Raw genomic sequence first — 69,084 nt, forward strand, 5'->3', positions numbered from 1 at the left:
AGCAGTGGCGAGGCGCAGCGCTGGAGCCTGGGTGGGACCGCCCCAGCCTCTATCTCAACTGTAACTTCCGAGTCGCGTCGGGCCCGCCAGGGCGACCAGGGCTCCCGCCTTTGCTGCGGAGTTTCCGGCACTGGGACGCTGGGGTGGCCTTGGGGGTGGGGGAGTGGCAGGGGAGGAGCAGAGGTGACTGAGCGGCGAGTTTTTACATCTTTATTATTATTATTATTTTCATCATCATCATCATTATTAATAATATTAATATTATTACCGAAGTATTTCACGTCCAGAGCTAAGACAAGACTACAAACACAACACATAGAAAATTAATAAAATAGAACTTTGTTTTCTTCTGAGGCTCCTCTTCTTACTTCTAGGTAGTATGTGCTCCTTCCAGTGGCTTTAGGGAGGGGGTGGGAGAGAGGTCTGGGGTCAGGGAGTCTTCGAGGCCCCTGCTGAGGGGACTGCGAATCTACCATTGAACCGTGCACGGGGGACATGGACGAAATGAGACGCGACACGGACAAGAGCATTTTGCTCTGCTTCCAGGAAACATCAAGTGAATCCGGTCCTCAGTTCTCATAGGGGAGCCTGATGGGGCTGAAGCGATCCCGCAGGGATGGAGGGGGCGCTCGGGGTGCTGGGTGGGCTCAGGCGGCAAGGCCTCCCAGCACCCAGGGAGAGCTCTGCGGGTGGGGGCGTCCAGGAGAGCGCTGGGCCCCGCCTGTCGCGTGCTAGAGAGCAGGTCCCCCGGGCCCCCCGCCCGCAGAGCCTTCTCCGGGCTCTCCGACGCCCTCGGCTCCCCCACAGGCCGCTCCCTTCGCGTCCCCCCTCCCTTTCCGGCGCCTTCACTCGGCTGGCTTTTCTTCCTCCTCCTCGGCACTGAGCTGAGACGCGCTGAGCAGTTTGCTCTCCTTTTTCCACTTCATGCGCCGGTTCTGGAACCAGATCTTGATCTGCCTCTCGGTCAGGCACAGGGCGTGCGCGATCTCGATGCGCCGCCGCCGCGTCAGGTAGCGATTGTAGTGAAACTCCTTCTCCAGCTCTAGGGTCTGGTAGCGGGTGTAGGTCTGGCGGCCGCGCCGGCCACTGGGCCCAAAGGAGGAACCTGTTACGCAGAGAGAAGATGCTGAGGCCTGGGGTCACCAGGGCCAGAACCCCCTCCCCCACTCGACCCTCAAACATGGACTCTAGCCTGTCCCGGGATGCCCTGCACTCTTCGAGTTCCCTGCTTCCCCCCCTCCCCCAACTTCCTCACTCCTCCAGCGCCCCCTCCAGATTCCCTCCGGGTCTCCCAGGCCTGTGCCTCTGGTCTAGGCTCTTGGTGGGGGATGGGAGGCGAGTTTAAAATCCCACCTGAGCCAAGGGGGAGGGGCTGGGTAAGTACTGGGCAGGTGTGTGTCTCTTCCTAGCCTTATCTTTTCTTTCCATCTATCTGACTCCCCCACCACCCTGTGATAGATTCCAGCCCTTAATCCGTAATGACGTGGATCGATCCATAGTCGGCATTAACGGCTCCTCACTTTCGTGTCCCGCTAATGGACATCAATTTGGGACTTAAGGCCGACAAATAATCCAACCTGAGACCCAGGCGCCTGCTTCTCCCTCTCTCCCCCTGGGCCAGCTGCCTCTCCCTTTCTTCCCCTTATTCTCCCTCCCTCCTTCCTCTGACTACCACCCCTTTCCTGGTGCCTCCTCTTTCCCCAGCCCCGAACCCCCAGGGAAACACAGTCCCGGACGGACTCAACTCTCCCTCTCGCCAGCGTCACGCCGCCCCCCTTCCCGTGACGCACTCCGTTTTTAATGGAACCGTCTTCGGGTGGGGGATCCGACCCGGGCTGGGGGGGGCCGCAGGGGGGGGGCGGGTGGAGAAGCCACGCCAGTGGCTGCGGCCCCTGCCCCCTCCCCTGCCCCGGCATCGGGCTTTGGCGCGCCGCTCCCGGAGAGCCCACTCGCTCCCCCTGGCTCCCAGTGCAGCTGGGACTTTGCAAACTTTGTAACTCCTGAGGGCGAGAGGACAGAGCGGGAGACCTCGGGCGGGCGCCCAGTCTTCCCTGAGCTCCTAACGGAGATGCCCACCCGGCACCCCGGGGGAGGGAGGGGGCGCTACGTCTGTCCCCGGGGGTGGGGGCCCGCGGGGGTCGGGGCGGCCGCGGGAGGGCTCACTCACTGTTGCACGAATTCATCCGCTGCATCCACGGGTAGACGGGAGTGGAGCACTTCTGCTCTTCGGCCTCGCCGAACACGCTCTTGTCCTGCGCACAGTCGGACTTCCGCGGCTCAGGGTGGAACCGGGGCGGCTCTTCGGCGCCCGAGAGCGCGCAGGCCGACTCCTTCTCGCGGTAGAAGGCCGGCGCCGGCCCGTAGTCGCAGGGCGCCGCTCGGCCGTAGCCGCCGCCAGCGGGCGGGTAATAGGAGGAAGCCGCAAAGCCCTTGTCCTGGCCGGGCCCGGGCCCGTAGGGCGCGGGGTAGTGCCTCAGCGGGTCCGCATAGCCCGACGAGTAGAGCGGCAGCTGGCCCAGGAAGGACTCCTGCCCGCTGGCCAGAGTGACGGGGAAGGTGGAGTTCACGAAATAGGAACTCATTGGGAGGGGAGGCGCGCTCGGCCGCTGCTGCTCCGCCGGGTTTATGATTTGTTGTGTTTTATAGTCCGAGCGCCGCGCCTATTAGTAGTATATCTGAGATTGGGTTTTAGCTGAGGGGGGATGGCGAGGTGCCAGTGAGGGCCAGAAGGAAATACAACCATCTGATCCAACACTGACCAATGGCAGAGGCAGGAATTGTCAAATAGCACCCAGGAGGAGCGCAGCCCGCGCGAGGGACCCGCGCACAAACCTATCAACCTTTTTTTTTCCCTCCTTCTTCTCCTTCTCCTTTCTCTCTCTCTGTCTCTCTCCCCGACAACACAACGCGTCCTGTTCCACCTACGCAGGATCTGCGAAAGAGGCGTCTGTGCCTTTGAGGGAGGAGGGAGCGTTTGGATTGAGACCACCCCATCCCCCAGTGATTAAATAAATATATCCCTCCCCTCCCCACGCAGGATAGGAAAAAGTTAATTGTGTTTTCAGAAAAGTTAACCCCTGCGTTGCTTGAGCCCCATTCCCTCAAGGGAAGGGTGCGTAAATGTCCCTGTCCCTGTGGTGAGGTGAGAACTAAAGGAAAAAGGGTTGTGTCTAGGGTTTTGCGTGGGTAGACCAGGAGCAGGGTTCACTATTTAGCATCATTTTCAGAAGGAGAGGCGAAGAAGAAGAAACTCTCCCCTCCCCAGGTTTTGAAAACTGGTTTTTCCTATTTCTCAGGTCTACCCTGCCTCCTCCAAGCCTGGGTTTATTATTCCTGCTGCTTCTCAGCTCTTATGGTCTGAAGGGCAGGCCAGAGCCTGCTGCCCAGAGGACCCAGCAGGCTGGGAAATGGGAGGAGGGTCTGAGCCCAAGCTTCCCCCTCTGGCTCTGTGGCCAGGTTAGGCTAGGCTAGGAGCTTCCTGGAAGGCTCTTGCTGCCCAAGACATCCTGCCTGATTTGAGCAAGTGCTGCTTGCTCTTTGGCACAGGAAGGGGCACCCGGGAAAGGGACTCACCTTCTCTTCGCTTGCGCAGTAGGGAGAGGAGGAATGAGGGGCGTTGCCCAGCCTAGGTTGTCTGATCCCTATCCTGCCTGTAACCCTCACTCCATCCCCACCCTCTACCCCCTAAATTATTAGAATATCCTGGGCTACAGAGTCTCAGGAATCAAAGATGTCTCAGGACGTCTGGGCCCAGGGAAGAAACTGTTCTTCCTCCAATTCCGGGTCCTCAAAACTTCCTGATATTGGAGGCAATCAAAGACAACCGGAAAGAGAGGGGCCCTTGCTCCTTTTCCAGGTCTCTCCAGAAGCTGGCAGTTCTTTTTAAAATTAATTCTTTCCCAAGACTTGGTTTGGATTTAGTTTTCTAAGGAGGGAGAGGTGTCTGCATCCTCCTGGGGACCCAGCAGGCAGCTTACAACTATCAGCCCGAATCCCCTCTCCAGATGCTCACCACCCTCCTGTCTGTCTCTCAGCATCTCTCCAGTCCCTCCCACACCTCATATTTGTATCATCAGCTTTGCTGCTGCACAAGCTTGGGTGTGAGAAAGAGTGCTCATTTCCATTCATTTTTTTTTCTCTCTCTCTCTCATCTAAGGAAAATGAGCACTGAAGCCAGGCTGGAAGACTGAACCACAATGTGTTTTCAACATTCTAACTAGGCACGTGGAGGCCAGGCAGTAAAGGGTGATAACCTTCAGACCTGGGTTCTGGAATGAGCCAGGATGCGTGACAAAATCTGATGATAAAGGGGCCAGGCTGACTCTCCTCTGCCTTGTTCTTTGGGCTCCTTTTTGTGGGCCAGATTTGTCCACTGCAGATGGCACAAGACACTAGGGAAAGTGGTAGAGGGCTGAGGTTGGCGACCAAGGGCAGGAACGTGGTTGGCTGCAAAGTGGCCTACAAGGCTCCCTGAATTCAGGACAACTTCTAGGCTATACCCTCACAGCCAAGTGGTGATCCCTGCACGTCCCACCAACCACTTCCTAGCCAAACTCTAGGGGGAGGTTTATCAAGATTTAAGAAAACTCAAGCCTGCTAATGATGAAGAATCCTACGTGCCCCAGTCTAGCAGTGATTGGGCCCACTCCTAGAGAGGAATAGGGAACATTTGGTCTGGGGGAGCAAGGTCAGGAGAGTGTCTGTATGCACCATCCCTCCTCCCTGCCACTGAGGCTGGGCCTTGGGCCACATCCGTTCTGCCTCCTCCCTGGCCACAGTGTCCCCTTCCTAGAACTGGACGGTGTGGGCTTTGCTGTAGAGTCTGGACTAAGTAGGATGCCATAAGGCAGGGAGACTTCCCTGTGATAGAAGTACGAAAATAACTGCCTTATCCTTAAAGTCACGGCCCCAAATTAACCTCACCTCTGCAGGTTGCCTGTCATGAGATGGAGCCGCAAAGGCAGGGCCTGGGCGCCTGGAGTCCGGCATGAAAGGAAATAGCGCCTCATCGCTCTTATCTAAGCCCAGAGGTATTTATGAGCGTTTATTCGTCTGATCCGTTTGTTTGGGAGAAAGAGCAGACGGGTAGGGCCTGGCCAGAGGCCGCCTGGTTTCTGGAGCCAGATCTCTACGAATTTGTCTGTGGTTCGGTCCACCATCGTCTGTCTGTCTCCAAGGGAGAATATGTAAATACCCAGCAGGCACAGCTGTCTGCCAGTCTGGGGTGTCTCTCCCAGCCTCACTGAGGAAGTGTGTATAGAGAGAGGTGGATAGAAATGTGTACCAAGTATTGAGGACACAACAGAAGGATTGCAGAGAAATCCCACAGGCAGAATTTATAATTGTAATTTTCTGTGCTGTGAATCTGAGCTCCCGTGGACGCGCACGCATTTTCACCTCCCAGGGAAATGTCCAAGTTGTGTTCAGCTCGTGAGCAAAATTCTCCTGTACCGGTAACCTCAGGGAGGGGTTTTTGCCAGGATGTGTATGGAGGTAAGGGGGGATTGAGACACTGTCCAGGCTTCCCATTTCCTCTCAGCTACAAAGCTCCCCCCACCTCCAGCTCATTGGGTTGTGAGCATCTTGCCCCAACCCACTCCCAACTCCGGCTGGGGTGGAGCAAATTAAGACATCTCAACCCAATTCTTCCCCTAGACTGTGTGATGCTCTGAATTTGGGGAACATAAATGTTCCCAGAGGGAGTTCTCAACCTTTGGGAGCTGTTTACAAGGGATATTGCCTTAAAATTGGCCCGTCCGGCACGCGGTACAAAGACCTCATTTCCATTATGCAAATGAACATCCTCTTCTCTGATATGGGGGGGGGGGTGGGATTGGCGGTGACGCTGGGCTCCCTCCCCTTTCTCCCTAACCAGGTCCATCGGCACCCTAAGAGCCAAAGTGTTTCAACCCCCTGTACAGGCCGCCTTCCCTCCCTACCTGTCCTCCGGACTGCCCCCAAGAAAGAGGGGCCCAAGACTTTCCAGCGGCTGCCCGGGGGCCTCCGCACTGGGCCGGGCCTTCTGGCCACCGAAAGTCACTCTTGCTGCCGGAAAGCTGAAAGGAGGCTCCTGTGGTGCAGACACTTGAGGCGCCATCGACCCGGGGAGCGCAGCCGCGGGGTTTGCCCCCCAGCACCGCCGGGCCCCCTCGACCTCGGCCGCTCCTCCAGCTCTGGGCCAGACCCTAGTAACACCTCGGCCTGCCTGGCACCGCAGGCAATTTCCTGGAGCCTCCGCCCAGGAACTGGGGCCACAGCACCTTGAAAGGAGCAGCCAGGGTTTCCTCCTGCGGCTTGAAAGCCCGAGCTAATCAGTAACCCGTGAGACAGGGGCCAATATTCAAACGCGGCAGCAGAGGAGCGTACCCCTGCCCTCGCCACCCCCTTCTGGGAAAGCGATCGGGTTAAGCGGGTGTGAGGGGTCCGGCAGGAACGGAAATCACAGTGGTTTGGTTCCTTAATGGTTGATCCCCACTCCCACTCCCAATTTTTTCCCAAAGCATATTTGTGTCGATTTCGCTTGAAACGATCGAGAATGGGGGAGGGGACCCACATTCACTTGCAGACACCAACAGTTTCCAGAAAATTTCGGCTCAATTCCTTCACCACGGACTCACCGGCCAAGCAACTGGCAAGACCCACCAGCCAACCCGGAGAACACAGACCCGGGTTTGTCTTTTGACAGCCGAGTGGAACTGCGGGGGCCGGCGCCTCCCCTGCTGGCCCCCTCCCTTGGCCGAAAAGAAAACCAAATAAACCTTGAACAGCCTTGGCCTCGAATCTCCCAAGCCGCCCGGATGATCCCCTCTCGAGCCTTGGAGGGGTAGGAGGGTGAGGGCTCGCGACTCTGATCCCCCAACCCTTTGGTTCAGGGCCCCCTGCCCGCGGGATGCAGTATTAGTCCTTTTTAAATATGACCTAGAAAAAGCCGTGTTCTCAGCCAGCCGCTGGGTTTGGAGCTGGGATGGGGCGGGCGAGGGGAGGGCACACTTGTTTTCTAATCCACACGCGGACGGGCGGGTACCATGGTCCAGCGGAAAGCGACAATCTGGGCCGACGTCCCCCGAAACCCGCCGAACCTGAGCAGCGGGGGCTCCAGGCGTCGGGCACGGTTCAGGCGGTGTCGCCGGGCTTGCGGCGCCGAAGCCGCATGTCTCCGAACGGACGGTAGATGGCAGCAAACCGCATAATTTGGGTCAGAGCAAACTGTCTAAGGGGTGATTTATACCTCGCCAAGACTACAGGAGAAAAAGACCTTTAGTCTGGATGGGTTTGGGGAAATCTTCCTTTGAGAATAGGCCCCGAGTGCCGTGGGTGCTGACCGAGGACTTCTCTCCCGGCGCAGCCCAGGGGTCCCTGCAGGCACCCAGTCTGGGCCTGCTTCCTGGGCATCTACCTGTGCCTCCAGGGGCCCCCTTCCAGCGCCACAAGTGGCCTGCATCCCTCTCTTCCCAGCCCAGGCTCGAGAGGGCCAATATCCCCTTACCCACCCCCATCGCCAGCAATTTCTGGGCCACCACAGGCCCGAGGCTGAACGCTCTGCATCTGGTCTTCAAAAAGAGAAAAGCAATCACCTATTTGTGCAAACCAAACTAAATCGCAGTCTCTCCTGCCCTCCATGCCCAAAGCTGCTTATCTCTCTGCTGGCAGCTTCCCCCAGAAGCCCTCTCACTTGGTTTTTAGGTTCTGACCAGCTTCCCCCTTCTTCCACCCCACCAGCTACTTTAGGAATTTCAGTCTCCCGCCCAATGCTTCTTCTCCCCCCTCCTCACCCCCAGGAGGCCTGGCTGGAGAATGAAATCAGGCGCCGGAGGGACAGGACTAGCTGTCTGAGCTCAGTGCCAGGCAGCTCTCCAGTCCGGACACCATCAGTTTCCCTAATTGGGTTTTCTTTTTATTTTCTTCTTCTCTCCCTTTGTCCCTCTCTCTCTCTCTCTCTCTTTTTTTTGTTTTTGTTTTTGTTTACAAGCTTAAAACACAACAACATGCTCAACAGCTTCTCCACAATCAACACGTTTGGATCCAGGAAAGTTTGAAATGTTCCCACTTCAGACACACACACATGGCAATTTTCTCCACCGAAATCCACACGCCCATACCAATAAAACACAAGTAATAGAATCAATATTGCACGGAAACCAACACGCTGTAACCTACCGCATTAAAAAACCACAAAACTGTCTCCCTTCAGAGCGAGGCTCCCTCCTGCGGGAGTGGCGAGAGACCTGGGCATGCTCGGGCTGGCTTCCTGGGGGGAGGGGGGTCTCCCTCGATTTGGGTGCCCTTTAATTTCAGAAACGTCTCCCGAAGGGAGATAATGAGCATTTCTCTGTGAATTGTTCTTTCTCTGTCCCTCTAGCCGCTGCCGCCTCGCCCTCGCGGGCCTCTGCGGAGATTCCAGGCCCTCCAGAGACCAGGACGTCCCTCAGCGCCACCGCCCCTTGTGCCAGTGCTTCCGGGAAACCGCCGACACCCACACCGGGCAAGAGACGTGCGCCGGGGCAACTGGGGGAGGCCGGAACAAGGGAGGGATGGTGGGAGGGGGAGGGGGCGCACACCCACCGGGGCCGTAGCAACCGGCTTCTGGGGCGCCCCGCAGCCCAGACACCCCTGTCCTCTCTTTCGCAGCCCCCTCGCTTGAGCCTCTTCTCCCAGCTTAAAAAGGCGACTTAGAGCTCGCCTCCGTGGCCCCTTTCGGTTCCTCCTCCTGTCTTCCTTGCCCTGGCTCCCCCTCCAGGAAGCAGCCACCTCTCTCTCTCTCTCTCTCTCTCTTTCTCTCGGCCACCGAATTTCCTGAGAAGCCTCTCCCTGCAGTGCCCAGAGGTGGGATTCAGCCCCGTCTTGGGGTGGGGGGAGAGGGAGACAAACCTAAGCCCCACCCCCTACAAAATCGGTGCAAAAGAATAAGAAGAGAATTGTAGAATCTCCCTTACCTTTGTAGACCCTGGGATTTCTTTCCTCCGATTGAAAGAGGTGAGGAGGAAGGGGGGAAAAGCGTTCTGTTTCGCCTTCATCTTCCAGATAATATTGTCCCAACCTGAGAGCCGTCGCTTCCCCTTCTCTGACTTGGGAGAGAGGGTGTTTCGCTTTTCTGATATTTGCATAGAAAATGGAGTAAGTTCTGGCTTTGAAAAATGGTATCAGGCTGCAGTCCTGGGCAGATTGTCCATTTACCCTCCATGATGACTAAAATCCCAGATCAGCAAGCAAATCAACTTAGAAATTAAAATTATTTTTGGTTCTCTCTTTTGTGTAATTCCCACCCCTCCTTCTCTCTCTCTCTCTCTCTCTCCTTTCCTCTCCCTCTCCCTCTCTCTTCCTCTCTCTCTTTTGCTTTATCGAGCTGATACTGAAGTATAAAAATATCAAGAGGCTGGAGCCCTGAAGGACGACAGTGCTCCGACCTAGGTGTGGTGTCCAAAAGAATGCTGCATTATAACCACCAGGGAAATGATAAAAAGTTCATGTTCACGATCGCCCGGCCACATGACCGGCGCCGGCCAATCGCTGGATTCAACCACTCATAAACTTCTATCACAAAGTTGTAAATTTTCATAAAACAACAAGGAATTTATTGCATTTCTTCATGGCTGCTCCACCAGCAACCCTTTTCTCGGTCGCCATCTTCTTTTCTTCTCCTTCTCGCTATTTGGGGAAACCCCAATCTGAGAAGGGGTGAGATTTGGGGTGCAGGGAATCAGGCGGAGGAGCCACAATGGTCCATCTGGGAAGGGGATTCTTTCCAGAACCTCCCTATTCTCGCAGGAACTCTGGCCCCCTCTTCTAGTAAGAATTCACCCCAAATCCTCCACACAGGGGCCATTCTAAGGTAGTTTTGGGGTGAGTCGGGAGTAACAGCGGGTATCCAAAATTGCCACTTGCATCAGGGCAAAATGAAGGCTTCAGTGCCCCCTGAATGCCCCCCTTGTTTCCAGCCCTCTAGATGGCGGGACCCCCACCTGTGAGGCTTGTAGCATTGCGGGTGTGGGGGCCCTACATCCCCTAGGGCCTAGTTTTTGCCTGGGGAAGAAAGGCGGCCCTGAGAGAGGCCAAGGTGGACAATCTAGCTACCAGATTCTCGCCTCTGCACCCCAGAAATTGGAAGAGGGTGAGGCCAGATCCCTGCCTCTCCCACCCAAATGCCCACATGCCCAGGTTCCCAGTGACAGCTCCATGTGCTCTCCTGGGGGTTCTGCGGTCATTAATGGGAGAAACTGCAGGTTCAGGGGACTTTTACTTACAAATTCAAATTAAAGAGATTCTCCTAAAACGCGCTTCCATTCCAACCTGCTTCCCCCTTTCTGTCCCCAAACCTGTTCTTTGCATTTAAATAATCCAAGGTTTATAATCGAATAAATTCTAAAAATCAGCTCCACAGGTCTAGGTGCGTAGGGGCCATCCTCCAGGTTTATGTTCCTCAATCAAGGGGTGTTTCGGAGGGGGGAAAAAAAAAAAACCCGACCACCACCACCACCATCAAACAAAATTCACCCCGTGTTTCCCAGTTTCCCTGAAATACTCCTGTATTTTGAATTGAGCTACCAGCGCCTAAATGCAGGAAACGAAATACCATCCCCCCCAAATTGTTTTCTCTCTTTTCTCTCTGTCTCTGTATTCCGGAGAAGATTCCAGGTCGCCGGCAGCGCGGACCGCGGGCAGCAACGCGCGGAGGAAGCCCGCGGAGCTCCGGCGGCCCGCGGCTGGGCTCAGAGCGGCCGGGATGCGGCCACACTAGCCGGGTAAACTTGCACCGCTCAGGCTCCCGTTCTCAGGGGTCATCCACTCCTCCCTCCACCCATTTAAAAATTCTATTTGGATCGCTTTGTTAATTTAGAATGAGATAAATGAAAGTAAAATAAGTTGAAATAAAATAACCGAATAGGTCTTGCGGAAAATGCTTGCCGAGGGGGCGGAAGCCCGGGCGCGCCCTGGTGTTGGAGGCCTCTTTGGGCTGGCGGGGGCGTCTGCTCGGCGGCCTGGCTTCTGCCCAACGCCGCCCAAGAAGCGGGAGTGGATTTGGGTGGTCACCTTCCCTTTCCTTCCCCTCTTCCGTCGCGTGGGGCCTAACACTTCGGATTTCAGCTCTGTATTTGTGCCCCAGCTCGGCCACCAAGCCGCAGCCTGGTTTGAAGGCCTGGATGAGGCAGTTTGCGGAAGGGTGCGGGTTTTGTTTTGTGAACGGGTGTGACTGAGCGTGTGGGCTCATGGATGTGTTTACTTGGGGGCAAATGTGAATCTGTGTTTATAAGCCAATGTGTGAATGCGCATTGGTATGTATCAATGTCGCTGTGAGTAAGTGTGAATGTGTGTTTACTTGTGAGTGTGTGTGAACGCAGTGTTCCAGGGTAGAGTTGGGATGTGTGAATGCCCGTATGTTTATTTATGGACATATGAATATGGGGTGTTTAGTTGTGACTGTAGGTGACAATGTATAGATTTACTTATGTGTGACGTCAGCCTGTAAATATGTGTGATTTGTGCATTTGGGTATGTCAGTGTGTGTAAAAGAATGTAAAGGGAGGTGCGTGTGTCCTATCGGGGTTCACTTGTTGACAGCCCCCAGAGCCAGGAGCACCAGGAAAAAGAGCAGACCCCAGCACAGAAAGAAATGACTAGCAGCAGAAGTTGGAGCCAAGGGGCTCAGGGATGCATGGCTCACCCTGACCCCTCACCCTCAGCTTTAGGGAAACACAGAAAATAGGTCATCTGTTCGTTTTTAAATTGTGTTTTATTTCTCCATCCTTCAGGTACACATACAATGTAAAGAGGCTCACAGGGGCTAGCGGGAGCAAGGAGCAGGCCAGGTGCACAGAGGCGACACTTGAGCTAGTCGGTGGGTCCATGGGGCTCCCTAAGGCCCCTTCAGTCCGCTACTGGGAAGGAGGGGGGGCTCAGGAGGACAGGGAACCACACACGTTAGTCCAGACCCACAGACCACAAAGACAGCATCAAAGAAAGGGGCTTACAAAACAGCAAGATTTTACAAAGACCTTACAGTAGCGACATAGAAAAGGGGAGGCAGAAAAGCTACAGAACAGGTAGGTGATTTTCTTCCCATATCGTACAAAACAAACCCGCCGGACTTTTCTGTAGGTAGTATTCTTTTTCAGTGTTAAGAAACCAAACTTTCACGTCTCTCCTTAAAAAAATTTTTAAACTGCTTTCCACTACTTAAATAGTTTTCCCCCCTCCCTATTTAATTTGAGTTTCCTGGTTCAGTTCTCAGAGCTGGGCTTCCCCCTCTCTCCCTTTCTGGCTCTCTTCCTCTGCCCTTTCTCCGGCTCTCACTCTTCCTCGTCCTCCTCCACCTCGGCCTTGTCCTGGCCTGTGGCCCCAGGGCCCGCGGTCTTGTTCTCCTTTTTCCATTTCATGCGCCGGTTCTGGAACCAGATCTTGATCTGTCTTTCCGTGAGGCAGAGCGCGTGCGCGATCTCGATGCGCCGCCGCCGCGTCAGGTAGCGGTTGTAGTGAAACTCCTTCTCCAGCTCCAGCGTCTGGTAGCGGGTGTAGGTCTGGCGGCCTCGCTTTCGGTCAGTCCCTGCGCACAGTATTTAAAGGAGAATAATGAGTGCGTGTGGGAAAAGCCACGAGAGTGCCCATCTCCCTCTCAGACCCTTAGGTTTGGGGTCAGTGGGTGGAAGAGCCCATTTCCCCTCTAAACCAAATTCTTACTTTCCATACCCCAGCGTGTGCCTTCCCTCTTCCCTCAACGTTCCTAGAGGCCTCCTGAGGCAAACGTCCCCATTTGCCACCCAGAAAGTCTTCCAGCCTAGGGCTTCTGAACCCAAGATTTAACCGGCTGGCTTTTGAAGGCCCTGCACCCGAGGGGTGTATGTGGTATAGAAGGAAGGTTAATCCTCCCATCACCCCTGAGACCAGGCACCCTAAGACTCCCCTTTTGGATAGGACTCTGATGGTCTTTAGGGTAAGAGGCAATGAAAACCATGCAAGTGGAGTGGGGCTCTAGGCCTGGCTTGAGTGCTTTTCCCAAAAAGAAAAGGAAACAAAGGACGCTCACAGACCCAGTCTCTCTCTCTCTCTCTCTCTCTCTCTCTCTCTCTCTCACACACACACACACACACACACACACACACACACACACACGCAGAGCCTGTTGTGGAATGAGGAGGAGGTAAGAATTTGCAGATTTCCTGGGAGCCTGGAGTTGGCCTGACAGCAGGGGCCCTCTGATGACTTTTTCCAGTGAGTGGCTCAGGTTCAGACAGGGCCAGGCTGTCCTGCCTGCCCACCTGCCCAGACAACCCAGTTTTCCAAATCAATCTTTGGGCCTCCAGGAAGGCACAGGGGAGACAGCAGCCTGGCTTGGGGTGGAACATTAAGTATCTGGGAAGTGGCGACTGAAGGGCAGAGGAGAGCTTTCCAGGTTAGGCCGAAACCCTAAGGAGCCTTGGGGGAGGTTGTACTCGGGGAGGTGCTGGTGCCAGCCCTCCTGGGAAGTAGACATGGGAGGAGAGCCTAGGGGCCCTAATTTCAAGTCAGATAAAAGCCAAGCTGAAATGTTTACGAGCAGAAAAATTTGGGCTTTGATAAACCAACTGGAAAGGCAGTTGAATTATGGAGCAGGTAATGGGGACCGTGACCACCAATACTGATGGTGTAAGAGCTGGGCCTCTTCTGACTGGACTGGGGAGCCTCTGACCACAAGTCTTGGGCCTTCTGAACCTTGGAGTTGGCCCCTGAATTCAGGGCAGCACGAAGAAAGATGTCTGGTTCTGGCTAGTCAGGAGACCCCACAGAGCCCGGGTCCCTTGGGGCTCCTGCAGCAGCTGGCTCAGTGGCCTGCACTCTCTAACTCGTGATCTGGCTCCATGCAGTCCTAGTCCCTCCCCAAAGAGGACATTCACCCTTCTGGAACGATACCTGCAAACTTGCTGGCCAGTTCTCCAGGGGGTACTTAGGCTCCCTAGGAAGGGCACCTGAGGAAGCCTGCTGTACTCCTATGAGGCTTCTGACCCTTTCTCTAGTTCTGCTTCCCCCTTCCCAAGTTCACTGGGGGGTCAGGAGCCTCATCTCTCTTGGCCTCAACCCCCCTCTCTCCACCTGCCTCTCTGGCTCTGTGTCCCTGGCTGGATCTTCATCTCTTCTCATACCCCCTCCTCCCGCCAAGCCTCTAGAGCCCACCTCTAATTGTCCAGAAGGGAATAATGGGGGAGCGGGGTTGGCTGGGAAGGAAGGGGGAGGGGAGAATTGCTCTGCACTGCGGGCCCCCTCCCCCAGACCTCCAAGCTGGGGCTGGGGGACACACCCAGAGCTGAGATCCCCGGCGGGGGAAGGGAGAAGGGAGGGGGGAGACCCTAATGGCTATTCTCTGCAAACCCCAGCCTTCCTCCACAAGACAAACGGCCTCGTCTCCAGCCCGTGCCGGCGCGGCTGATAAATATTTAAAGCTAAAAGGCCGGGAGGAAAGGTGGGGGTCGGGCGGGGGGCTCGGAGCGCCACGGCGTCGGCGGAGAAAATCCGCCGAGGGAGCAGAAGGAGCCTGAGAGCACCGAGCAAAAATGGGGGTGGGGTGGGGTGGGGTGGGGTGGGGGTGGGGGTGGGGGCGGCGCGCCGGGTTGCGGCCGAGGGGCTGCCGCGTCCCCAGGGCCGACCTCCTACCGGGGGCACTCTGGACGCGGAAAGGAGCACTTGGCCGGGAAGGGGGCGCCTTCCGGGGAATGTGGCCGGGCCACTGCGGCTCGGGATGGCTCGGTGCGCGGCGTTACCTGAGCTTCGCATCCAGGGGTAGATCCGGAAGTTACTCTCGGCCGCCAAGTCCGAGTCCCTCTGCTCCTTGGCGCCCGCCGCCTTGGCGGAGTCGCCGGGACACACCCCGGAGAGGTTCTGCTCAAAGGGCGCGCAGTGCATGTTGAAGGAACTCGGCTCGAGCCCGTAGCCGGCCGCGTAGACGCCGGCTGCACTCTGGCCCGCCATGCCCCCCCCGCCGGGGTACAAGCCCTGCATCGAGGCGGCGAAGGAAGCGCCCGAACCCGCTCCATAGCCCGGGCGCTGGGGGTTGGAAGCAAACGCACAAGAAGTTTGTTCAGGGAAGGCTCCGGTAGCGAAAACCGAACTTGCGGCTGGATATTTAGAAAATAAAGCATTCGCATAATACAATGAACTCATAATTTGGCCGGATGATTTGTAGGCAGGGACGTTTTAGTGTCGGTTTTACGAGATTCCTTGATATATTACAGAATTAGAGTCCAGATTTACACCAAAAAGGACCCCCTTTTTCCTCTCCGGACCACGTGACCCCGCCCACGTGACGTCCCCTCCGCCAATGGCCGGGCGGCCTCCCCACGGCTCCCGGTAATGTGGAAAAAATTGTGTGGCGTTGGATTTATAAAATATGATCAATAATGAATGGGAAAGCCAAGCCCTGTGGATTGGGGCTGGGGGCTCAAGGGCCGCTGTCGACCCCCTTGGGCTGGAGGCAGCTTGCAGGCGAGATTTGGGGAGGAAGGGATTGAGTAGAAGGGAAAATAAATAACCTCCGAGCGATCCGTGTTGTCACCCCCCCCCACCTCCCCAGCCGGTTACCCAACGAGAAACAAATGCAGGGATTGCCCGCAACTGGGTGGGTGGGGGCAGGTCAGGTCTTTATTAATCTGGGCCAATTTCGCCTGGCTGGGCCTTTGGGGGAACTTGGTCCGGTCCTCCCGAGGTGAGGAGCGGAGGTGAGCCTGGCCTCCTGGCTCGCTCTCGGTGCCCCCAGACATACAGGCAGGGATGCAGTGAGGCTTCGTGGGTGCTCCTACAGGCGCGGGATCCAGCCCACGGGCGTTGGATGCTGCGGTTTCTGGTGGCTTAAAAAAAAAAAAAAAAAAATATAAAAAAAAAAAAAAGGGGGGGGGTGGGGGGGGTGGGAAGAGAAAGGAAGGGAGGAGGGCGGCCTGGGTATACTGCTCTCCTGGTTCCGGGAGGCGGATGCCTCAGTCGAGCGTGGCTGCCGGAGAAGCAGTGGCAGCGAAGGAAGGAAGGCGGCGAGCCACGACCTCGGAGCTGGGCGAAGGTGGCCAAGTCGTGGAGAGGGAGAGGCGGGGAAGAGCATCTCTCCTCTCCTCCTGCTCCCCCACCCACCCACCCACCCAATCCGGGAAAAATAAATATATAAGCTTGTTCAGCGGCCCCGCACTCCAGTTTTATCCACCCCTCCACACACATGCACGTACAAACAGGAGAGGGCCCACAGAAACAAAGGGGGAGTTGGAGGGGGATACAGCCACCAGCCCGGGCGCATCTCTCCAGCGTGGCCTGGGCGCCTGGGTCTCGCGCCAGCAGCCTCGGAACGCGAAGGGAGGGGGTTTCTCTGGGCTCCCCTCCCCCGTTCCTCTCTCCTCCAATCAGGCGCAGCCGCCTCCCTCACCCCCTGCGCCTCTGGGCCAAGGGACTCGCACCACCTGCCTCCAGCCCCCGCCCCCTCCTCTGGGCTGCCTGGCCTGGCGGGCGCAGGAGCCCGGTGACCGGCTCCCCCCAGCTCTGCAAGGCGCCGGGGGCAAATGAGGAGCGCGGGCCGGGCCAGTCTCGGGTTCTCGCTTGTAAACTTTATTGTAACTCTTCCGCCCTTTTCAGGCGCAGACAACAGAACAAAGTATAGAGGAACAACAAAATATATAATTAGCCCTCCCACCCCCCAATAAAGCAATTCACGGATACAGGATACATTCTCTTCACAGTAAACCTAAGAACACTTTTAACAATTGCCCACAGCGCGCATGCTAACTAAAGTAACCTCTTTTGAGAAACACTTAAGACGAAATTGCCAAACCAAAGGGGGGGGGGGGTTGGGAGGAAAAGAGAGAAGCAAGAGAGAAAGCCAGCGAGCTAGGGAGGGCAGCGGGGAGAGAGGGGTTGGGAGGGGGAAATGAGGACGGAGAGAGAGAGAGAAAGAGAGAGAGAAGAGAGAGAGAGAAGAGAGAGAAGGAGAGGGAGACAGAAAGAATTACGGCGTGAATAGGCAGTTTCATGTTGTTGGGAGAACTTAGCAGAAATCGGTACCTCGGTCATTACAAAGAAGCACGTTCAAAGGAAAAAAGACCATTGCACAAGGAGGCTTTTTACACGGGGCGGGGGCGTGGGGGGCTCAGCCAGGCCGCAGCCGCTCACCCTCGCAGGGCGAGGGAGTCCTTGCTTAAAATCCTTTTCTTTCCCCCCCTCCCCGGCCCCCAAGAGAAGGGAAGGAGATCCACGGTAGCTCACACACAGAAGCTATTACGAGATACTACCACTAGCGGGGACTGGCGCGGCGGGGGACGCTGCGGCGGGAGGCCGGGCTCCGGGCCCCGCTCGCGGGGCCAGAGCTCTCTCGGGCGGGGGCGGGCGACGGCCGTGGCGTGGTCGGGGGACCCACGGACGGAGGGCGCCGCGGCCCTGGCAGTCCCAGCTGGAGCCTACTTCTTGTCGCCCTTCTGCGCGTCGCCCTCGTCCGCCGCCTCCGGGGCCCGCTCCAGCTTCTGTTTCTCCAGCTCCTCCTGCTCGCATTTGCTGCTGGGGAACTTGTCTTTGTTGTTCTCTTTTTTCCACTTCATCCTCCGGTTCTGGAACCAGATTTTGACCTGTCTCTCTGTCAGTCCCAGCGCATGCGATACCTCGATCCGCCGCTTGCGAGTCAGATAGGGATTAAATAGGAACTCCTTCTCCAGCTCCAGGGTCTGGTAGCGGCTGTAGGTCTGTCGGCCTCGCCTGCGTCCGGCGGCTGCTGGGAAGGGGGGAAAAGGCGAGACGGGGGGGCGGGGGGAGGGGGGAGGGGGCAGAGACGGAGAAGGTTGGAAGATTCGTGAACCAGCCTAAGAGACCAGTATAATAAGGGCAGGGGACCTTCTACCCCGTGCAGGGGCGGGGGCGCTGGGAGGCCGCGGTCAGCGGTCGCGGGGGGTGGTGGTGGTGGTGGTGGTGAGAGGGATCAGACACCACTGAATCTAAGGGAGCCAGAAGGGGGAAGCCCCCTCCTCTGGTAACCAGCACCAGAGAGTTGGGTGGGGGTGGTTCAAATCTATTAAAAGTGCCATAAACTTTAGAAGGAAGGATGTGAAGGAGGGGGGGCAATAAGAATAAAAAAAGCCGGGATGAGGACGAATGGACCCACCTTGAAAAGCCCCCAGAGCCTCTGCCCCAGAAGAAAAGTTTCTTCAGGGTAATTAAACTATAAAGCAATTGAGAAGTGCAAAAGTTGAGCGCCCCCACTCCCACCACCCTCTCTGCACTACCCCCATAAAACAGTAAAAGGGGGGAAAAAAGGATGAGAAGAAGAAAAGTAAGGCAGTGTGAGGGGTTTATGGATTCAGGAAATGTCGCTTAGCGACCCCCCTTCAAGGGAAACAAAAAAGAAAGGAAGGAAGGGAGGGAGGGAGGGAGGAAGGAAGGGGGGGAGGGAGGGAAGAAGGAAGGAGGGAGGGAAGGAAGGAAAGAAGGAAGGAAGGAAGGGAGGAAGGAAAGGAGGAAGGAAGGGAGGAAGGGAGGAAGGAAGGAGGAAAGAAGTGGGAGGCCATCGGACCTGAGCAGGCACTTCTCCCAGGAGCTGGAGGAAATGCTCCGGGCCTGCCCGGCCCCCTGCCGGGCCTCGGGCCCTCTGGTCTCCCTTCCGCCCCCGGCCGGCCCCGACGCGAGCTCACCTTGCGGGCGCATCCAGGGGAAGAGCTGTGTGGGCGACGGGCTCTGCTCTGAACCCTCGGCCTCCTCGCCCAGGCCGCTGGCGGCCGCGAGCTTGCAGTCGGCGTACTGCACCAGGTCTGGATCCTGCGCACCAAACAGGCTCTGCCGCTGCAGCGGGTCGTAGCCGTAGAAGTTACCCGGGTCCCCGTGGCACGCCACGGCGCACGGGTTCTGCTGGTAGGGAGCGGTGGACAGCGACGACGGCCCGTGGTAGAACTCCTGGATTTGCGACGGGTGCTGGAAGCTGCCGCCGCCGCTGGGACCGTACACCACGGTGGGTCGGCCGCCCAGGTCCTGGGCGAAGCCGCAGTCATAATAATTGGGGCGCAGGGACTCCCCGGTTTTGTATTTGGAGAACAGTGAGTTGACGAAATAAGAGCTCATTTTATTGAATTTTGAGGCGGCGGCGGCGGCGGCGGCTGTAGTTGGGGGCTGTTGGGGAGGGGGTGGGGAGGGGGAAAGGGAGGGAGAGAGAGAGAAAAAAAACGCGGATTCGCCGGCTCCTAGTCACCCTCGCCAGGAAAGGAGAGGGAAAGGGAGGAGGGGGAAAAAAAAGAAAAGAAAGAAAAGGCGAAGAAGATCTCGAAGCCGCCACACTTTTTGTGATTTCCAGGAATAGAAAAGGACAGCGAAGCCTCCAAAAGTCTAAGCTTGCATGGCAGCCGCGGCTCGCTCGCCCTCCCCCCACCCCCCACCCCCCAAACAAAAATATACCGCCACTTAAAGAGGTCCTCGCTTTACATTTCGAAGAAGGGATGCCAGTTCATAAACAGTTTTCGGTGATTTACTTCCCTGCAAATGAGTTGTTTCATATTTTGCACTGTCTTTTCATGATCATTTGCATCCATTAGAGACCCCGCATCCTATTGGCTTCTCCGTACTCCTCCCGGACAGAACGCAGAGCGAGGGTGCGAGCGAGAGAGAGCGAGCGAGAGAGAGAGCTAGAGCGAGAGAGCGCCAGGGAGTGAGGAGAGAGCGGAAAAAAAAAAAAAGGAGGGGAAGAAAAAAAAAACCCCAGGGAGGGGGGGGGGGGGGGGGGGGAGGGGGGGAGAGGGAGAGAGAGGGAGAGGGAGAGAGAGCTAGAGAGAGAGAGCGCCAGGGAGGGAGGAGAGAGCGGAAAAAAAAAAAAAGGAGGGGAAGAAAAAAAACACCCAGGGAGAGCGAGGGGGAGAGGGGGAGAGAGGGGGAGAGGGAGAGAGGGGGAGAGGGAGAGGGGGTGAGAGAGAGAATGAATACGGATTAAATCTGTTTAACTACCTACATTAATGAGATATCTCTTGCCTCACAACAAATCAAATACCTTCACAGACCACCCCCAAAGACTGATGTGGGGGAGTCACAGAAAAAAAAAAAAACACGCACACACACATACACAACGCGCCAGGCGTAGGCACGCTGTTAATTTCGCGATTTTAACGAGGCAGTTGGAGTCTTTTTAAATGTCAGGGTCGCTTCGGAAAAATGTAAAAGAACACGGTTTAATTGCGCCGAGTTTTAAAAGGTCCTATAAATGTAATTGGTATTTTAATACAAGTTATCAAATCATACAGCTTCCTCTCCTAAACATATTTTCAAACAAACGAGGTAGTCATATTTAAGGCTTTAATGATCAATTTCCTTATTATTGATAAACGTTTAACTATCGTGTGGAGGGAATTGGCTGGGTAACCGGCCCCCAAAAAACGGCTGTAAACTCTTTAACAAACTATAAAACGCAATAAAGCCGGAGTCTGTTGTTGTTTATGCCGCAGCGCATAAAAGCTGTTAGCATTTTACGAGTTCTTTCCTCTACAGCTATAAAACTGCAGCTTCGAACGCCCCGCCGCCCGACTGCAGCGCGGTGGGGGTGACGAAGCCAAAATGAGAACGATTATGGGTTTTTTCGGCGCAAACGGTGACTTTTCTGAGATTTTCACCTCCTTCAGTTGGGGCCAGCACCTGCCCCTACCTACCACCCCCCCCAGCCCCCAAACCACCTCCTCTCTGCTCCACCCAGGCCACGCACCCACTCTCCCTCATTCAACAAACAAGCAAGGATTTTCTCTGGAGAAGGGGTCCCGCAGGGCATGAGGAGGGACCAGGAGGGGGGAAAGAAACTTTCTGCTTAATGGGCAGTGGTGAAGCAGGGAGCAAAGTTCGCCCAGCAACCGCCAAATCCGCAGCTGTGCACAACCTCCTTGGCCTGGAGAGAAGTGCTGGGATGGAGAGGAGGGTCTCCAGTCAGCGCTTTGGAGGACCAACTTTGTGAGATGGGAGAGGGGCCTGGTGCCACTGGCAGGATGACACCCAGCTGGGCTGTCCCACTCCTGCACCCAGGCCTTGGGACCTACTAACCAAGTTCAACTGGCTCCCCAACCTTCCAGGCCAGCCCTCCGCACCTTCTGCGGCACCCTAGGGTGAGGGGGCACCACCGAGCCCATGAGCACATCAAAGGGAGGGAAGGGCCACGGAGGCCACTGCGGGACACTGAGGCCCAGGTGCTTGGTTTGAGGCTTGCGGTCCTGTCCTCTCCTCTGCTCTAGGTAGAGGCTGCAGAGTGTATGTATGGGGCGGGGGAACTTGTAGCTTTCAGCGACCTTTGAGCCATCATCACTACCTAAACTGACCTTGGGGTAGAGGGGATTTGGATGCAGCAAGGCCACAGAGTCCCCAGTTTCTCTCCTCTCCCCTTGGGGAGCCTGTAGTTAAACCCAACTCTCTCTCCAGACCTGGGGACCTGGGGCCTGAGGCACAGCCTAGAGGGCCGAGCTGCGTGGGCACCACCCCCTCCTGCCTTTGCCTTCCCCAGCCTGTCTGGCCTACGGAGGGTGGTGGCCAGGTTCTTGAAGGCGCCAGTCCCAAGGTTCCAACCAATGGCTTCCTGAATCCGCTCACTGGCCAAGGAAAGGAAAGAAAGAAGGGAAGGAGAGAGAGGGAGAAAGAAGGAAAATTTCTAGGAACAAAGGTAGAGGCTTCACAAATACATTCAAGCCATTGTTTATTCACCAGAGAGTGGTTTGCTTTTGGAAGGGTGCTTTGGGGGGGGGATCCCATTTACCCCAACCTTTGTAAAAAATGAAACCATCAGCTTTTTCCAAGGGGAAGTTCCCAGTAGAGCCACTTGGTCCTTCAAAAGTGAATCGGGAGAATGGGAGAGGGGCTGAAAGGGAACAGAGAAGAGGCGGGGAGAGAACCAGGGTCTTGGATTTTCAGTGCGAGGCAGAGGGGGCGATGAGGCAGCTGGAAGGCAGAGTTAAGTTGTTGCCGAAGAGAACATTTTTATCAAGTGCGGGGGATTTTATGGTCATGATTTGAGGACTCACCGGTGAGGGAGAAATTCAATGGCTTGTTCTAAATCATCCCTACACGGTGCCAGAAATTCCTGATGGAAGGAAAATGTTTCTATTATAAGAAAAAACAAGAAAGAGCGAGGAGATAATTTATAAACACCCAACGGAGCGCAGATTTATTAGAGAAACTCAAGTTGAGAAACTCTGCTTGCCTCTTTGCACCAGGTCCTGGGGGAAGAGAAGAGAGACCGCGGCGGGGTTAATTTTAAGGAGGGGGCTGTGTGTTTCTCAGGCAGGTTTGTCCGGATGGGGGACACGGATCAGGCTGGGCCGGGAGGAAATGGGAGATTTGGAATTAAAAGGGTTATGGGCAGACAGCGCGCGGGTCTCAGAAGGAAAATTGCCCGAGTCCAGGCCTCCAGCTGTTAAATTGCGAAAGGACCCTTGTCCCCTAGGTTTGCCGGGGCCGCGGCGCACGGAGCCTGAGCTCCCACCTGGAAACCACGGAACGCGGCGAGAATCGGGCTCCTGCTTCCTGCCGCCGTGCCTGCTCCCACATCCATCCGGCAAACGCACACTTTTTGGGCTGCCCAACTTGGGGCGCGCAGAACAACCGAGAAAACATACGAGACCTCCCCGCGCCTCGCGGTCCTGGGGAGCCCGTGCCCCGCGCCTGGCTCACCCGGCGCGCGCCCAGCCCCGGACGCGTACAAAGGCTCTGAAGCCTCTGTCCGTGCTGCTCCGCTCCGCCCGCTTTGGGCACCTCCGAATCCCCACCAAAGCCGGGGATCCATTGCACCACCCCCCAAGGTGTACCCCACACACCGCGGGCTGGCTCACCCGGTTCCCTCTGCTGCTGATCCCGTTTCGGGGCAGCTTCCTCTCCATCCGACCTTCTTCTGCCCGCTCGACCCTTTCACCTGACCTGCTCACCCGCATCCGCAGATATTCCTCTAGCCCCCCTCCCGGAAAATCTCATTTTTCCGAACTAATTCTCCTCTTTTATTTTGCCCATTTTTCTTTTATTATTATTATTATTACTATTCCCCGTTTTCATGCATTTGTTGCCCCACCGACCACAGAAACTGGGTGAGAAGCACTGAGACCTCCTCCTGGGGAAAACTCAGAAAATTGACCATTGGGGGGGACGCAATACGCTATATCTGAAATCTATAAAACGGGGGGAACGGCCATAATGAACCCTATATTTTTATTACGCGCAAATTATTCATGACTTTCGGTAGCGCTCAGTTCACAGACTCCGGGCCGACCAAGGTGCGATGTGCAGCCGCCACAGTCCGCAGCCGTCGCTCCGGGGATTTTCGCGTGGAGCAAGGGTGCCATCTAGCGGCCGTCCTGAGAAAAGGCGCCGCCGCCGCCACCGGTTCGGCCAGTTTCTCCGGAGAGCCAGCCACCGAGGCGACAAGCGGGAGAAACTTTCATTATTAGCAGAAAAGGGGGAGGGAAACGAGAGCAGGCGAGAGAAAAGACATCGGAAATCAGGAAATGGCTCATGAAATTGTGCAGATAAGCTAAAAAAAAAAAAAAAAGGCGAGGGGGGTAGGGAGGGAAAAAAGAAACCATAAGCTTTTTTCCTCTCGTACTGACCCCCGCCCCCCCGCAAGCCCCTAATTTCTGGCGGAGACCGCCAGGCAGTGCGCCCTTTATGGCCCGTAAAAGGGGGGAGCCGAGCACTTTTCAAACCCAACACGATTGTTTCAAATTCTGAGGAGAAACAATTGGGCTTTTTTTGCGGGGGGGGGGGGGGGAGAAGAGGCCGGGGGGGGGGGGGGGGGGCTGTAAAAGGATCAAGAGGCTGCCCGCGCCCAGACGTCTGGCCCCGCCGGACCCGTGTGTGTGTGTGTGTGTGTGTGTGTGTGTGTGTGTGTATGTGTGTGTGCGCGCGCGCGTGTGCGCAGGGGGCTTCTCGTTTATGACGCCCGATTCTGGAGGGGGTGTGAAGAACAAAGAGAAGAGTCCGAATTGCGTTCTCTGAAGCTTGTGTGACAACAAAGTGTTCTTCCCTCCCCAGTCCCCCTTCTCCCCTCTTTGCCCCCTGGGCGCCCCCCCACCCCAAACCCCAAGCCCCGCGGCCCGGGACGGGTGAGGGTGGGGGCTCCGGAGCCTGGCCCACCCGTTCGCCCGCCAGCCCCAGAGCCCAGGCCCAGCTGCGGCTCTCTCAGCTCCGGAAAGTTTCCCCTCACTGTTTGCTTTGCTGCTGTTTAGTTTCTTAACCTTCAGAAATTTATACGCTATAAACTTTTATAGCGGTCATATTCTTTTATTGCTGCGCACACGGCATTGAATTCCTCTCCCGGCTTCTCCGTCTCGCACTCTCGCGGTCTCCCTCTCTGAATCGCTCGCTCTCTTTTATGACAACAGATTTCCCCATCTCCGGCTTCCCAGCCTCCGCATCTTCGCCTTTGTCTTTAAAGAAGCCACCCCGGGCTCGGGACGCAGACGCCGCGGAGGCTTCCCCGGGAGGCCTCGCCCCCTGCCCCGCCGCTCTCCGTCCGGTTCCAGCCGCGCCTTTGCGTTTCTTCTCGGCGGAAGCTTGCCTGCTCGGCTCACCCTCCGCGCCGGCTCGCTCCAGGGCGCCCAGGATGGGGAGGGAGCCTAGTCTACACAAGCTCTAAAGCGAGATTCATTTTATAACCCGAATGGAACCCTCCTCGGAGGACCGTACCCAGGGCCGTGCCCAGGAGCTTCGCTTTCTCCTGCCTTTGGCTATCTGTCCGATTATATCTTTCGTTCGCTGGAGAGGGGTAGGCCTGGCCTTTTCGCTTCCAGGCGCCTCTCACTCGGACCATGCTTTGTCCCCACCTCTCCCCCAACCCTCGGGGGCTCGGCGGGCTGCAGCGCCGCTGGGATGGGCCTGGCGGGAGGCTCCGGCGGCTGGCCGGTACCCCAGAGCCAGCCGGGCGGGCAGAAGCCCAATCCGAACGCCTGGCTGAGACGGGCAAGGCCGCGGGGAGCAGGGATCTTCCTAAGAGGCTCTGGAGGGGATACCACGGTCTGATGGGGACAGAAAGGTGCCTCTGGCAACCAAATTTAGTTTTGAGGTCCGACTGGGGAGAGATTTTTTTCCCCCCTCTGGAGACACTTCTGTTGCACTCCCAATCTCCTTTCCCTGCCTATCTATGGGAGCTGCCTGCCCAGGCCTCTCCCCTTACCAAACCACCCGCTTTCCACCAAGGCTGCTACCCTGTGGCTCAAATCCGAGCCTCGGATTCCAGGTGGGGGCCAGAACCCTCAGAGGTTCACTCCTTTTGAGCGGAAGGAAGGACAGCCTGGTCTTCCTAAGGCCTCTATCTAGGCCCAGTAGCCAGGCTGCAGGGAATGGGTGAAGGAAGTTAGTGCCCAAACCAAGGTGATGTTCTCGGGCAGCTGAGAGAGGAACTGCTTCCAGCAGTAGCAGGGCAGGCCTTGCCTTCCCTCTGGCTCTGGAGTTGGTAGGGAGGTCTCCAGTGCCACTTTGGAGGAAGATATTGCTCACTGCAGACGAGACCCGTCTCCAAACCACTCATCTTTCCTTCCACCACCCTCCGGTCTCCCAGCTCTCCTGCTGGAAGGCTCTTGCTCACTTTAAGCAGAGGTCTTGGGACCTTGGGTCCAGACCAGTTCTCAGCTCCACCAGGAAGCCTGCTCTGCAAGGTCTAAGGAGACACCTCTTGGGCCCGGGAGTCTCTGTTTTTTCCAAGCTGCCCTCTTGGAACTAGGACCTCTACCTCTGGCCAGGTGAGGAGAGCCAACAGAATGAGACACAAGGAGAGATTTATTTTCTAGAGTGATATATATTTTTTTGTTCTTTTTCTTGTTTTTTTTTTTCTTCCAAAACAAACAATCAGAGCTCTAGGCCCCTTGCCCTCCCCGTTCCCACCCACAACCCTCCCATATAAGCGACAACTGAAAACAGACGAGACGATCACCCCCAAAGAAATCACAAAACACAGCACAATTTCACGACAGCCACCGACAAAGCAAAAAAAGTTCTACTGGAATGTCCCCTTGCAGGGTCGGGAGAAGCAGGAGCAAGAAGAGTTCATGGAATTGAAGGGGACTGGACAGATGGGGGAGCAGGGGGGAAGAAGGGAAGCAGAGAGTAAGCTTCGGGCCGATGCTTAGGTGCGATCTCGCCTCTTTCCTTTGCACGCGGGACCGCGTTGCCCAGAAGCGCGCGCAGCAGCCCAGCAGACCGCCATCCAGGCCCGAGTTGCGGGAGGCAAAGGCCGGCGCCGGGGCAGGTCTCGTTCTGCGCTGGGGCAGGCAGCCGCCGAGCCCCGGGCTCCTCCGCTTGGGTCGAGAGGTGGGCAGGATGGGGAGGAATGCACCAGGCTCCTCGCGCTGGAGCCTTTGCTCCTCCCGGTCCTCCACAAGTTATCCCGGAAGGGAGCTTGGGAATCGATTCACAATAAATTCTCAATAGGACTCTCCAGACCTGGCTTTCCTGCCTCTAGTAGGGTTGAGCTAGCAGGGGATGGAGGGTGGATGGGGGGGGGGGGCGTTCTACAAGGGGCGGCTTAACTCGCTGGTGCAAGGTGGATTTGGCCGAACAGAGTTGATTTCAGAGCTGCGGAGGATGTGGAAGGATGCAGGGCCGCTGGAGAGCAAGAGAAGCTACAGTCTCTGTCCAGCGGGGCACAGATGAACGGACGGACGACATTGTCAAGGCTTACGACCCACGATTTGACCTCCTTTTGTTGGAAGGAGAGGAAAACAACATGCAGAATTAAACATTTCCTGCCACAAAATGTGTGTGTGTGTGGAACACCTTCATAAGTCCTAGGATACCTTCATAAGACCACTGCTGCCTTTCCTTGCCCCTTCTAGCCCCCCAGCTTGGGGGCTGAATTTACCCCCATTTGCCCTTGGGTCCAGAGGGGGTACAGTTGGGGATTCCATAGAGATGGTATTGTGATGCTGAGCCCTTTGGGCTACAGAGCCTCATTCAGGAATGTGTCTCTAGACATCTTCTTGATGTGTTACTTGTGTCAAAGGTAAAATCTGGGCTTGCTGGTGGTCTGAGGGCTGTTCTGCCAGATTTGGGGTGCGATGGTCTGAATTTGGGGTGTCACTTCATTGAGTGTTGGCTGTGAGCTTTCCCCGTTATTACTGTGGGCTCCAGGCTTTATGTATGTGGGCTTCTGTTGGGCTGTATGCAGTTGGAGTGTCCCTGGGTGACTTTGGGGTGGGTGCGGGTAGGGGGTGGAGATAGGTAGGCTGGAAGTGAGGGCCTGGGGCTTCCCAGAAAAATTAAGGGGATTGCTAGGGGGGCTTGACTAGGGTCTCTCTTTCCTTGTGGCCCATCACCTTGTTAGAAGCCAACTACATGTCTACCTTCTAAATCAACAAAACTTCCTTCTGAGGCTCAGGGAGAAGAGAAGGACAGGTAAAAGGGCAAAGGAAAGGAGATGCTCTAGATGCAGAAAAGGACTTGGAGGAGAAAGACTCCCTTCCCCATTCACTTGAATACATCCCAGACAGCACTGGCCCTGTAGCCATCACTTATAAATACGCGTGAGATGGGGAAGGGGCGGGGAGGGCTGGGGGGGGGTCTTCACTCTTTGCCCTGTTCCTTATTCATTTTCTTCATTTTCATCCGCCGGTTCTGAAACCAGATTTTGACTTGTCTCTCACTCAGATTGAGGAGTCTGGCCACTTCGTGCCTACGGTCCCTGGTGAGGTACATATTGAACAGAAATTCCTTCTCTAGCTCCAGCGTCTGGTATTTGGTGTAGGGACAGCGCTTTTTCCGGGAAGAGCGAGCGTGCAGCCAGTTGGCGGAGGGGTTGGCTGAAAGAGAAGCAGCGATAGAATCAAAGAAAGGAAGGGGGGATGAAAGGCCCCCATGTTCTCCTTCCAAAAGGACGTACCCCTGGCCTCCACTCCCCATCTTGCATTGCAGAGAGGGGACCTGGGCCTTCAAGTTCCCAGAAGGCGCCCCAGAGATGGGCCAGGAGTTGCTATTGACACCTTCAGGTGAGAGTTACTTGGACAGAGTGGAGCTAAACACGTACGAGGCTTCTCAGCATTTCCAAAGCTTTGCCTGCCTCCGGTCCTCTCTCAATCTCTTTCTCCACTTGGGTCCCCACTGGTCAGGACTCAGGTCAAAGCCCAACATGGCTAAAGCACCCCCCCCACACACACACACACACTGGCATCACCAGACTAACCAGAGGTGGTTGACCTGGAGGGTCCTGGCCTTGGGTCTGGGGGCGTTAGAGTAGGGTTGGGCTGGGGGAGAGCGGCTTCTATTCAGCCACAGCCGAGAAAGCTCCTGGCTCTCCAGCCCAGTCAGAGTGCACCCTGCCTTAATCACAAGCTTGCATCCCTTGGCCACATGGCAGCAGGCATGTGGGTCTGTAGATAACTTGTCCCCCCCCCCACGCACACACCGCAAACATGGGTCTGCACTTAGAGACGCAAACATCCAGCACACTCCAATTCACATGCAACCCAATTGCAACCATTTATCAACTCCAGCCTGTGGACAAGGGAGCGCCAGGGGCTCACAGATAACTTATGGTTGCAATAGTCTCTCCTTTTCCGCTCCTGCTCAGCTCACAGTTTGGTTAAAGCAAGTTCAGGGAAATTGGGAAGAAAGATTACTCCAGTCCCAAGGTGGGGAGCCATGGATGATGTGGGGGTAACAGAAAGCCCTTCACAGCACACCTAACTCCAACTGGTTCCATGTGAGGAAGAGCAGAGAAAGGGGTAATTGAGTGGGGGGGGGGGAGAGGAAACAAAAATATATACAGGATCGTCTCCTTTACCGTCTCTCTCCCTACCCTCCTGAACTCAGAAAAGTTGCCAAATAAAGCAGACCCAATTAAAAATAACAGCCACCCTTTGCTAGATTCTTCTCCCCAAATGAAAAGCACTGAATATATTTTTAAAAAATAATCTGGTTCCTCCTACACTAAGTACCGTGTCTTACCAATTTGCAGTGCTATTTCCTTAATGTGATTGCCTGGGATGGGACCCGCAGCCGCATTAAATATGAAAGAGGAAAAAAACTGTTAATAATTGATCCTAGCCAAACCACGGCCTTGCAGTAATGGGCTTTCCAGGCAGAGTTTGGGGCTTTGGGGTGGGGGGTCTGTTTGGGTGTGAGCCCGGAGGTTTTGGGAAGAGCCTGTGTTACCCAAACGCTAGTTCTGGTTCTTAACCCCGGCTGGCTGGAGGAGGTAGCACCCTGCAGGGACCTCAGGGGAGTGGGACAGCCCTCTATCCTCCAGCAGACGAGGACGCCCCAAAGGGCCTGTGGGCCACTATGTTGATGGGAAATCTGGCAGGGCAAGCAGAGACGAAAAAAAATCTGACCCTCGCTCGCCCAAAAGAGTAAGGGGTGAGGACTTGTTCCGGCCAGCCTGGGGGTTATTGTTTGGGGCTAAGAGCCCCCAACCAATTTGCCTTTCTCAACCTTACAAACGAAAAATATGAGACTCCCCCCCCCCCCCACATCCAGCCAGCAGCGCCTCCTGGAAATTAGCCAGACTTGGGTTCCTGGCGGGGGTGCTTCTGGGGGAGTGGGAGATGAGGAGTAACTACCATCGGAGGGGAAAGTTCTCCGCCTTTCCGCAAGCCTCTCTTCCCACCCCCCCACCCTTCCTCTCCCCAGGGTCCCTTCGGGATCTCTCCTTCTCCACTCTGGCTGTCGGCCCCGAAGTTCAGAAGCGATTCCCGGACTCCCCGAGAGGCGGACAGCTCCGGCTGGGGCTAGGGAGCCCCGCGGAGCGCAGCGGGGGCTGCAGAAAAGGAAGCTGCAACCCGGCCGAGGATGCCAAGGAGGGGAGGGGGCGGCCGGAGGGAAGGCTCCCGGGGAGGGGCCGGCGCATCCGGGGAGGGGGCTCAGTCACCGGGTCCTGGGCTTCCCCGCCCCTCCCGGCGCCGGCTGCGGACCGTGAGCGGCTACTGCGCGAGATCTGCTAGGAACGATCCTCCGCCAAGCTGTTGCATCGCAAATAAAATCCTAATGAGCCCCCTCCCACTTCCCCTTGGCCGGCTTTTACGGTCTGCGCGTGGCGCGGGGAGCTCTGCCAGCCGCGCGGCCCTGGGCAGCCCCGCGCGGGCTCCCGGCCTCGCTGGCTGCCGCCCGGTCCCCGGCCCCGCCAGCCCCTCTCCCCGGCCGGCGGTCGTCAGCCTCCTCCCCGGGCTCGGAGCCCGAGCCCCGGGGGAGTGGGGGAAGGGAGGCCGAGAGAGCAGCGAGGCGGTGCCTGCGCCCCAGTTCCCCTCCCGGACGCGGAGCCGTGGGGGCGGCGCTCCTCCAGCGGCCCGTCTCCCCTTCGGGGACACCCCGCTTGCTCGCCTCCTTGCTCCCTCTTCCCTCCTCCCCCGCTCGCTCTCCGGCCACCGCCGCGGTCTCCCTTCACATTGTCCGCAGTTTATTGCCTCTCCCCTCCCCTCCCCCTCGCCTGGCCTTCGGCCTGGTATTTCCTCACTTTTTATAACTTACTTTGATCCGGCCTCTCTTTGTCCTCGCTTCCTTCGCAAATTTTATTGTCCCCGTAGCCGGGTCTTTGATTAGACAGGACGGCCTCCCTGCCCGCCGAAGTTTCCAAACTGTACTCGGGCGTGCCCTGTTTGAGCAGCTCCCCAGGCGCGCCCAGCAGCGGCTCCGCCTTCACCGCCGCCTGGCCCTGCCCCGGAGCAGCTTCGCCGCGCGGCGCCGGCTCCAGCCAGGTGCGGAGGTACCTGCTCTCGGCCGGCGGGACGCCCTGGGGCTGCAGGTAGGGGTGGTAGACCGACGGCAGGCTTGCGGACGCGTGCGGGCTCAGCGGCGCCCAGGAGGCGCCGAACACCGGCGCTTTGGGCTGGAAGCTGCACGAGGGGAACTCCAGGTGCTCCGCGTGGCCCGGCTGCCGGGGGCTCGCGTACTGGCCGGAAGGAAACTTGGCTGGAGGAGCGTCCTCACTCTCGTGACTTATGATCGAGTCGACATAATAGCTGCTAAGCGTCCCAGAAATGGACATTCTCAGACATTATCCGGGCGCTCGCAGGGGGAAGGGAAGCGCTCGCGCGGCGGCGCCCAAGCAGGGAGAGGTGGCACCCAGACCGGTGTGAGGGCTTTCGGACGCGACCCCCCCAGCCCCCCACCCTCCCACCCCCACCCCCTGCTCAACTTCTCAGCCAACAAAGTACAGTGGAGCAGCCCGGCTCAGCGCTCCTTGCAAAATGATTGGTCAAAGTTTTTCCGACTGCCTGATAAAGCGTCAGCTCCAACATAAATCAATCGGGCGAGGGGGCTGCGCTCTCGCTGTCATCCGTCCGCACCGCATTCCATATCGAGGATGGATTGTTTTATGCTGATGCAATGTGCTATCACGTCAGGGCTCCGGCGGCCACGTAACCTCAGCCCGAGCTGCCGGCCGCCCGCCCGCCCGCGCCCCCCCCCCTTTTGCAGGAAGGGGGGTTGTTCTCGACATGGGGCGGCGGGGGCGGAGGAGAGGCGGAGGGAAAGCAGCGGGCTGCCTCGGGAGGGATGCAGGCTGTGGAGCCCTCTCCCCAGGCGGGTCCGGGAGGAAGCGAGGGCGAGCTGGGCAGAGGGAGGGAGAGAGCCAGCCTGGGGCGAGACCGAGAGGCCCACAGCATAATTAAAGAGGAGGTGGTCCTCTCCGCCCCCCCCCAAAGCACTGCCACTCCACCCCGCAGGCCTCGTTTCCTCTCCTCTGTCCCCTTGACACAAGATGTTTATTAAACAGCAGTGCAGCGGCAATCCATTGGAGATGAAGTAAAGGGGATGGGGGAGAAGTTGGGGGGGGGGGTTATAGGGCGTTATCCGCTTTGGAGGGTTCTCTGTGACTATGTTGGGAGGTTTATAGGCCTGGGAGCTTCTCCTGACCCCTCCGTAGCTGAGAGAGGAGACAGGGGAATCAAAGGGGGTGCGTGTCCAATGATCTGGTCCTAAAATTTAGCTATCCTAAAATTAGAACCTACATGAGGTTGAAGGTATTCATCAGGCTCTGGAAAGTTGAGTCTCTAAAAGAGTTTAATACAACTAGCCAAAGCTCCTTTAAATTTCTAGGGTCTCTCTCTGGCCTTGCTCAGAGGGAAGTATGGGGTTCCGGGGGTGGGGGCATAGCCATGACTCCTTCCCTTCCCTGGTAACTGCCCAGGCCCTTAAAATTGCCCGTTGGGGAGCTGAATGTGAGAAAGGGTTAAGGGAACTTCCCTAAAGTGTCAGCAGAGCAGAGGTATGGACAGGGGTCCCATGGTTATCTCCCCTGACACCCAGGGAAGAAGGGGACCAGTGAGTTTTTGCCTCTTCTGGATGGCTCCTCTCGCCCGGCATTGCCGTCCTGATAGATTTCCAAATATCGGTATTAGGTACCAGTGTAGACAGAGAGCCTGCGGGTCAGTCTCCCGACCACCCGTCGCCTTCCCTCCTGTGAACTCTGGCTGGAGCTTTCAGATAGCCCGTTTTATTGGTATCTACTATGCGGCCCTGCGCTGGGACTCCCCTGGGGCCACCGGCTGGCTTCCTGGCTCATCTCCCAGCCGCTGTTCCTCCAGCTTCTGCCCTGGGTACAGTCGCTTCTTGTGATGTAGGCACACAGGGAGGCACAGCCCCTGGACAGACCCGATTCTCCTCCGGGTGGGTTTAGGAGCAGGCTGGGGCGGGTTTTCTCAGCATTGCCGGGCCCTGGGCCCTCAACCGATAGGCTGTCCCCAGCCTTGTCCTTTTAACAAAAGCGGGGCCATTCTAATTTGAGGTTTTATCTTTTTGGCCATGTACCCCTCTGCCGTGCAGAAGGCTGCGGATCACCTCTGTGCACACACACAGACACACTCCCGCCCGCTTTTCTTTTCCAAATGAAGCCATCTCGTGTCATTACGTGTGAAATACGAGGGTGAAGCGCCATATTTCTTCACATTATGGCGATTTCAAAATGATTTTTTAAAGATCAATGCCAGTGCCCAGCCGGCCCCCTCCTCTTCCACCCCAGCTCTCCGAGGGCGACAGCCCAGCAGATCGGGAACCAAACGGCGTGAAGATCTGCTCTTTCCATGGGACCCAAGTGGGGAAACAAAAATCCGATGCAAATTCTTCTAAGTAGCGGTTGGACGCTTGGGAAAGTCCAGGGAGCTCCCCGAACTCGACAGCGAGAAAGCTGCGGGCAGAGCGAATGAATCACAGTTAAGGCAAAGCACCTGTTCTCGATTTGCCAGATGTATGGAGTCTGCTGTTGGCTTTACCTGTAATAAATATATTCTTCAAAGAAAAAAAAAAACCCTCTCCTGCCATAAATAATGGTGTTATGAAGCATGGCGGGCTGAGTATATGACTTTCTGTAGTATATAAATTAGGGCCCAAAAGGCCATATGGACTGTGGGCAGGGCCTTTTTTATTTATAGAAAAGCCACAGCGCTGGGCTGTTCTTAAGACCCAGGCCGTGCAGGCGCTGGGCTCTGACTGCTGCCCTTCTGGTTCCCATTCCCGGCCCAGACTTTGATGCTGCCTCTCTTTGCAATAAGAGAGAAGTCCAGAGGGACACTTAGTTTAGGGAAGAAGTTAGAGGATGAACATTTGGGCTCAGGACTTGTGCCCCCCAAGGGTGGAGAGTCCCAGCAGACGGGGGGCTAAGTTTGTGAGTTGCTGTCTGTATGGGGAGTTGCTCCTAAGCCCTGGTAGCTCCCAGGTGCTGGGTAAGGAGGAGACCCAGGCCTCTTTCCTGAGACCAGAGCTTCGCCTTTGCTCATAAAACTGGAGGGTGGGGACAATTCAGAATGACAGGTTTTGAGGTCTCTGTCTTCTCAGGATAGGGAACTCTGGAGCGAAGGGAATGAGCAAGCACCCACGCCCTGGACCCTTCACCCCAGCTCTCTTCCCTCCAGGTGGGGATGCAGATGCATCAAGCAATAGTCCCACCCTAGCCAGGCTTTCTAGAAAACACTGCTGCCCCAAACTGGAGCTCAATTCCAGCTCAGGGAAAGGGTTAAAGTGTCAGCTGGGAGGGAGCCCCTTGTCTGGGTGCTCTGAGGGTCTGTGGACGCCCTGAGAACCTTGTTTCCTCTCCCAAACAATGGTACCCACCGTGGAGGAGGGAGGCAAACAGGATTGCTGCCCCTGGAGTCCAGCTTCTAAAGATGCTTAATAGAGAGGTTGCTTGAGTGGGGGGATCACTTTATCCGGAGAGCAAACTGCTCCCCACCCCACCCTAGATCCTAAAGAGAAAGAAGGAAAACCTTGCCTTCCCTCGCAGCCTCTAGCCATTCCCAGCACAGGAGCTGCGCCTGAACACAGCTAGGGCCAGGAACTGGTGGCTCATAGAAGGGCAGGCAGGGGAGAGCTGCAACCCTGGGCCACACTGGGGCCCAGAGCAGCCAAGAGCGAGGCCGAGGTGGGGAGACCAGAGGCCGAGCCTGGCCAGGACCAGCCCAGCCGGTGAGTGCCCGTGTTACAGGGGTGGCTTTTGGAAAGATTCTTGTCAATAAGGAGAGAGAGAAAATCTAGACAGAGGGAAGGAAAAGAGAGAAGGAAAAACAAAAAGAAAAACAATAAATGGGAAAAGGGGGAAAGTTTGTGTTTAAACTTTGATAACTGATAAGCTAAGCTGAAATTTATGCATGTTGTATTTGGATAGACGTGTGTGTCCTGTAGGTATATTTCAAATCAATATTTATTTATGGGGACCCAGTGTGCAAATGTGCTGTGCTCTATGCTGTGTATAGACTATGTAATAAATAAATATGCCCAACTATAATACTGGATGTGCTTGGGCATTCATATAGAAGATCCAATGGTGCATATGTGGATGCGTGTATAACCCCTGTGAATGATGTGGGTTTACAAGTCTGTTCATATAAGAAGATCTATTACCCAAAAATTGTTGCATACATTTTTATAACAATCACACACCTATGGAAAGGGCGAAAACTTGAGTATTCGTGTACTTGAATTTTGGCTATAAAACATTATCTGATTAGGAAGCTTTGTTTGAAAATCTGCTGACTTGATATTTAAGCAAAATATTTACCGTATCCTCAAACAAGCGCACATAACTTAAATCTGAATTCTTTTACAACTTTCTCCTAAAATAATTCTCTGGAAGGTGAAGGAAATGACTCGAATTGGCCCAGGAGAGGTCATGAAATTTTGTGACTTTTTGGTTTGACCATGACATCCTTTACTGCGTATCTCACCCAAAAGTGCAGGGACAGTGTGCATCGTGTGATGCCTATTTCATGGTAGTGATGGGCATAAGAATCAAGGCACCATACTTGTGCACAAGTGTGTCCCTCACAAGTGTGAATCTGGCCAGTGGGCAAAGATGAGTGCAATGTGAAAGCCCTCAGGTAACTGCAGGGGGTCATACACAGCACTGCTGTCTCCAACGAAATTAGAAAGGTCCCCACGTCTATGTCCCCAACCACCCGGGGATATTTCTTCTGACCCAGAACCAGAGTCCAGACCCACTCTGAGAAAGAAAGAGGTGTGGGGATGCTTGCTGTGGCGGGGAGGGGGGCGGTTGGGGGAAGAAACCCTGGTCCCCAGAACCTTCAGCCTTTATCCAAACCAGCCTCTAAAATGGATCACATCGAATCTACACCCAAGGGTTCAAACCTCAGTGCTTCCCAAGCCTCCAAGTGGGGATTTTAATTGTAAAGTAACGAAATCTCCTGCCAAATCTCCCTCCCAGGATGTCAGAGGTGAAAGGAGGAACGGAGAGGTCAGCAGCCCAAGCAGACCTTGGGAATCTTCTTACCAACTCTCAGCCATCAGGGACATGGAAGGCAGTGGGGGTGGCTGGCTCTTTGGGAGGGGGCATCTAGGAGGCCAAACGGGGAGGGCGGCAGGCGGGGCGGAAAGGAGCTGAGCAGGTAGAAGGTTATTACGGAATTGCTTCCATAAAACCTGTGGCTGTTGTAAAACTCTCTGCTTTCCAAAGACTTTATTTCCTCTTTTCTCTCTAACATCCCCCTTTTTTCTTTTTACAGCACTGTTCCTGGGAGGGGGTGGCCAAGAGACACCAGGGATGGAAGACAGTCAGGCTCTAGGATCCTGGTGGCTGGGCAGGTTTGTGAGAGGCCCAGAGAGAAGTAAGGTAAGGCAGTAAGATGCTCCAGACCACCTTCACCCAGGCTGGAGGACAAGAAAATGTCAAGGAACAGCGTTGTTGGCCTTTGCCCACCAGGACAGTGGATTGAAGGCTGCATTTCTTCCAGGGCTGGGGGTGGGTCTCCCAAGGGCCCTTCCACTCCCAGCAGATGCCCCTTGTTCAGAGATCACCCCCCCTCCCAGGTCAGTTTGGCGCCGGAGTCCCATCCGGTCGGGGCCTCTTTCCCAGCCCCTTTCCACATTTCCTCTGCCTCAAGCAGGGGGGAAAAGTTTGGGAACAAAAGTTAGCTTATGCTTTGGACCGTCCCCCTCCTTCCTCCAGTACTTCCAGTTTTTCCTTTTCTGGGCAGAGAGCCAGCAGCCTCGAATGGGTTGGGGTCAAAGAGGGTATCACAGCTTTGCCCCCCCCCCCCCCCCCGTTCCATCTCCTGTCAGTCCATAAGTCTGGAATGAAGGGCCCAACAGCCGGGGCTCCTCTGGAGCAGGCAAGCCAGGCCCCTCTCCCAGTGGGTGGCCCTTGGGACCCAGGTAAACCTGCAGTCCAGCCCCAGGGTCTATGGGGAAGCCTTGGCCACTTTGTGGGGAAGGAGCTGAGGGATTGGGAAAGGTAGGACTTTTTCTGACCCACTTCTGCCCCACTAGGCAGCCCTAGGAAGGACCCTGGAGGCCCACAGGCTGAGGCGACATGGGATCCTGATATTTCCTTTTCAGAATGGGACATACTGAGTCCTCTTCAAGGACCTGAAGTTTCCTGTTGAAGTGGAGTCCTGTCCCCCTTCCAATGGTTACAAAGACCTCAAGGCCCCCCCCCCCCCCCGTATCTCTTGAAATCAAGCATTTTGCCAAGTTGGAGAGACTTACTCTGGAAAATCTAAATGTAGACAGGAGCCCAAGATCCCAAGGCAGAAAGCTTGAAACGCAACCACCATTTTCTTTGGCTCTGCGGAACAGCCCAGCAAGGTGCCTCTGGTGAGTGGAACGCTCCCCATTCCCCCTTTCCCTCCCAACGCACACTGAAAAGATACAGAAGTGTAAAGACACCCTAGTAACTTCCCAGATCTCTCCTCTGGGGGAACATCCTTGCTGCTTCTGGGTGAGGGACCTCAAACCTTGTCACCACTTCGCAAGGTGATACACTAGCCCTGACTCTGCTTCCCTCCCCAGCACCCCACTCCTCCAGCTAAGCGAGGAGCAGTAACTGCCGTGAGTCGGGTGGTTTAATGTCGTTGTGTTCAGAAATCCAGGCCCAACAACATGAAACTACCTAATTCACTCAGCAGTTCCAGTTCACGCTCCAGGTCAAGGGCTCCTTGAGGGCAGGCCCCTGCAGCCATTTTGTGCGCCCAAGCGGCTGGCCCTCTAACTCCATTTTCCGCCACGACTTCCCCAACAGAACCCAGTTGCTAGTAAACAACATGTCCAAAGACCTGGAGGCAGGACTCCAGGAAAAACCACTCTGGAGCTGGGCCTGGCAGCTCAGATTCCAGGGACTTTTGCTCTCTTCCAGGAGCCCTGGTGGATGGGGACCCTAGGCCCAGCGCCAGGCCTGGGCAAGGCCTCGCCAATACACCTGCCTGGTCCCCGCCTGTCGGCCTCTGTCTCTGCAGCTGGAGGTCTCCACAGATAAGATTTCTCACCTTCAGATTGTAATCAAGGTGCGTCTACACTCGCCGGAGGGCTAGTGCCTGTATTCCAGGGTCACTCAGGGCAGCTCTGAGAGGCCAAAGCCCTGCTTTGAGACTGCAGTATAGACAGAGTGGAGGCGAGTGCTGAGAAAGTGTCTGCAGGAAACACAGACGGAAAAGCCGAGTGTGAGAAAGTACCAGGAAAACTAGGGAGCAAACAGAAGAATATGACTGGCAGGGGAAGCGGGCTGACCTGAGGAGTCGCTGTGAAGTCGCCCGGCCAGAAACGTCTTGGGGGGGGCGGGGGGGCGGGCTGGCTCTGCAGAGCTGAGCTGTCCCAGGTAAGACCGTCCGTTCCGAATTCATAAACGAACCCGAGGGGCTGAGGACTCGGATTGGGACGCGGAGAGCAAGTTTGCATCTTCTTTCCTGACCTTCAGCCTGGGCCCTTCTCTCCCCGCCCCCACCGATGTCCCCTCCTGCCACCTCTCCCCACTCCAGACACCCGCAGCGTCGCAGGTGCTCACGCACACACCCCGCAGCGGGCGGGCGGCCCCGCGGGCCGAGGCGGCGGACTCACCTGGGCGGCGGCGGCGGCGGGGCGGGAGCGGCCGTCGGAAGGTGCGGAAGGTGCGCAGCCAGCGGCCTGTGCCCGTCCGGGCCCGGCTCCCTCCCGCCCCGGCCCCGGAGGCGAGGGTCCGAGTGGCCACGTGTCCGGCGGGGAAGTCCGAGGGAGCGCAGGAGTCTGCCTGGCCGCCCGCTCCCCCTCCCGGGTATAAATCTTGGGGACCGGAAATACAATAAAACTTCACCGTGTTGATGAACTTCAAATGGTTTACATCCCCTCCTGTCCTGAAAAGAAAGACGGCCGGGGGGGCGGGTTAAAAGGAAGGGGGAACAAATTTACGAGCCGCAGAAGCAGCCGCCTCGGCCCCTTTCTTTCGCCCGAGCGGACTGCGTCCGCGTGGAGAGAAGCAGCCTCGGCCGCCGGCCCCCGGGACTTTGCCTCGGCCGTGCCCGCCGCCGGGGACTCTTCTCGCGGGACTCGCCGGGGCGGCGGCCAGGCCTGGAGGCCACCGCCTGGCCTGACGACTCACCGAGCCCCCCACGCACAGCCTCGGCCCGGCTCCAGAGCCGAGTTAGACGCCGCGTCCTTCCTGCTACCGCCCGGGCTCTGCCCGCCACGCCTTGTGGCCTCCGGTCTTTGCATCTTTCCGCCGAAAGCGGGTTTTTTTGCTTTTTCTTTCTGCGTCTCTAGCTGCCCGACCTTTGCCCTGCCCCACCCCTGTGTGGCCAGGTACTTGCTGGAAGGGGAGAAAGGGTCAAAAGGCCTAAAGGGGCTGAGCGGGGCAGGGGCTCCCAGAGGAGAAACCGAGAGGCTGCTCTTTCCTGAGTGGAGGTGACGGCCAGCGCCGAGGAGCGTCCAGATTGGCCTCTGCCGAGAGGGCGGCCACCGACTCCCGTCCGGCTCCTTCAAAGGCTCTAAGTCAGACAAAAACCTCTGCCCGCACCTCCACTGCCCTCTCCATAGTTCTCTTCTGCTCTGGACCGTTTGTTGTCGTTGCTCTTGTTTTGTTTCTGTCCTTGTTTTGGGTTTTTTTGTTGTTTTTGTTTTTGTTTTTACCAAACTTTGTGGAATCCGGATTTGGAATCGCTATCAGGCCGTTGTGAATCAAAACCAAGGCAAATCCCTTTTGGCTGTGGGCTCCAGATAATTGGGAGTGTAGCTGTTGCTTTCCTGCTCACTTTGTCTGCTGGAAGGGCCTGGGTAGTGCACTTCTGAGCGGGAGAGCAAAGGAATTGTGATCATGCCTCACGGTTATTCACCAAAAAAATACCAAAGATTCAAGTCTAAAAGGCGCTGGAGGGCTAAGATGAACTCAGGCTCAGTGAGGCCTGGGGTGCAGGACTGAGGCCCAGCTGCAGACGCAGGTGGGGGTTTGGCGCACTGACATTCCCTCCTTCCCACAGACACACACAGGTGCGGCCCTGTGTGACCTGCCAACTCCACGCCCAACCCTCTTTCCAAGAAAAGGCCCCAGAACACTTCTGGGGACTTGTTTTTTAAAGTGATAAAAAAAATGGGGGCACCTGGTTGGCTCAGTCCTTAGAGCATGCGGCTCTTGAGCTCAGGGTTGTGAGTTTGAGCCCCACGTTGGGCATAGGGATTACTTTTATAAAAAAAAGGAAAAAGACAATTTTAAAAATAAAGTTATAAAAAATGGAATGGGCAGGGAAAATACTATGGTCTGCGGTTCGCAAATTTTCTGAAAGGCAGGCCCACTCTGCCCCAGCCAGTGGGGGATGGGCGCAGTGCCCTCTGGCTCCTTCCTTGCACCCAGGAGGAGGAAGGGGGGAGCTCATTAACAGCTGGAGGACAGGAAGTAGCTCGTTTCCATCCCGATATTCATATCACAGGATATGCCGGAGGAGGCATCTCCAGCTCCTTCCTTATTATGTGCCCGAACTCCCTCATTTCACTCTTTATCATATTATATTTTTATTAAAAATACTGTGATGGCAGCTACTGGCAGTCACCCCTCCTGTCAGGATTTGCCTCTGGGAGCTGTTAGCAATGGGCGGAGGGCAGGACGCAGGGACCAGCAGTTTCCACCCCATTCAAGACTGTTATTACCCACACACCCTGCCCCACTCTAGAGGCCTGCGGTGGGGGCAGGTCCGTGTGCTGGCTCCCTGCCCATCGCTGACCTGGGTCTCGTGATTCCTTGGACTGAGGAAAGGGGATTGAACCATTTTAGAGTCTTAGAGTCTGGAAAAGCTGAAGAGGCCACAGCCATAGAACAGACTTGATCTGTGCACACACAAATTTTGCAGACACTTTTCAAGGGCTTTCTATCTCCCCCCCCCCCGCAACCCCATCCCCAGAACCCAGGCCATGGATCCCAGTTTAAAAAATAAAACTCTCTGCATGGGGCTGAACGGACACCTCAAATGCATTCCCACAGATGCCAGCCAGCCTTCTCATTCCGAGGTTGCCTGGCCTGAGAGAGTCAACTTTCAATGCCCAACACAGACACCGACCAACAGGGGCGCTGGTGCCAACAGGCACCCTCCTGAATGCCATTCAGACCAAGTTGAGCTAACGGCCACTCAGGGGGTAGAGGCCATTTAGGCAATGTTTCTCTTCACCCTCAGATGTTTTCTGAATACTCTCCCCAAAGCACGTCGATCTCCAAATTATTCAGAATTGAAAATGCAGATGACCACGCTGTAAGATTTAGGGGCAACTTTTCCCTACTCTTGTGCCCCCTCGAAGCTAAAGCAGAATTCTAGCATAATTGGAGGCGACTGGGCATTGGATGGTGAGAGGAGGCAGAATAGACACGGATGCAGAACACGGGATCCTCAGAGAAACCGAAATTGAGACCCCCTTGCATTTAGTTAGAGTCACAAGGAGAATAAATATTTCTGGGCCTTCTTCTTCCGTCTCCCTTTCTACGGCTCATTACGTTGGAGGGGTGGGTTTCAGAGTAGTCAGAAATGCCGGAAGCCGCATCCCTGAGACCCAGGCTGGATTTTTTGTCCCCTGATTTCTGGCCGCCGCTGGGGAAGCAGCTCTGCGGTCGCGGGCCGGTGAGGCTGAGGCCGCGGCCGACCTCTAGGCGGCGCCCTGGCGTTGAGTCCTCGCGCCGCTCTGGGTCCCGCGGTGGTGAAGGGGCCGGTTCCCGCAGACGCGCTGGGCTTGGCCTGGAGCTGGCCGCAGGCGCGTCGCCTTTGGCGCCCTCTGCCAAGCAAGAGAAACACGATGAAACCAGTGAGGGCTGGGAAAGGAGTCGGCAGCTAATCCTGGCTCCATCCGCTCCCCACCCCCTACCCTCATTCCCGACTCTAGGGAGCCTTCCACAGCCCAATCGCCTTTGATCTCCCCAGGGGCCTGCTCAAGGGCAGCGCCGGAATCCTTAACCCCTCCCCTCAACTTGCAAAGGAAGACACTGAGGCCTGAAGAAGTGGTTAGCCCAAGATCACAGCAGCTATTAAAATGGTGAGGCAGGGCTAGACGACATGTCCTCTACTCCGAATGGAATGTTCTTACATTATGACGACCCCAGCAAAAATGCCTTTCTCACTAAGCAAAATTCATTTCCAGAAAGGCAGCCATAGGGGATTGTCTGTGTTGGAAGTTTGGGGTCTTCTGGATTTAAGATTTGGGGGAGCACATGAAGGAATTGGAAGCGGATATAGGAGCATCTCAGCTAGGATTGGGAGCCAAGGCAAGTGCCTCAGGCCCTCAAAGGCACGGATGAAAAACGACCCTGGGGATATTGTGAGGTTTGAATACTTTGTCAGATGCCCTGATGACTAAGAGAAGGTGTCGGATACACGACTGCCCCATAAACCCAAAGGAGAAAGGCCTTTAGGGCAGACAGTTGGGTCACTCTCCTTGGTTCAAATGGCCTGTCGAATTACAGGAAAAGGAAACCAAATTACAGGCGGGGAAACAGAAGCCTTGTTCGGGACCCATTCCCCCTGAGTCTAAGCTCAGAGACGCCCCAAACCCGAGAAGCACGGGGTGGGAGAAACTGGGGTCCCTCTCCTTCTGCCAAGCCGGAGACGCCATTTTATACTGTGGGGCCTTCTTGGAGACGTCTCTCCAAAGTTACTCTTAGAGGTCCCAGAGAATCCCCTGCGGGAAAGGAAGGGAAGGAGAGGGGCGAGGGGGCCGCCGGGGGGCCGGGGCAGCAAAGGGGCAGGCTAGGGGCGCAGCGCCGGCCCACGTCCGCGGCCCCGCGAGACGCGCCCTCCCCGCCGGGCACGGGGTCTCGTGGACGCCTAATTACCGAGAGCACATCTGGAGCAGCTGCGCCCTAGCCGGCCTCGGGCACATTATTCCGCGCCAAACCCTATTTTCATTCCTGAGGCTGAATCATAAAAGACTCTAGAGGCAGGATAAATTTGGGTCTGTGTGTGTCAGCAATCTTGTGTGTGTGTGCGCGCGCGTGCGAGTATGTGAGCGTCCGGGAGGCGTCTGTGCGTCTCACTGTGATTGCCCAATCGATTCGCAAAAGTTAGGGCGAGAAATGGAGCAACATCAGGCGAATTCAACTGCGAACATACTGCCGGCCTCATTATCCGCCCATTTCCAGGGAAAGCATTTGGGGCTGGGAATTAGCCAGTTAATTGCATCACTTCTTTGTTCACTTTAGGGCAGGAGAAACTATCTGCTTTTTATTAAAACATTCCGTATTTCAAAAACTTTAAGATCTTCTCATTGACAATTTTCTCTGTTTCCACCCCTGTCATACCACTTGAATGTTCAGATCTGCCAGGATCACATCAACATTATTACACACACACACACACACACACACACACACACACACACACAGGCTTTATGCTGGGAAAAGTAACTCAGTTTCTGCAGCTGCAAAATCTGGATGTCTTAACTCTTAGGTTTGTTGTAAGGATTAATTAATGTACAGTGTGTCTAGGATTTAGCACAATGCCCGGTGAACAGGGAGCATTTAGTAAATAATAACTATTAATAACAAGGAAGAGGAGGGGCGGAAAGAGGGGGAGGAGGGTGGCGGGGGTGGGGGGAGGAGGAAGACTGCTTTGTTCTCAGAGAACTAGTCTAGGTTGGAGGGTATGTTCTCAGCCTGTATATGTATAATGTATTCTTTTGCCTTAGAGCCATGTCCATAAAAGTGAGGCCCCTTGAACCCCTTGGCCTGTAACTACCTCTTTAATAAGGAACAGAGAATTGGGGCAATTATCTGGCTCATTTCAGGTTCAAACTCCCTTTAGCCTGAAGTATCTGGATCTGGTGGGGGAAAGGTCTGGGGAGTGGTGGCATATTCTCATTCAGCTTCTCAATGAGCCTTTTCCCTTTGCTGGAATGAGCAAGATCCTGCCTTAGAGGATGGGTAGAAAAGAAATAGGGAGCCCAGAAAGCTGGAATTAAAGCAGAGCATCTGAGAAATAATTCAGGAAAAACCAGGACTTGTTTATCTCCTGGGCATCAGGAGGCCCTGGAGTTCTCCGTGTATCGGCCTCAGAGACTCCCCAAACAAATCAGACCTTTGCCTGGTGGGAACTCTCATTTCACATTCCAGAAACGTCTGAGTGCCTACTGTGTGCCCAGCACTGGGCTAAGCTCTGGGGCTCCAGCGAGAGCTGCACTCCACCAGTCAGCAGCGCTGACTTGCAGCCAGTCAGAGGTCTCTGCTCCCAGAAACTAGTCCAGGGATCCGGGAAGGGGGAAGACCCTGCTGAGCCAGAACTTTTGGCCAATGACAGCACTGCCTTTTCAGGGCCAAAGTTCTGGTGCAGGGGTGGGGCCAGATGGTCTGAGGGCACCCCCCTCCCATTGTCTGCCGGACAGAGGCCAACTACACGGTGGGGATGGCCTTGTGGGGGGAGGGGTGGGCCATAGGGAATTGAGAAGGGGTGAAGAGATGGCTAGAGGCTCCTGACCCTCAGTCGGAAGTTCCTGAGAACACCAATTAGCTTTTTTTTTTTTAATTAGTAACGTAGGGAACAAATGGGCATGTATTTCTTCTGCTCTGATTAAAAGCATCTAGGTCAGGTGTTCACAGCCTGAATTCTTCAGTTTAAATTGTCCCAAGCAGAAAATTGTTTATTTTTTCTTTTTATTTTCAGGCAGGGGTCTGAATATTATTAGGCAGCCATTGACTTCTTGTTACAGCCCAGAACCGTGGGGGCTGGTAGGTGGCGGTTGTGTCAGCCCAGAGACAGGCAGCTAGCAATGGGTTGGGGGTCTTTCCTTCCCCAAGTCACATGTCACATTTGCTTGAAATGTGTAGGCAATTGAGGACCAACCGGGAGGGGTTGGGTTTGTGGGGTGTGTGTGTGTTGGGAGGGCTGCAATAAGCCAGATAATTTCCTGTTCCCTTAATTTGTCTGAACATAGTCCTAGAAGAAAGGAAGTTTGTTCACTTCCCAGACCCCAATGAAACCTGACTTTTTTCAGGGTGCTCTAATTTGGTCAGGTCCCAGGAGTGGGGAGAAGGCCAGAAAGCTGTTACTAGGCTGTGGACGAAAAGTCTAAAGAAGCCACAACACACAGGCTGGGTGAAACTAGCAAGTCTCCCAGGCTTGTCAGGGGCTACCTGATATGTTTGGCTCCTAATAACAAAATTACAAAAATGTTTGCGAGCCAGTTCTTCCCCCTCTTAACCCTGAGTTCAGTACCCCCAGCCTCTAACCCTGGCTAAGCCCTCAGCCCCATAAGAAGTTGGGGTCTCTGAGGAAACTGAATAAGTAGATTAATAAGGGATGCAAAATAACATTCTACTGCCTGATCCCTATTCGCTTGGCTCACAGACAGCATCATCTAGGGGGTGGTCACTAGATAGCCTTCCCTTTCCAGGAGTTTCAGTACTTTTTTTATTTCCTGGGTGGCTGCCCAAGTCCCACTTCCTTCCAGCAGCTGGTCCCACCCTGAAGCAGTCCACGGTCAGTTTTCCCCAGCAAAGCTCTTCCCACTTTCTGGAGCCCCCTGGTCAGGGAAAGAGAAGACTGACTGACTCCCATTGGGAACCCAGACCCTACGGGTAGTGGTGGGGAGAGGAACATTGCTGCACAGATGTTTTTAAAGATGAAGGTCGGGCGCCTGGGTGGCTCAGTCGTTAAGCGTCTGCCTTTGGCTCAGGTCATGATCCCAGGGCCCTGGGATCAAGCCCTGCATGGGGCTCCCTGCTCAGCAGGAAGCCTGCGTCTCCCTCTCCCACTCCCCCTGCTTGTGTTCCCTCTCTGGCTGTCTCTCTCTGTCAAATAAATAAATAAAATCTTTTAATAAAAAAAAAAAAGATGAAGGTCGACCTGTTAAACACCAAGATATCAGCTACAGGAAAAAAAAAAAGTGAAGATCTGTATTAACTGACCATATTTGGTCTCAGCATTTTCCAGACACCTGCTTCTTTGATCAATCCAAATAGGAGTTCTTAACCTGGGGTCCAAGGGGTCTGAAATCCTCTGAAACTGTGGGATTTGGTGAGCACTGCATAAGTACCCCCCCCCCCCCCGGGGGGGAAGGAATCAATAGTTTTCATCAGATTTTAAAGTATCACTGTGTGAACCCAAAAAGGTTAAGAACCTTTCACCCACCATTCACATACAAATACCTCAGATGTGATGCAGAGGGAGGCAGTGAAATAGATTTGGGTACCTGACGGGAAAAATTAAAAGAGAGGACGAACAATTTTAAGTGTATCACAAGGTCGGGTGGATAGTATCACCTGGCCTGCCTCCGAACAGCGAACAACGGGCACCTGTTCACAGGTGCTGAGGACCCCAGGACTGAGACAGGTAGCCCACAAGCCCGTCCTGACCTCGTGGCACCCTTACCCACACAGATGAGGAGTGAGCAAGGTCTCTGGGTATCTAATCGAAAGGCTATGGAGCTTTTCTCCACTGGGGCCTGGATCTTCCCCAGCCATTTGTGGCCTTGATCTGAGTTGGTCCATACCAAAAAGGAGCTGAAAGTTTCAGCATCCGTTTTCCCCTCAGAAAGACCCTCGCTCTTGGGGGGACGTGCTGTGGATACCTCCCCGGATCTCTAGCTCCCTCAGTCCCAGCCAGGGCTGAGGGGCCGTGTCTGAGACCCGGGAGCCTAGACCGCTTGCCAGGCCGCTCGCCATGACCTTAAAGTTCTCTTGGCCTAGGGCTAGGCGCCAAAAGGGGAGCGAGAGACAGCCGAACAGGTAGACAGAAGCAGACACAAAGAAAGGGGCCCTTGAAAGCAGCCGCAGAGAATGACAAAGAGGGAAGCGAAACAAGCCAGACGGGAGCTGGGAGCCGGAGCGCGGGGGCAGGTGGAGCAGGCAAAGCCCGCGCGCTGAGAAGGGCCCACAGGGGCCACGCGGGCAGCCAGGCGCGGCTCCTCTACCCGTCTTTACCGGGAGGTTAATGACTTCGTCAGCGCCCCCTCGTTCCAAACTGCCCATTTACGACTCCTCGGTCTCCTTAAGGCTCTCTGATTAATTAGCCGGTTCGGGAGGATAGAGGTGGACCAGGCGGGGTTTCGCTAGATCGTTTGGTAATTGTGGGGAGGAAGGGCTCATCCAGGAGGGGAAATCCAGGGCCAGGAAATGGGAGCAAGTGGTGCAGGCGCCGGAGGCCGGAGGGAGCAGATGAACTGTTCGTGCGCGGGGCAGCCGAGCCTAGGACCCACTCGCCCCCGGAGCACAAGAGCGGCAAGATGCTCCCTTGGAAAGGGCGCCCCGCCCCCGCCTCTGCAGGTCCCCGCGCGCCGAGATCCCGCTTGGGGCGAGGCGCCGGGTCAGCGTTTACGGCCGCTCCCCGCGCCGCCGGGGTTCGGACGGAGCCCCCCACCCATCCCATCTCCTCCGGCCGGCGGCAGAGGCTTGAGTCTACCGGCCGCTGGCGTTGCGGCGTCCGAGGGGGCACCCGTATAATTGCGACCTCCCTTCGCCCCTTTATTGCCGCTTCCGGACGCCTGGGCGGATTTGAAAGCCTTTCTAACCCCTCCGCCAGGTTCCCGCCTCAGGAGGGCCGGGGCTCGGAGCTGGGCCCTCCCAGGCTTCCAGATTCCACCCCGGCGGCGCCGGCCTGCGGCTGGGCGGTGGGCGGCTGGGGCTGGAGGCGCGCGGAGTCTCTGCGGCGACTACGCTGGGCCGCCTTCCTGCCCGGCGACGTCCCCGGCCTCCTGCCCGCAGCGGGGAGGCAGTCGCCGAGCCGGCGCTGAGACCTTCGCTCCGCGCCCCGCCGGGAGGTGATCCCCCACCGAGCACTGCGGAGTGCGTGCCGTCGGGGACGGCGGCTCTGGCCAGCGGCGAGCGAACCCTGCACAGGACTTGGGGACGTTCCGCGCAGTTCCCAGCAGGTCTGGAGTTGGGGGACAGAGGGGCGCGGCGGTCTCAAACCCCGCGCGGAGGGGCGACCGTCCCGATCCCCAGGAGACCTGGTCCCACGGCAGAGGGCAGTGACGCGGCCTCTCCGGGAGCTGCTGCAGGAGTCGCAAGGCAGGGACAGCTCAGACTTGCAGGAGGAGCCTCGGGGGGAGAAGGTTGCTGCGAGGCGCCTCACCCCCACCGCTTCACCTCGGAGCCCCGGAGGTCCCCGGGGCCAAGGAGCACACCGGCTGAGAAAGAGGTAAGAGGCTTAACGAGGAAAAATTTGGCCCCTCTCCCTTTTTATTGTTTTAAAGGATGAAGTCTCTGGGTATTGACTTCTCTAAAAAAAGTGTTTTGGCAATCCGACTAGTCCTGGAGGGTCGGCCCAAGCCGCGGGCCTTGGCCATAGTTTAAGAAAAAAAAATTGTTGGATAAGAAGGCTCATGGTTATTTTTCTTATTAGGATTAGTTAATAGCCAGGTTATTTTGGACTAAGTTCTCACTTCCACTCCAGCCAAGATTCAGCCTTGAACAGCTGCGGGGGTGGGGGGTGGGGCTTCTTCAAAAGCAAAGGGCTGAGAAGGGGGCAACTCAGAGCCGGGCCCCAATCCCCTGGGAGATGGGATAGGGCCCGGGGAGCTTTGGCCTTAATTATCCCTGCAAGACAAAGGCTGTTATTCCTATAACTGGGGCTGAGGAAGGGGAAGAAGGGCAAAGATGGAAAGTGGGCTGAGGGTAGCCACTCCAGCATCTTCCTGAGGAAGAAGGAGTTGAGATTTAGGCAACTTTTCAGGCCCTAGTGGCTTTTGCCCTTTGCTTTACAGACAGTGGTGGGGAGAAGAGAGCACCTGGGTGCTTCTGCAGGTGGAGATCAACCTGCTTAGCTTTGTGATATCAGCTCAAGGCGGGGAGGGAGTGAAAACCTACATTAGCAACCATATTTGGTCTCAGCGTTTTCCAGGCAGACTCCTCTGCCAATCCAAATAGGAGTTCTTAACCTGACTTTCAAGGAGTCTGAAATCCTCTGAAATTGTGGAATCTCATGGCTCTACAAGAAAGCCCTAGTCATCTTCTGAAAAGCTCTGGGGGGGGGGGGCAGGGCGAACGTGGGAAAAGGAGGTGAGAGGCCACAAACCCTGCAGTCTAGCTACCTAGAGATGGAGGTCTGAACCCCAAAATCTGAAACCTCAAGCTGACCCCAGGTGCACATTACCAAATTGAAGAGTGGAAAGTTGCAAGTCAACCAAGGAGAAAAATTTTCTCCACTGTTGTCAAGATGGGTCTGGATGTCTAAACATATTACAAATCTGGGTGTTTTCAGGGATTTTTTTTTTCCTTTTCAGCTGTTCCTGATTTTTGAGTGGGCTCTAGGGTCAGTGGGGCAGCCAGGCAGGAGAGGGACCTAGACCTCCAGTCCCCTGATCTCACCTCCACCTTGTGAACAGCCCAGGGGCCCCTGCTGGCCAGGTTAGGGCCAAGCCTGCCCTCACCAAGGCTCAGTTGGTGGCAGGCCTTGCCTCAACCCCCTCTGCCCTGAGGACTCATTTCTCTGTAAGCCCAGACCCACTGCCCAGACTGCACACTCCCTCCATGTCTGGCCACCCAAAAAATGAGAGCATTTTTTCTTCTTCCTGTTTTTGAAAACTGCATTAGTCTCAAATCCTTAGTTCCTCTTAAGGAAGATGATGCCATTGGATCTTTGGATGTGGGGGATGGAATCAAACAACCTCTAGGCATTGGACAGCAGGGTCTACTATGATGACTTGGCACCTCCAATCACAGTTCTTGGTGCTGCCTGGATGGGTCAAACATTCCCTCCTTTCTCTCTCCATCCCTTCCCTCCAAGCCCAGAAAGGTCATGGATATTCTGTCTTTCTGTGTTTGGAGAGAAAGAGAAGACAAAACCCAAGAGTCAGAGAGCAAGCAATGAGGGAGGAGAAAATGAGGGAGATAATTCCAGTAGGTTAAAAGAATGTCTCTCTCTTTCTAAACCAATAGCATCTGAAGCCTAATGTTTGTTTTAATCAGGCCAGGAAGAGAAGCTGGGGGCAGGGCGGGTGGGAGACTAAGTTCCCAGCCTAATAGATGCTCCAGTCATGGGGTCAGTGGCTTCCGAGGCGGTGAGAAGTCAAAACTCGGGATGGTCCGGGTCTCCCAAAGTGCAGTGTGGAAGAATGAGGGGCTCTCCTTAGGGGCCTCTGAGCTCTCCCGCAGTGCCTTGCCTGGGGTCAGTAAAGCCTTTCCTTGCGTTTCTTCTGGGGCAGTGTGCACGTGTATGTGTGTGTTGGGGTGGTGATTCTAAACCGGGGCAGAAGGCGGGCAACTCACCTCCTAGGGAGTCTGGTGATATGGTCTGGAGTGGAAGACGGCTTCATCCTTTCTGAGCTGGGGGAGTGAGGAGGCCTCTCTGGACTTGAAGCCAAGTGCTCCAGGTTCTAGGGAAAGGGAGGAGCTGCAGCTCCAAAGAGGGATTTGCAGGGAAGATCAGATCAGGAAAAGCCTCAGTCTCTCTTCCTCCAAGGGCCAGAAAAATACACTGGGAAATGTGAACTTTAACTCAGGGAACACCTCCTTTCCATTACGGGTCATTGGGCTTATACTGATACCGTAAAGTACAGTTCTCTGCTGTATGTTTCCACATTTAGCATATCTGGAATATGTGAAATGTATCATGCACTGATCTAATTTGGAAGAGGGGGAGTATATAGGTGACAATGTGAATTTCCCACCTGCAACCTTTATTATCGAGCACAATTGGGAGCACATAATTTCCTGTCTCTTTTGCATGTTTTTACTAACCCTCAATCTTTACACGGTGCTTAAATACTGGGGGAGGCACAGCTGCCCTGACACAGGAGTTCCCCACTGATTGCTGAGGTTTACTAATTCCTCAGACACCCCACAATACTGCATACCCCTTTATGCCTATTTCTCACTACATGCCTTTTCAACGGTCCGTATGGACCCCTGAATCAGTCCATACAGATTGAGGTCCTTTCCCTGCCTTCTGCCCCTTACCATGAACAACAGGCCCCTCCACAAAAATGCACACGCTTCATTTTTGTAAGTGTGAGTTTCAAGTAAGATGGCGGCGCCAGACACCCCTCCGGATGCCGCTACATGCTTTCCCAGGCAGGAGGCCACCCTAGTCCCAGTACAATCCAGAGGGCAAGGAAACCTGGGTCCCCTTGCAGCAGCCAAAAGCGGCCAGAGGCAAGAGACTGCCCCAAGCATTCTCCCTCCATCCCTTCCAGGAGACTTCTAGAGAGAGAGCTGATTCTGCACCGTGGGGGCCTGGTGCTCCCGTCTGGACCCAGACTTCCCGGCCAATTTCTAATTTCCATGGAGAAAGAATAACCGTTGTCCCTTTCCAAGCTACCCCCACCCACGAGGCCCTTCGGGACAGCCAGCCCCGGTCTCTCTGGCTACATCCGCTTGGAATCCCGAGTTGCAAGCGGGGAGACCTGGTGGAGAGGGCCCGAGGCTGCGCGGGGCACTCAGCAACCGGCTCTGGGGAGCCAGGGCTGCGGGGAAAGGATGGCAGGCGAGCCTCTGTCCCTTTACACACCCTCGCTTGGAGAGGAAGAGTCCAGTGCGAGCGGGGCGGGGAGGTCAAGGCGTTGCGGGGGTGCCCCGAGGCCCCATCGGGGAGGCTGGATCGGTCGGGAGCCCAAGGTTAACTGGCGGCCCGGGTAGCCCACGCCGGCCACGGCCGAGCAGTCCTCAAAGCGCGGCGGGGGGACTGCCGGGCCCCAGAGGGGTCTTTCACGCCTCCGCTTTGATCTGCGTGGTCGCGGCCCCCAGCGGCGAGAGGCAGCGGGGGAGTGTCTCACCTACCTCTCCGAACCGCGCCGTCCTCCGCGCGTCTTCAGAGGCTGCAGGGACCCGGGGCTTGGGGCGCTCCAGAGCCTAGGGACGCAGGTGACGACGCCGGGGCCAGGGGCTCGGCGGCTGCAAGTCGCCGCTCCCCCCCCACCCCCCGCCCGGTGAGGCCTCTGGGCGCAGTGTCTAGGTCTGGGGCGGCGGCGCGGAGGACGGCGCTGGGGCCGCGAAGGGACTCGTGCGTCCTCCGTCCCCCTGGCGCCGGCGAGGGGGTGAGAGGGGCGAGGACAGGGCCGAGGCGGTGGATTGGCGCGGGCGCCCCCTTCCTCCGCGTCCGCCCGGGCGGGGCTCCCGCCAATCTCACCTGCCCCCTTCCTGGGGCGCCGTCGGAGGACCGCGCGGCGGCTCCAAGAGTGGGCCTTGCGCCCTCCGAAAGGCCTGAACCGCGGAGGACAGGCGCCGAGATGGCCGGCCGACAGACTGTGTGTGCGTGTGTGTGTGTGTGTGTGTGTGTGTGTGTGTGAGTGAAAGAGAGACACAGAGAGAGAGAGACAGAGAGAGAGAGAGAGGGAACGGACAAGACAGGAGATGCGGGGAACGCTTCCCAGAGAAGCAGTCAAATGCAGAAATAGACAAAAGAAGTAGGGGAGAAAGAGTCTGGGGGACAGAAAGAAGCCCCGGGATTTCTGAAGCGACAAGTTGTCCTTGGGAGTTGGGAATGTGAGAGGGAGGGGCGAGGCCAGAGGAGTCTGAGAAGAGGAGGGGGCGCGCAGACCCTTGGCTGGAGGAGACCTACGTGGACGCAGAACCCGGGGAAGGAGAGCGCGGGACCCTCCTCCTTCTCCCCTCCCCCAGACCCTCACCCTGTTGCAGCCCATCTCCGGCTGGATGCAGCAACCCGGCGCTTCCCGCGCTCCCTTCCTGCTGCCCCGCCTATCTGGGGCTCGGTCCCGCCTGGGGGACAGCCTCGGGCTGAGGGCTGCCCTACTACCTGTTCCTTTCTTCTGTTCGCTGGGCCTTAAATGGGATTCTCCCCTCATTAAATGATGAGGACAAGTGAGGCCAAAGGGAACGACCTTGACCAAGGTCAGAGGAAGAACTTGAAAGTTTCACTTTCCCTCCCAGCCCTTAGGATCCCTTTGTGTCTTTGCCCTTCTGGTAACTAGAGTGGCATCCCGAAACCACAGGCTCTTCTCTTTCTTTCTTTCTGAGACCCAGATAGAGATCCCAACTTACCCACAATCAGTGAAAGGGCCACAAATAGCCCAGCTGGCTGGTCTCCAGGAGTTTACCTGGCCTCAGACCTGAGACCTTTCTCCTCGGGCCGCATGAGGCTGGGGACCCACTGGTAAAGCAGCCCCTTCCTGCAAATGGTTGTCCAGGAGGGGGTGTCTGAGATCTGAGTTCTAGGCCTGGCTCCCCCCGACCCTTTAACGTGGAACTTCAGCCCCACCCCCTCTCTAGGTTTCAGTTAGTTTCCTCTGTAGCAGCCGAGCAGGCTGGGTGATGTATGTTTTGCCTCTGCATCCTCCTCTGGTTTGCAGGTTTTGGTGAACTTGCACTGCTGAGACAAAAACACATCCACGTGACGATTTTATTTGATAGCCACTTAAAACACGAATACAGAAATAACAGTAAATTAAATTTTGCTTCCATGACTCTATTTTTCTATTTTCTTTCTTGTACTTTTTATTGATTATAATATGCATGCAGCAAAGGGCACTGGTGTTAATTGTATGGCTCAATGTATTTTGCATATGCACACATGTGTATAATCACCACGTAGATCAAGATATTTCCAGCCTGCCACAAGGCTCCCTTATAACTCCTTCCAATCAATATCTTTTTAGTCAGTAACCCCCAGAAATAACCATTACTCTGCCTTCTATCACCATAGATTAGTTTTGTCTGTCCTTAAACTTTATATAATGAAATCATGATATGTATTCTTCTGTGTTTGGCTTTGTGTGCTCAGTATTACGTGTGTGGGACTCACACGTGTTGCTGTGTGCTACAGTAGTTCATTCTACTTATTGCCATATTCCATTTAATGTCATATTCCCTTGTATGAATATGTCCCGATATATTTATCCATTCTCTTGGTGGACATTTGGGTTGTTCCCAGTTTGGGGCTATTATGAAAAAGTTGTTATGAGCATTTGTGTCCCTGTTTTTTGGTGGACACCTGCACTTGGAGACTTGGGGGGGGAATGCTTGGTCATAGGATAGGAATAGTATGCTAGCTGCTGACAGTTTTCTACAGTGGTTGACTATTTTACACTTCTACCAGCAATGTATGAGAGAGCTAGTTGCTCACATACTTTCTAATACCTGGCACTGTCTGTCTTGTTCATTGTAATCATTCTGGTGATGTTCCAATGTGTGTGGGTGGGTGCATTTTTAAAATATGTGATAAAAACAAATAAAGCTTCCCATCTTAACCATTTTAGGTGGACCGTTCAACAGTTAACTATATTCACATCACTGTGCAACAGATCTCTAGAACTTTTTCATCTGCAAAATTGAAACTCTCTATGTCCACTGAGCAACAATTTCTCCTCTTCCCTTTCTTCCAGACCTTGGCAATCACATCTACTTTCTATGAGGTTGACCACTTTAGATCGCTCATATAAGTTGACTCATACAATATTTGTCTTGTTATGACTGCCTTATTTCACTTAGTGTAATGTCCTCAAGGTTAGCCCTCATTGTAGCACGTGACAGGATTTCCTTATTTTTTAAGGCTGAACAATACTCTATTGCTGTGTATACCACGTTTTCTTTATTCATTGATCTGTCGATGGACATTGGGTTGCTTTTACTTCTTGACTATTGTGAATAACGCTGCAGTGAATATGGGTGTGCAAATAGCTCTTCAAGATCCTGCTTTCAAGTACTTTTTCTTTCTTAAGATTTTATTATTTTTTAAGAGATTTTATTTATTTATTTGAGAGAGAGAGAAAGAGAGAGAGAGCATGAGCAGGGGAGAGGGGCAGAGGGAGAGGGAGAAACAGACTCTGCTGAAAGGGGAGCCTGACAAGGGATTTGATCCCAGGACCCTGGGATCATGACCTGAGCTGAAGGCAGATGCTTAATCTTAGGTGCCATAAGATTTTTTTTTTTTTTTTTTAAGATTTTATTTACTTGACAGAGAGAAAGAGACAGCGAGAGCAGGAACACAAGCAGGGGGAGTGGGAGAGGGAGAAGCAGGCTTCCCGCAGAGCAGGGAGCCCGATGGGGGGCTCCATCCCAGGACCCTGGGATCATGACCTGAGCCGAAGGCAGACACTTAACGACTGAGCCACCCAGACACCCCAAGATTTTATTTTTAAGTAATCTCTATGCCCATCGTGGGGCTCAAACTCGCGACCCCGAGATCAAGAGTCACATGCTCTACCGACTGAGCCAGGCAGATGCACCAACTGCTTTCAAGTCTTTTGGATTTATACCCAGAAATAGGATTGCTGGTTCATATGGTAACTCTATTTTTAATTTTTTTAGGAACCTCCATACTGTTTTCCACAGTGGCTGCACTATTTTACATTCCTATGGACAGTGCATAAGGAATCCAATTTCTCCACATCTCATCTCACCAACACCTGTTATTTTCTGTTTATTTTTAATAGCAGTCATTCTAATAGGTGTGAGGTGATATCTCATTGTAGTTTTAATGTGCATTTCTTTGAAGATTAGTGAGGTTGAGCATCTTTTCATATGCTTATTGGCCTTATTGACCTTTCCTATATCCTCTGTGAGAGTCTTCTTTCAGTAAAGCATTCATTCCTTTTGGAAATCATTAACTGCTAGGGATTGGGAAGTATAGGGGTAACTAAAGACTTAGCCAGGTCCTGGAGTCAGAGAATACACATTCTAGACGGGAAGATGGAGAGGAAGCCTGAAGCTACTTTGCAAAGTGTCAGGAAACAGGCCCAGGGACCCCAAGGAGGGCCCTTACCTGAATGAGGGGCTGGAGAGGGGAGTCTTCCATTCATTTAAAATATATTTACTCTTCCACACAAATTTATGAGTTAAGCCTTGTGCCTTTTTAAAATTTATGTGTGTTTTAAAATATCCCTCACTTGTTTTTCCCCCAAATTATGTACATTTGGGGATTTATATTAATATAAATTAATGCTGTAACAAATAAAAATAAAACAAAACTATAAAAGATAAAGGAAAATCAAGCTCATCATTTTACTCCTCAGAGGTAACCAGTATTAGCAGCCTGGTGTATTTTTCCATACTGTTGTCTCTTGCTGTTGCAAACATAAACACACACATACACAGAGACCTTTTCTTTGTTTGCTTGTCTGTTTTTAAAGAGACAGAAATATTATAAATAATATATATAATATATATAAGGTAATATATATATTACCTTATAGCCCGTTTGTTTTTAGGAGTTAGGAAGCTGGTCACAGGGTATACACATGTCCATAGCTGTTGCCAGACAACTTTCTTAAAAGACTTCAGCAACTCAAATTTCTTGCAATAGTGTTTTTATCCTTCATCGTATGTGCCAATATGATAGAGAATAGTTATCTCTTTTATTTTATTTGCCTTTACCTGAGATATGGCAGAGGTTGTCCGTCTTTTCATATATCTCTTGACAATTTGGATGTGCTCTTTGCATCTTTTCTTTTTAAAAACTTTCCACCTTGGAGGGCCTGGGTGGCTCTGTCAGTTAAGCAGCCGACTCTTGGATTCAGTTCAGGTCATGATCTCAGGGTCGTGAGATCGAGCCCCATATGGGACTCCACGCTCAGTGCCTTCGTGCGGAGTCTGCTGGAGATTCTCTGTCTTCCTCTCCCCCCTCTCCCTTTCCTCCACCTTCAAAGCCACCAACGGCCTGCCAAGTCCTTCTGGTGCTTCAAATTTCTTTTCATTCTTCTTTGGTCTCATTTCTCTGATTCAGCCAGGGAAGTTTCTCCAGTTTTAAAGATCCATGTGATTAGATCGGTCCCACCCAGATAATCCAGGATAATATCCCCTTCTCAAGGTCCTTAATCTATCTACAAAGTCCTTTTGCTGTGTAAGGTAAGGTATTTACAGGTTCCAGGAATTAGGACAAGGACACCTTTGGCAGAGTGGGGGGGGGGGAGGGGGGATTTTTCTGTCTACCACAATACCTAAATGTTATTTTTCCTTATATTTAAAAAATGTAAGCCTTTACTATACCTGAGATTTATTTATATATATATAGTGTGAGAGTACAAGTTTATTAACAGGCTTGATCATCTTTTCTTATGATTATTGGCTCTTCTCTAAATTGCCTATTTAAAACCTTAGCTCATTTTATTTATTTATTTTTCAAGGTTTTATTTTTAAGTGAGCTCTATACCCAATGTGGGGCTCAAACTGACAACCCCAAGATCAAGAGTCACACGCTCCACCAAATGAGCCAGCCAGGTGTCCCAAAACCTTAGTTTATTTTAATCACTGGCCTTTTCATTGTCATTTAATGAGAGCTCTTAGTTTTTTGGTAAATCCTAATCTTTAACCCTTTATCTGTCAGTCATGGTGAAAATGCTTTTTGTTTTGTTGAACAAAAATAGGCAGTTCATTCTGGGGGAACCATAGATGTTAAATAAATTTATTAACATAGAATCCAACATTTAATTACAAATTCATATAAAGTACTTGAGGAAAAAAAAAGAAACTGGGTGCTATGATAGAGAATAATAGAGGAAATTATTTGAAAGAGTGGCCCAAGGAAGTTGTCTATAAGGATGTGATGCTGAGACTAGGATCTGGAAGACAAGATAAAGAGTTATCTAGGAGAAGCACGGAAGGCAGGGGTGTTTCTGGCAGAGGACAGCTAGTGCAAAGATCCTGAGGTCATGTATCAAGCTGATTAGAGAATAATTTTCTGTCATTCTGTAAAGCTGTCTTTATAATAGGTTATTTATTCTGGATTGAGGAGACTTAGATTCATGGAACCTTTTTATTTTTTTTTCTGGGGGCTTTTTTTTTGGAAGGGGTCAGCTTTATTGAGGTATAATTTATATATAATAAAAGTCACTATTTAAAAGTGTATAATCCAGTGCTTTTTAACAAATGTATACATCTGTGTAACTACTACCAAAATCATGATATAGAACATTTCTTTTTTTTTTTTTTAAGATTTTATTTATTTTTCCACAGAGAGAGAGAGACAGCGAGAGAGGGAACACAAGCAGGGGGAGTGGGAGAGGGAGAAGCAGGCTTCCTGCTGAGCAGGGAGCCCCATGTGGGACTCGATCCCAGCACCCTGGGATCATGACCTGAGCTGAAGGCAGACGCTTGACGACTGAGCCACCCAGGATCCCATGATATAGAACATTTCTATCACCACACAAAGTGTCCTGGTGCCCTTTTGTTGTCAATCTGCTCCCCACCCATCCCCAAGCTACCACTGGTCTGTGACCCTGTTGTCACCATTGTCTTGATTTTTCTATAATTTCCTGTAAATGGAATCGAGAATGTAATATTTTTGTCTGGCTTCTCTTACTTTGCATAATGTTTTTGAAATTTAACTATATTTTGTGTTTCTGTAATTGGTTTCCTTTTATCATGGAGTGTATTTATTCCTTTTTATGGATACACCACAATTTATTGATTGATTTACCCATTGCTGGACATTGGGGTTGTTTCCAGTTTGGGGCTATTATGAATAAAGCTGCCATAAACATTCACTACAAATCTTCATGTGGACAGATGTCTTCATTTCTCTTGGGAAAATATCTAGGAATGGAATTGCTGAGTCATCTGGTTGGTGTGTATTTCACTTGTATCCTGTGACCTTGTTCATATCTCTTATTAGCTCTAGAAGCTTTTTTTTTTAATATTCTTTAGGATTTTCAACATAGATGATCATTTCATCTGTGGATAAAGACAGTCTTATTTCTTTCCAATCTATATGCCTCTTATTCGTTTCTCATGCCTATTTCACTGCATAGGATCTCTCATACAAAGTTAATGGTGAGAGCAAATAACCCTGTTCTATCCTGACCTTATGGGGAAAGCATTCAGTCTTTCACTATTAGGTAAAACGTAAGGCTAGATGTAAGGTTTTCTTAATTGCTCTTTATCAAGTTGAGGAAGTTCCCTTCTATTCCTAGTTTGCTGGAAGTTTTTGTCATGAGTGGATGGAGAATTGTATCAAATGGTTTTTGTGGGTTTTTTAAAGATTTTATTTATTTATTTGAGAGAGAGTGAACGAGAGAGGGCACAAGCTGGGGGAGAGACAGAGGGAGAGGGAGAATCAGGCTCCCTGCTGAGCAGAGAGCCCCATGTGGGGCTTGATTTCAGGTCCTTGGGATCATGACCTGAGCTGAAGGCAGACGCTTAACCGACCGAGCCACCCAAGTGCCCCATCGAATGATTTTTATGCCTCTATCTATTTTAGTTTTTTTGATGTAGTGAATTGAATTGCACTGATTGGTATTTCATGGGTCAAACCAATCTTGCATTCCCAGGATGAACCCCACTTGATGCATTAGGTTTGTTATTTATTTATTTTTTTTTTTTTAAAGATTTTATTTATTTATTTGAGAGAGAGAGAGAGAGCGAGAGAGAGCACATGAGAGGGGGGAGGGTCAGAGGGAGAAGCAGACTCCCTGCTGAGCAGGGAGCCCGATGCGGGACTCGATCCGGGGACTCCAGGATCATGACCTGAGCCGAAGGCAGTTGCTTAACCAACTGAGCCACCCAGGCGCCCTAGGTTTGTTATTTATTGCAGCATTTGGTTTGCTGAAATTTTAAGGACTTTTGTATCTATGTTCACAAGGATTATTGATTTGTACCTTTTTGGTTTTGTATGGTTTTGTCATATCTTTTTCCTCATTTTGGTATTATGCCAATCCTCACCTCACAAAATAAATTGGGAAGTGCTCCTCTTCTATTTCCTGGGAAAGTTTGTGTAGAATTGGTATTCTTCCCTAAAAGTGTGGTAGAATCCACCACGGAGGACACCTAAGCCTGCAGTTTTCTTTGTGGGAAGATTTTTGACCACACATTCAATTTCTTTGTAGTCATAAAACTATTCAGGTTATATATTTATTATTTTTTTAAAGTTTTTTTATTTGAGTATAGTTGACACATATATATATATATTTTTAAGATTTTATTTATTTATTTGACAGAGAGAGACACAGCGAGAGAGGGAACACAAGCAGGGGGAGTGGGGGAGGGAGAAGCAAGCTCCCCACTGAGCAGGGAGCCCGATGTGGGGCTCGATCCCAGGACCCTGGGATCATGACCTGAGCCGAAGGCAGTCGCTTAACCGACTGAGCCACCCAGGCGCCCCATATATATTTCTTCTTGAGTGAGCTCTGGTAGTAGGTGTCATTCAAGGAATTTGTTCATGTACTTTATGTTGCTTATTGGCGTAAAGTTGTTCCTCATATTCCCTTAGTATTTTTTTTTTTAATGTGGACGGGCTCTGTACCCATGTTCCCTTCTTCATTCCTGATCATGGTAATGTGTATCTTCTCAGTTTTTTTTCCTGATCAGTCTGCTTGGAGGTGGTTTAGCTTTATTGATTTTTTTTTCAAGATTTTATGTATTTATTTAACAGAGAGAGAGCAGAAGTAGGGGGAGCAGCAGAGGGAGAGGGAGAAGCAGACTCCCCACTGAGCTGGGAGCCTGACGTGGGGCTCGATTTTAGAACCCTGGGATCATAACCTGAGTCGAAGGCAGATGCTTTACTAACTGAGCCACCCATGTGCCCCAGTTTTATTGATCTTTAAAAAAAGTGTTTATTTTCATTGATTTTCCTCTATGGTTTATAAATTTTCTATTTCATTGATTTCTACTCTTTATTATTTCCTTTCTTCTGCTTTCCTAGGGTTTATTTTGCTCTTTTATTTTTTCTAATTTTAAGGTGCAAGCTTAGAGCATGGTTGTTAGACCTTTCTTTCTTTTCTGGTGTAAGTAATGAATGCTATAATTTCCTCTGAAGCCTTGTCTTAGCTATAGCCACACATTGTGATACACTATATTATTCAATTTCATTCAACTCAAAATAATTTCTGATTTCCTTTGTGATTTCTAATATGATCTGTGGCTTATTTAGAAGTGTTTTGTTTAATTTCCAAAATTTTTTTAAATAAAAATTTTATTTATTTATTTTAGAGACAGCATGAGTGAGCAAGGGGAGGAGCAGAGGGAGAGGGAGATAATCTCCGGCAGACTCCATACTGAGTGCGCTGAGTGCAGAGTCGGTCTCGGGGCTTGATCCTATGACCCATGAGATCATGACCTGAGCCGAAACCAAGAGTCAGAGGCTTAACCAACTGAGTCACCCAGGTACCCTTAATTTCCAGAAATTTTGATGACTTGTCAGATCTGTTGTTACTGATTTTGGTTTAATTCTGTCTTGGTCAGAGAACATACTTTGTATAATTTCAATCTTTTAAACTTACTGAGAATTATCTTATTGCCCAGATTATGAGCTAATAACCACATGGAAAAATAATCAAGTCCATTAACAAACCTGGACTCTATTACAATTCACCCCTGATGTTTGACTGATAACTAAAATGTGTTGTTTCACTTAATTAAATTTGAACTTGTTTAAGTAAGCCGTCATGGCGCTCTAGGAGGCCTACCACCTCATAGTTGAAAGTTCTGTTGAATGCCTTCTTTAAGAGCCCAGGGTTATGTATTTTCAGAAGTGGAATGAATGCCTTAGTCATTCTCAATAACGTCTGCAACTCTGAAGAGGATAAAAGGTGTCTGGGCAAGGCCTTGTATCGTGGCTTTAGTACATGCAGAGACGTGTCTGACCTTGATTTGAATTTTTGGGTATCTGTAAAGCAAGAACATGCCTAGAGTTCTTTACCCCAAAGGGAGTGACCATGGATAAAGAGTTGTCATTGTTATTGCCACTGGTCAGACCAGGTGGCTAGATCATTGGCAATGGCCTAAAAGTCTGGAAAAATGGACAGATGGGGCCAACTGTTGTCCAAGGCAGCCTTTATTCCTAAGATGACAGCCAACATTTGACAAATTGTGTGGCCTGTGGGGTCCTGCCCTTAATCAGGATGTCTGTTAAGGGATGGAAGGCACAGATAGAAGGCAAGCCTCTTCACGTGTGACGGTGGTGCTGTCATCCTTAAAATATATGAACTCCCTTTGCTGCTTATGCAGTTGATCCTAAGGGACTTCTCAAGTAGCCAGGGGGTCTGGGGCAGGGATGATCTTCTCCCACTGTGGCCTTTGGTCAGGAACTGAGGGCAGGAGAGGCTCCCCTTCCTTCAGGTGGAATATGCTATTAGGCCAGGTCTGGCTCTGTCCTGTAGATATTTTTATTTTAGCAAAGAGGCATTGATGGTCCTGCCAAGCTTGTAGACAATTTGTTTGCAGCAATAGATAACTGGAACAAATAATCACCAACATTTATTTTTTTTTAAAGTGTTATTTATTTGAGAGAGAGAGAAAGTGTGTGTGCATGTGCATGCAAGTTGGGGAGGAGGGGCAGAGGGAAAGAATCTCAAGCAGACTCCCCACTGAGCTCGGAGCCCCACGCAGGGCTCCATCTCACGACCCTGAGATCATGACCTGAGCCAAAATCAAGAGTCGGATGCTTAACCGACTGAGCCACCCAGGCGCCCAACACTTATTGAATACTAACCACCATACCATCCTGATTCTTTTATGGCTATAAATTTTTTTTTTCTGTTTTTAAATTCACTCTGCCTTGTAACCCAGGAAGAGGTCAGACATTCTCTGGTTAAGCCTTAGAGTGGTGAAGAGCAAAGTCTTTGGAGACAGGCAGACCAACGTGTGATATGATTCTACACTCACTGTGTAACCTTGGGCACCTAACCAACTGCTCGGAGTGCCAGTTTCCTTAACTTGAAACTCAGCTAATAGTTCTTTTTTTTTTTTTTTAAGATCTTAGTTATTTATTTGAGAGAGAGAGAAAGCATGATAGGGGAGGGTCAGAAGGAGAAGCAGACTCCCCACTGAGAGCCCGGGAGCCCGATGCGGGACTCGATCCCAGGACTCCAGGATCATGACCTGAGCTGAAGGCAGTCACTTAACCAACTGAGCCACCCAGGCGCCCCAGGTAATAGTTCTTTAAGACACTTACATGTGAGAATATATGGAAATAGTTTAACATAGTGCCTGTCATGGAATAAGCCTTCGATAAAGTAATTATCGTTTTTCTTACCTGATTTGCATCTCTGCTATTTACTCTCTGTGAGCCAACCTGAACCTCAGTCTCTTCATCTGTTATGTGAGGAAAATAATAGCAAGCATCTCATAGCTGTTTGGAGACCTTGCCCAGTGTCTCACACTGTAACTCATATACCCTCGGTGTGACAGAACAGGGCACAAACACCAAGAACCCACCAGCCAGTTAATTGTCATGAAACCTCCAACATTCTGGAACCTGAACATCTTGGTTAAAAGCTGCTGTCCTGGAGGCAGATTGTCCTGTGTTCAAACCCCAGGTCTTCCTCTTTTATTTATTTATTTATTTATTTATTTTTTAAGATTTTATTTATTTATTTGACAGAGAGACACAGCGAGAGAGGGAACACAAGCAGGGGGAGTGGGAGAGGGAGAAGCAGGCTTCCCGCCGAGCAGGGAGCCCGATGCAGGGTTCGATCCCAGGACCCTGGGATCATGATCCGAGCCGAAGGCAGACGCTTAACGACTGAGCCACCCAGGCACCCTCCAGGTCTCCCTCTTATTAGCTGTGTGAAACGAGACAGATTGCTTCATTTCCCTGAAACTCAAATACCTATTGGGACTAATTAATGCCTATCATCTTTCAACGTACCATCATAGAGAAGGCTAACTCCAACCCCTGAAGTTTAGAGAAAAAAAGAATTGAATACGCAAGTGAGATTTTAAAAATAAACTTACTGTTTTCACCACAGGTCCTGTCACCCAAAAAAGAAAAGATCTAAATTCTTCATTCCCCCGCCCCCCGCCAAAAAGGAGAGGGATGGCTGTGGCATGAAGAATTTAATTTAGACCCAAGAAAATAGTTTTGGCAGCATGGGGCACTCAAAGGAAACTGGCCTGACCATAGTCCTGGGCAGGTAATAAGAGAGTTAGGTCAGTGGTTTTTGTATGGTTTGGGTCAGTCCCATATATATATTCATATATATTATCTATATACACATACGCAGAGAGAGAGAGAAATTGAGAGACTGAGAGTAAGTACTGGGTGATTATGTACTCTAGCATTGTCCCAGGCTACTGTATTTTTGTTTTTAAAGTTCTGGTCACAATCCACTAAGCTGATTACACAACCCATCCATGAGTCACAGCCCACAGTTCAAAAATGCTAGAATTATTTATTTCGCGGCACCTGGGTGGCTTAGTCGTTAAGCGTCTGCCTTCAGCTCAGGTCATGATCCCAGGGTCCTGGGATCAAGCCCCACATCGAGCCCCACATCGGGCTCTCTGCTCAGTGGCAAGCCTGCTTCTCCCTCTCCCACTCCCCCTGCTTGTGTTCCCTCTCTCGCTGTGCCTCTGTCAAATAAATAAATAAAATCTTAAAAAAAAAAAAAAAAAGAAAACTTTCTGTCCCTTTCAGTATGAACCGAAGAAAGGCTCATTCTCATTCCATATTTGATATTTCAATATAAATCTTCTTGGTTTCCATCAATTATAATTCTCCCAAGCAGCCGGGAGAAAGAAATGTAACCAGAATTATCTTGGGATTGCCGATGGTTATGGCTTTTCTTTGACAGTAAACCAAAAACAATTAAGAGCATGGTTATGAAGTCAGACCACTTGGACTGGATTCTGGCTCTGCTGCTAGCTTGCTGTGTCACTTGCCTTGGTTTCTTCATCTGTATGCTGGAAATGATTAATAATAATAATGATGATAATAGAATCCTCCCTGTGGGTAACCTGGTAAGCAATTAACACAGGGCCTGGGACATAGTAAGTGCTCAAAAAATGTTGGCAACTACGTTATTCATTATTTCGTAAACTGTCAGTGGTTTTGTCTTGCAAGCGGAGACCTGAGAGCCGCTTAGCTATAAACAGCACTAAACTAAGGGAAGCAACCTTTGGCAGTAAATAGGGATCTTTGGAAAGTTTAGCGTTGGACCTGCCTTACCCGGGATGGACACTAGAGGGTGCACCACGCCCAGAAAGTCGCATGTTTCCAGGCTCAGGGACCTGCCCGCAACTGCTGGCCCTGAGATTTTTCCATTCCTGTCTGGTGATTTACTTTAGAGAAGTAGCTGCTGCATTGGGCCCCAAACTAAGGACTTTGCGGGAACTAGGAGGGGACGAAAAGCGGCTGTATGGAGCAGAAATCTGGTTTCCTCAAATTCACCAAGTGGCTTTCTCTTGGGCTGGGACCTTCTGGAGTACAGTGGCAGCATCTTACTCATCCATGAGCCCCGGGGCCTAACACATAGTGTCTGGCGAACGGGAATCACTTTGTAAATATTTGTGGAATGGGACCATCCAATGGGAGAATCTGAAACCTAAATAATTATAATTACAAATTGGCAATTGCTGGTATATATGACAACGAAGCATTGTGGGACCTCGCTGGGGGCTGGGGAGGGTTGACCAGAATGGCTTTCTTAAATTCAGTGGTCCTGGTCCTCTCTAGAGTACAAAGAAAAGATTTGTTCTTCTGCATCTGGCTTTCGGATATTTAAAAACAACTTCGTGCTTCTTTTCCTTCATGTTCTTCGTGTGGAATGATTTCCACATTTTTTGCCAAGTTGATCCCTCTGCAGAATTGTAAGAAGGCAAATAATAATCTAGTGCTACTGGGTTCAAGCATCTCCTATTATCTCTATTACATCATTTAATTATGGCTTTATCTCATTTAATCCTCACAACAACCCTACGAGGTCAAGGTCATTATCTACATTCTACAGATTAGGATATGGGAAAGTTTCAGAACTGGCCCAACAGCACACCATTAGGGAGTGGCAGGGCCAGTATGGGAACCCTGATAATCTAGCTTCAAAAGCTGCTTCTTAAAAATTGCACTTTTCTTAACACCATACACAAAAATAAACTCAAGATGGATGAAAGACCTAAATGTGAGACAGGAATCCATCAAAATCCTAGAGGAGAACACAGGCAGCAACCTCTTCGACCTCAGCCGCAGCAACTTCTTGCTAGACACATCTCCAAAGGCAAGGGAAACAAAGGCAAAAATGAACTATTGGGACTTCATGAAGATAAAAAGCTTTTTTTTTTTTTAAAGATTTTATTTATTTATTCATGAGAGACAGAGAGAGAGCGAGAGAGAGAGGCAGAGACAGAGGGAGAAGCAGGCTCCCAAGGAGCAGGGAGCCCGTTGTGGGACTCGATCCCAGGACCCTGGGATCATGACCTGAGCCGAAGGCAGACGCTTAACCATCTGAGCCACCCAGGTGCCCAAGATAAAAAGCTTTTGCACAGCAAAGGAAACAGTCGACAAAACCAAAAGACAACTAACAGAATGGGAGAAGATATTTGCAAATGCCTTATCAAATAAAGGGCTAGTATCCAAAATCTATAAAGAACTTATCAAACTCAACACCCAAAGAACAAATAATCCAGTCAAGAAATGGGCAGAAGACATGAACAGACATTTCTCCTTTGGAGACATCCAAATGGCCAACAGACATGAAAAAATGCTCAACGTCACTTGGCATCAGGGAAATTCAAGTCAAAACCACAATGAGATACCACCTCACACCAGTCAGAATGGCTAAAATTAACAAGTCAGGAAATGACAGATGTTGGTGGGGATGTGGAGAAAGGGGAACCCTCCTACACTGTTGGTGGGAATGCAAGTTGGTGCAAGCACTCTAGAACGCAGTATGGAGGTTATGCAAAAAGTTAAAAATAGAGCTACCCTACAACCCAGCAATTGCACTACAAGGTATTTACCCCAAAGATACAAATGTAGGGATCTGAAGGGGCACCTGCACTCCAATGTTTATAGCAGCGATGTCCACAATAACCAAAATGTGGAAAGATCCTAGATGTCCATCAACAGATGAATGGATAAAGAAGTTGTGGTATATATCTACAATGGAATATTACTCAGCCATCAAAAAATGAAATCTTGCCATTTGCAACAATGTGGATGGAACTAGAGGGTATTATGCTAAGCGAAATAAGCCAATCAGAGAAAGAAAATTATCACATGATTTCCCTTATATGTGGAATTTAAGAAACAAAACATAGGAGCATAAGGGAAGGGAGGGAAAAATAAAACAAGACGAAATCAGAGAGAGAGAGACAAACCATAGGAGACTCTTAACCATAGGAAACAAACTGAGGAGGGCTAGAGGGGAGGGGGTGGGGGGATGGGGTAACTGGGTGACGGGCCTTAAGGAGGGTAGGTGATGTAATGAGCACTGGGTGTTATATACAACTGATGAATCACTGAACTTTACCTCTGAAACTAATAATACACTATGTTAATTAATGGAATTTAAATAAAATTAAATTTTAAAAAAGTACAGCATAAGGAAAATAGTCAATATTGTAATAGCATTGTATGCTGACAGATGGTGACTACACTCATTGTGGTGAGTGCTGAGTAATGTATAGAACTGTAGAATCACTATGTTGTACACTTGAAACTAATATAACATTGTGTGTCAACTGTACCTCAATAATAAAAAGAAAGAGAGACATAACAAAAAAATTTTTCACTGAAAAGAATAATGGGGGAGGCGCCTGGGTGGCTCAGTCAGTTGAGCATCTGCCTTCGGCTCAGGTCATGATCCCAGGGTCCTGGGATCGAGCCCCGCGTGGGGCTCCCTGCTCAGTGGGAGCTCCCTCCCTCTGCTCCTCCTCCCTGCTCTCTCTCTGTCAAATAAATAAATAAATAAATAAAATCTAAAAAAAAAAAAAAACTTCAGACAGAAAAGCAAAGAGAGGGGCTGTGTGGCTGGCTCAGTCGGTAGAGCATGCAACTCTCGACCTTGAGGTTGTGAGTTCAAGCCCCATGTTGGGTATAGACATTACTTAAAAACAAAATCTTCTTTAAAAAATATTTTATTTATTTATTTGGCAGAGAGAGATATAGTGAGAGAGGGAACACAAGCAGGGGAAGCGGGAGAGGGAGAAGCAGGCTTCTTGCTGAGCAGGGAGCCGGATGTGGGGCTCGATCCCAGGACCCTGGGATCATGACCTGAGCCGAAGGCAGACGCTTAATGACTGAGCCACCCAGGCGCCCCCCAAAATAAAATCTTTTTAAAAAGAAAAGAGAATAATATAGCAAACTGCCATATATTTACCACCTAGTATGAAAAAAGTTAATATTAAAGCTAATATTTTCTAGCCAAATCAATCTTGAAAAAGAACAAAGTTTGAGAACCCACACTTCCCAATTTCAAAAGCTACAGTAATCCAGGCAGGGTGGTACTGGCGTGAGGACAGACATATAAGTCAATGGAATAGAACTGAGAGTCCAGGAAGAGACCAATATATCTATCGTCAAGAACATTCAGTGAGGGAAGTTTTGGGACAACTGGATATCCACATGCAACAGAATGAATTTGGACTCCCTCCCTACCTACCATCATCTACAAAAATTCAGTCAAAATGGGTCAAAGACATAAACGTAAAAGCTAAAACTATAACTCTTGGAAGAAAACATAGGTGTAAATCTTTTTTTTATTAGACAATATTTTCTTAGATGTGCACAGCACAAGAAGAAAAAATAGACAAATTGGACTTCATTGTAATTAAAACTTTTGTGGGTCAAGGCACTATCAACAAAGTTGAAAGACAAACCACAGGGGCGCCTGGGTGGCTCAGTCAGTTAAGTGTCTGCCTTCGGCTCAGGTCATGATCCCGGTGTCTTGGGATCCAGCCTCACATCAGGCTCCCTGCGGGGAGAAGCAGGGAGCCTGTTTGTCCCTCTCCCTCTGCCCCACCCCCACTGGTGTTCTCTCCCACTCGCTCTGCTCTCTTTCTCTCTCAAATAAATAAATAACCAAATAAATAAATAAATAACAAACCAAAGAATGGAAGAAAACATTTGCAAATCATACCCTGATAATGGTCTTATATCTAGAACATATAAAGAGCTCTTACAACGCAACAATAAAAAGACAAGCAACCTAACTTAAAATTGGGCAAATGACTGGAAGAGACATTTCTCCATGGAAGATACACAAATGACTAACAAGCATGTGAAAAGATATTCAACATCATTAGTCATGAGGGAAAGACAAATTAAACCCACAGTGAGACACCACTTCACTGGCTATAATAAAGAAGACAGTAACAAGTGTCAGCAAGGATGTAGAGAAATTGGAACCCTTCACATATTGCTTGTGGGAATGTAAAATGGTGCAGCCATTGTGGAAACCAGTTTGACAGGTCCTCAAAAAGTTAAACATAGAGTCACTATAAGACCCAGCAATTCCACTTCTAGGTACATGCCCAAGAGAATTGAAAACATGTATTTCTATAAAAATGTGTACATGAACGTTCATAGCAACATATAATAGCCAGGAAGTGGGAACAATCCAAATGATGTGTGCATAAACAGGATGTGGTATGTCTCTGCAATGAAATATTATTCTACCATGAAAAGGAACGGAATGCAGATCCAGCCGCCACATGGATGAACCTTGAAATAAGTGAAAGAATGCTAAGTGAAAGAAGCTAGCCACAAAGTCACATATTGTGGGATTCTGTTTATATTAAATGACCAGATAAGCAAATACACTGAGATCTGTGTTTTCTGGGGGCTCAGGAGAGGGGGGCAATGAGGAGTGACTGATACAGGTACAGGATTCCTTTTAGGGATGATGTTTTGGAATTAGGGGTGATGGTTGCACAACCTTGTGAATATACTAAAAACCACTGAATCGTACACTTTCTAAAAA

The 69,084-nt window shown here is 52.4% G+C and overlaps 4 protein-coding genes across 4 annotated transcripts; all 4 read right to left on the bottom strand.

Annotated features, from left to right (window-relative positions):
* Positions 1–845: 845 nt before the first annotated feature.
* On the bottom strand, positions 846–2,656 carry HOXB6 (homeobox B6). The gene is made up of 2 exons (XM_032429096.1): positions 2,168–2,656; positions 846–1,105 (listed from the first exon to the last, which is right to left on the bottom strand). The coding sequence occupies exons 1-2, from the start codon at positions 2,580–2,582 to the stop codon at positions 846–848; spliced, it is 675 nt and encodes a 224-aa protein (XP_032284987.1). The 5' UTR covers positions 2,583–2,656.
* Positions 2,657–12,284: 9,628 nt separating this feature from the next.
* On the bottom strand, positions 12,285–15,248 carry HOXB7 (homeobox B7). Its single transcript, XM_032429098.1, has 2 exons — positions 14,727–15,248; positions 12,285–12,538 (listed from the first exon to the last, which is right to left on the bottom strand). Exons 1-2 carry the CDS (start codon positions 15,124–15,126, stop codon positions 12,285–12,287), a joined length of 654 nt encoding a protein of 217 aa, XP_032284989.1. The 5' UTR covers positions 15,127–15,248.
* A 2,145-nt stretch (positions 15,249–17,393) lies between these two features.
* Positions 17,394–19,038, bottom strand: HOXB8 (homeobox B8). Its single transcript, XM_032429095.1, has 2 exons — positions 18,615–19,038; positions 17,394–17,701 (listed from the first exon to the last, which is right to left on the bottom strand). Exons 1-2 carry the CDS (start codon positions 19,036–19,038, stop codon positions 17,394–17,396), a joined length of 732 nt encoding a protein of 243 aa, XP_032284986.1.
* Positions 19,039–27,480: 8,442 nt separating this feature from the next.
* On the bottom strand, positions 27,481–30,895 carry HOXB9 (homeobox B9). The gene is made up of 2 exons (XM_032428959.1): positions 30,379–30,895; positions 27,481–27,716 (listed from the first exon to the last, which is right to left on the bottom strand). The coding sequence occupies exons 1-2, from the start codon at positions 30,893–30,895 to the stop codon at positions 27,481–27,483; spliced, it is 753 nt and encodes a 250-aa protein (XP_032284850.1).
* Between the last annotated feature and the right edge of the window lie 38,189 nt (positions 30,896–69,084).

This window comes from Phoca vitulina, unplaced genomic scaffold (genome assembly GCF_004348235.1).
Source record: "Phoca vitulina isolate PV1807 unplaced genomic scaffold, GSC_HSeal_1.0 scaffold40, whole genome shotgun sequence".
Taxonomy (NCBI): domain Eukaryota; kingdom Metazoa; phylum Chordata; class Mammalia; order Carnivora; family Phocidae; genus Phoca; species Phoca vitulina.

Bases quoted from the DNA above. Each gene is read 5' to 3' on its own strand.
- HOXB8 (XM_032429095.1), bottom strand. From the start codon at position 19,038: ATGAGCTCTTATTTCGTCAACTCACTGTTCTCCAAATACAAAACCGGG. The intron at 17,702-18,614 runs GTGAGCTCGCGT...CCCCCTTCCCAG, and splicing joins CCCCTGGATGCGCCCGCAAG to CAGCCGCCGGACGCAGGCGA.
- HOXB9 (XM_032428959.1), bottom strand. From the start codon at position 30,895: ATGTCCATTTCTGGGACGCTTAGCAGCTATTATGTCGACTCGATCATA. The intron at 27,717-30,378 runs GTAAGTTATAAA...CTTCTCTTTCAG, and splicing joins CAAAGAGAGGCCGGATCAAA to CCAACCCCTCCGCCAACTGG.
- HOXB6 (XM_032429096.1), bottom strand. From the start codon at position 2,582: ATGAGTTCCTATTTCGTGAACTCCACCTTCCCCGTCACTCTGGCCAGC. The intron at 1,106-2,167 runs GTGAGTGAGCCC...TCTGCGTAACAG, and splicing joins GCGGATGAATTCGTGCAACA to GTTCCTCCTTTGGGCCCAGT.
- HOXB7 (XM_032429098.1), bottom strand. From the start codon at position 15,126: ATGAGTTCATTGTATTATGCGAATGCTTTATTTTCTAAATATCCAGCC. The intron at 12,539-14,726 runs GTAACGCCGCGC...TACTGTGCGCAG, and splicing joins CCCCTGGATGCGAAGCTCAG to GGACTGACCGAAAGCGAGGC.